The sequence below is a fragment of the Mchenga conophoros genome, linkage group LG18 (assembly GCF_057382185.1).
Source record: "Mchenga conophoros isolate Kocher_MC1m ecotype Shallow Benthic linkage group LG18, M_conophoros_male_GT1.1, whole genome shotgun sequence".
In the NCBI taxonomy this organism is placed as follows: domain Eukaryota; kingdom Metazoa; phylum Chordata; class Actinopteri; order Cichliformes; family Cichlidae; genus Mchenga; species Mchenga conophoros.
In genome coordinates, this window is record NC_140543.1 from 24,665,533 (window position 1) to 24,724,482 (window position 58,950).

Sequence of the window (58,950 nt, forward strand, 5' to 3'; positions counted from 1 at the left end):
ATGTAAACAGAATTGGTCCTAGCACTGAACCCTGTGAAACTCCATAATTAACCTCAGTGTGTGAAGAGGACTCTCCATTTACATGCACAAATTGGAGTCTATTAGATAGATATGATACAAACCACTGCAGCACAGTACCTGTAATACCTACAGCATGTTCTAATTGCTTTAAAAGGATATTATGGTCAACAGTATCGAACGCAGCACTAAGGTCTAGCAGGACAAGCACAGAGATGAGTCCACTGTCAGAGGCCATAAGAAGATCATTTGTAACCGTCACTAAAGCTGTTTCTGTGCTGTGATGAGCTCTGAAACCTGACTGAAACTCTTCAAATAAACCATTCCTCTGCAGATGATCTGTTAGCTGTTTGACAACTACTCTTTCAAGGATTTTGATATGAAAGGAAGGTTGGAGATTGGCCTATAATTAGCTAAGACTGCTGGGTCTAGAGATGCTTTTTGAGTAAAGATTTAACTACAGCCAGCTTGAAGGCCTGTGGTACATAGCCGATCATTAGAGATAGGTTGATCATATTTAAGATCGAAGAATTAATTAATGGCAGAACTTCTTTGAGCAGTTTTGTAGGAATGGGGTCTAAAAGATTATAAGATTAAAAGATTAATATTACATCTGTGGGATGATTATTGGTAATTTTTTCTCTAATGATAAAAATTTTATTTGTGAAGAAGTTCATGAAGTCATTACTAGTTAACGTTAAAGGGATTGTTGGCTCAGTAGAGCTCTGACTTTTTGTCAGCCTGGCTACAGTGCTGAAGAGAAACCTGGGGTTGTTCTTATTTTCTTCAATCAGTGATGAATAGTAAGATGTTCTGGCTTTGTGGAGGGCTTTCTTATAAAGCAACAAACTATTTCTCCAGGCTAAATGATGATCCTCTAAATTTGTGACACGCCATTTCCTCTCCAGCTTACGAGTCATCTGCTTTAGGGTACGTGTTTGAGAATTATACCACGGATTCAGGTACTTCTGATTTGAGGCCTTAGTTTTCACTGGAGCTACAGTATCCAGAGTCGTACGTAGTGAGGAGGTAAAATTATTAACAAGATAATCGACCTCTGTTGGAGTAGCGTTCAGGTAGCTGCTCTGCTCTATGTTGGTACAGGGCATTGAAGATGATAACAGTGGGTGGATTATGTTCTTAAACTTAGTTACAGCGCTTTCAGAAAGACATCTACTTTGATAAAGTCTACTCTCCACTGCTGTGCAATCAATTATTGTAAATGTAAATGTTATCAGGAAATGATCAGACATGAGAGGGTTTTCAGGAAACACTGTTAAATGTTCAGTTTCTATGCCATATGTTAAAACAAGATCTAGAGTGTGATTAAAGTGGTGGGTGGGTTCTTTTACATTTTGAGAGAAGCCAATTGAGTCTAATAACAGATTAAATGCCATGTTGAGGCTGTCATTTTTAGCATCTACATGGATGTTAAAATCACCCACAATAATTATTTTATCTGAGCTCAGAACTAAATTAGATATAAAGTCTGAGAAATCAGACAGAAACTCTGTGTAAGGCCCAGGTGGACGATAGATGATAACAAGTAAGACTGGTTTCTGAGTTTTACTGCTGGGGTGGACGAGGCTAAGCATCAGGCTTTCAAATGAATTAAAAGTCTGTCTTGGTCTTTCATTAATTAATAGGCTGGTGTGAAAAATTGCTGCCACACCGCCCCCTTGGCCTGTGCTTCGAGATTTCTGGTAGTTAGAATGACTCGGGGGTGTTGATTCATTTAAACTAACATAATCATCCTGCTGCAACCAGGTTTCTGTAAGGCAGAGTAAATCAATTTGTTGATCAATTATTAAGTCATGTACTAACAGAGACTTGGAGGAGAGAGACCTAATATTTAATAATCCACATTTCACTGTTTTACTCTTTGGTTCAGATGTGGATACTGTATTGATCTTTCTTTGTGATTTTTTTTATGTTTAAGTTGTTTGTTGCTGGTTTTTAGTTTGTTTTTTGTCTGTTTGGGAGCTGACACAATCTCTATGGAGATGGGTTTTTGGGGGGGTAGCAGGAGGAGAGAAGCTGCAGAGAGGCGTGTAAGACTGCAATTCTGCTTCGTGGTCCCAACTCTGGATAGTCATATTTTGGGGGGTTTAATAAATTTGTCCATATTTCTAGAAATGAGAGCTGCTCCATCCAAAGTGGGATGGATGCCGTCTCTCCTAACAAGACCAGGTTTGCTCCAGAAGGTTTGCCAATTATCTATGAAGCCCACCTCGTTTCTGGGACACCACTCAGACAGCCAGCAATTTAAGGAGAACATGCGGCTAAACATGTCACTCCTGGTCTGATTGGGGAGGGGACCAGAGAAAACTACAGAGTCCGACATTGTTTTGGCAAAGTTACACACCGATTCAATATTGATTTTAGTGACCTCCGATTGGCGTAACCGGGTGTCATTACTGCCAACGTGAATTATGATTTTACTGAATTTACGTTTACCCTTAGCCAGCAGTTTTAAATTTCCTTCAATGTCGCCTGCTCTGGCCCCTGGAAGACAATTGACTATGGTTGCCGGTGTCTCTAGCTTCACATGTCTGAGAACAGACACACCTCATAAAAATAGCTTTAGCACTGTCACAGGATATATTGCACAAACAGGAAACCTTATTCTTCCTCTCTGAAACTGTTTGAAGGTAGGATGCTCTTTACTGTGAGTTAACTTTAAATTAAGAATTCTCTTGTACAACTTGTAATTAAATGCCTCTGTAAAACCCTGTAATGCCAACTGTATCATATTTGACACAGGTTTTTGTTGGTGTTTGTTTGTTTGTTGTTGGGGGGGGGGGAGATCTCTACAGTGGTCTTATCTTTTCAAACCAGTCATTGCGGCAATTATTCAATAGTTCATGCTTTATAGGGAGAGGAAAATGTTTTACTCAGAAATGGCACCTTGTTGTATTTAGCGTGATATACTATATTGGTCCTGCTTAATGTTCAGCATTTTATTTCTGGACACTGACACAGTTTTTTTTTTTTTTTTTTTTACCTGTTTACAGAAACATATTCCAATTATAGTTATATAATGGACATGGACATAATGTATAGTGTCTTAGTTTTCATTTGAGGGCATCCACATTCAAATTAGATGAAGGGTTTAGGAGTCTCAGCTTCTAATTGTATGCCACCCTCTTTTTAAATGAAAAGTAATTGGACAATTGACTCAAATGCTATGTCGTGAGGAGACGTGTGCAATTCCTTTGTTATTGTCATTATCAGTTAAGTAGATAAAAGGCGTGGAGATGAGTTGAGGTGTGGTGCTTGTATTTGGAAGATTTTGCTGTGAACAGACAACATGCAGTGAAATGAGCTCTATATGCAGGTGAAACAAATCATCCTTAAGCTGTGAAAACAGATCGTAACCCAACTGTGCATGCATTTTAACTGTTGCAGACTAAACTTCAGACAGAAAGACCCACAAACAAATAGCAACTGAAAGCCGCTGTATAAAAGGCCTGGCAGAGCATTAAAAAGGAGGAAACCCAGCATCTGTGATGTCAACGAGTTCAAGAGTTAAAGAGTTCAGGCAAAGGGTTTTCAACCAAGTTACACTAAACGCCTTTCACGCGTTTAGTGTTTTAAAGCTAAACTGCAGGTGGCTTCACATGGTTACTAAAAATATGAGTCAGTGTCTTGTTTTCTTTCTGAATAGTTGCCTGCATGTCTGTATCAGACATGCACCATTTGGATTAAAGTATCACTTCCTTTTTTTTTTTTTTAACTCAAGGGTTTTCAGTCCCATTACACAAGTCTATAAGAGCAAGCATTGTTTTCTTGTGGCTTTAGAGGTACAGTGAACTCACTGTCATATTCAAGAAAGTAGTTTGAGGTGATTTGAGTTTTGCAACTTGGTGCGTTATCCTGCTGGAGGTACACATCAGAAGATGGGCCCACTGTGCTTATAAAAGGATGGACATGATCATCAACACTGCTGTCCTCCACGTCGTTACACAACAAGCAGCCTGAACTGTCGATGTTGATGTTGTTTACACCACATTCGGAGCCTACCACCAGAATCTCTCAGCAGAAATCGAGACTCTGTTTCTTGTTCTTATCTGACACGAATGGTCTTCTGCTGTTGTTGCCTGTCTACTAGTGATGTGCGATACCACTGATTTCCTTTCCGATCCGATACCAAGTAATATTCAGGGTGGTATCGACGATACTGATCCGATACCGATACTTTGTACAAAACGGATTTTATTTATTGTATCTCAAATTATAGCGTCATAATGATTACAGGACATCAGAATACCTTCTTCTTATCACTTAATAATGCAGAGTTCATCATATAGAAATAAAAAAACCAAAGTTGTGTGCTATTTGAACACCTTGCCTGCCTGGAGGACTAAAGGACTCCGTGAGAGACTCTCACCCTAGCAGCACCTGTCCCTCTCCTCCTCTTCAGTTCGCCTCAACATACGCTCGTCATATTTTGTGATATGATTTACTCTGAGGTGTTTGACAAGGTTAGTGATGTTGCCACAACCATACATGCCAACCCTCCCGATTTTTCCGGGAGAATCCCACCTTTCTCCAGATTTTCCACCCGGACAACAAAGTTGAAAAACCATATCGCAGAATTCATAGCGCGGCCCAGCCAATTCCAGTTTCCAACAATGACGGCAGCGACTTAGTTTTAATATCACTCTTATTTCTCTTTCTGGGTCGCAAAAAAACTTTTAACATATTTTCAGGTGAGAATGTAGCTGTGTAAACTTCAAATATCTGAGCCGACCGACACATCGTCTTCAAACCCCCGCGGTCTTTCACCACTCGGGTTAAACATGATGTACAAGTCACTTTGATAACTTAAAAATGTTCTTGTTTGGCTTTTTCAGTGTTTTATTTGTTCGTGAGTAAATCGGTTTGGCTGAGATTAAAGTTATTAGATTAGATTAAATTAAATTAAACTTTATTATTCCCTCGGGAGGGTTCCTCCGGGGTTTTCACACAGCTGAATAAACGTCAAACAGAAAACTGATTAAACAGAAGAGTTTACGTCAGTGTCCGGTTATATTTTAGACAGCAAGGAGCAGACGGCAGAGTTTCACTCCACCGAGGGAGCTCGTGACGTACTACCCGGCTTTCTTTAGACCGCGAAGGCCGGTCCTCAGGTGGAAGCAGCCTCTGAATTTGGACACCCCCGCTGTTTCCGGGCCGGCCAATAATAACGGTGACATTTAACGTATTTTATCCGATAAATAAACCCTGTAAAATATATTTATCCGCCCAAACAGCCCTTTTGAATGTCTCCCTAATTCTGAGGTCTCAAGGTTGGCAAGTATGGCCACAACACCTCACTTTTTTTACCACATTTATTGCAAACCATGGCTCAGCTGTTTGTGGAGGTAAAATACATCCGCACAATTACGCTCAGCCATTGTTGTGAGTGCGCACGCCAAGGGGCTGCGAGACATTTATACAGCCGTATTTCGCACATGACTATGAAAGGCGGAAGAGGAAGTAGTTCCTTTGAATGTAGGCAATCCGAATGTTATAGTTTCTTTCCACTGTGTTCCTGTTAATGACAAACTACAAATTTACTCTAAATTACTAAAATATCGATATTTTAATGTGAGAATCGATTCTAGAACATAAATGATTGGTATCGGAGGAATCGATATTTCAGGATCGATCCGCACATCACTACTGTCTACTTCATGGTTCAAAGTGTTGTGCATTCAGATATGCTTTTCTGCAAACCTTGGTTGTAACAAGTGATCTGTGGCATCAACGATGCATTTTCATTCAGCACGGCCACTCACTGAACCATAGAGGTGTTAGTGTGGGAAACTCCCAGTACATCAGCAGTACCTGAAATATTCAGACCAACCCATCTGGCAGCAACAACCATGACACATTTCTTTCCCACTGATGCTCTGTTTCAACATTTAGGAACTTTTCTGTGAGAAGCCTACGTGCCATAATGCTCCAAGTTTCTGAACTGAAACAATGCCAAGCAAAACATGATCCGATCAGGTCCTTTGTCTTACAAGTACATCATGTTCAGTCCTTGCCACAACTTGCCCAATGTTGCCATTTCATATTTTTTCAAACTCCCTCACAGAAAAAGCTTAGCTGCATTTCTGCAGCTGCAGAGCAGGGGACCAGAAATATCACGTATGTGGTTGTGTACTCAGAAACGGGGTGGGGATAGGAGGATACCAGAGACAGAAAGTCTAGATTTCATATGTATGTAAGCATGTGTAAGTCCCATTACAGGATGTGAAAGTGGCCGTCTATCTGACAACTAGTTTTGTGAACGAAGCTGCTAGAGAACAAAACAGGGAGCCATGGGTTAATTTTGACTTCCAATACTAAATATTTTTAAATGGTTTTAAATGGTTTTCAAGTATACTTTGTCAAATTGTTTATGGTTCTTGTTATTTTGGCTTTATTACAGATATTAAATCATATTGAGATTATATGCTGTTACGGTGATCCTCTACAGCAGTTTTTCTGTTTCATTCTTCTTCCAGTTGGTGCCTCATCACTATGCAGCAAACTGCAGCATAGTGGTTTCTCCAAGGGTCTACTTTGTCCGAGTCACTTTATCACATGACAGATCAATCCCCTAATCACCTGAGCAATCTTGTGTATGCACAGTGCATACACGTGCCAACATTCTGAGTTCGAGCCCCCAGCTCTGGACGTCCATGCTGAGTAAATGCTATCTTAATGGTGTATATATGTACTTAAAAGTAAATGCTTGTTGCCTCAAAAAAATAAAGTTCAATGATTCAGTGATTTATTTTATAATTTTATCCCCTGGCTTCCAATTAAATACGACATTGATTTAAATATCCTGCTGCTTACCTATAAAATCATAAATAATATCGCACCTTGCTACCTTATTGATCTCCTTAGCGTGTATACTCCCAGTAGAACACTGAGATCGTCTGACAAATTGCTCTTGGTGCAACCTAGGTCACGGCTGAAAACCAGAGGTGACAGTGCCTTAGCTTCAGTCGCACCTAACCTCTGGAATAACCTCCTTCATACTATTCGCGCATCTGACTCGATCCAGACCCTCAAGTCTCGATTGAAAACCCACCTTTTTAGCTTAGTCTTCCCGGCCTCCTAGAGCATGCCTTTTAAGTGTACTTTCTCGCCCTCCCCTTTTCTTCTCTTTTGTTTAGATTGTTTTATGGATTTTATCTTTAAATCTTACTTGCTCATCTACGTTCTTGTATGCTTGGTTAATCATTGCCTCCCACCTGCTAGCTTATCTGCTTTTGTACTTTGCTACTGTTTTACTGGCTACCTCTGGTTTTAAATGTGCTATACAAATAAAGTTGTATTGTATTGTATTGTATTATAAGCTTATTGGTGTGACCCTCTACAATAATTCCAGTTTCACATGTACGCCTTGGGAACATTAATTGCCATAGTCTGAATTAGACTTCTTTCTACCATAGCATTTCAGTCATGTTAAAGTCTGGACCAATGACTTTCAATAATATATGAATGATACATATAATATATAATATGTTTTTACAGTCATTGGTCTGGACTTTTGACTGGGCCATTGTAACATGTTGATTCTTCTCCTTTTCAGCCATTCTGTTCTAGATTCGCTGCTGTGCTTGGGATCATTGACCTGTTGACCCAGTTTGGGTCTTTAGCTGTCGGACAGTTGGCCTCACAAAAGAATATAACATAACAATATAACAATATAAGATACTCAGGTCCAGTGGCTGCAAAAAAGGGCATCCCCTTTACCCCAATCACCCCTTTTCTTTTAGCCAAATGAGGCGTTATGCGCATTATGGAGAAATATCTGCAGTTTGGTCTCATCTATCCAGATGACATCCAGAAGTCTTGTAGTTTGCTCTGATGTAAATTTTCAAAGTTAAGCCATGCTGCCAGGTTCTTTTTAGAGAGAAGAGACTTTCTCTTGGTAATCCTTCTAAGCAACCTGTACTTGTTCTGTCTTTCTCTTAATGTACTGTCATGAGCTCTAACATTTAACATGCTAACCGAGGCCTGTAGAGACTGGGATGTAGCTCTTGGGTTTTTGGCAATTTGTCTGAATATTGCACGATCTAACCTTGGAGCTGATGTCCTTTCTCATTATCAAGACACACCTGAATGCTCCAGGCCAGCAAACTAAAAAAAAACCTTTGCTTTTCACACTTGCTGTTGATTAATAAATCAAGTGTATTTTGATCAGCAGCACTTTGGCTTTATTTTTGTTAAGTAAATGATAAAATTGAATATTATATGCACTGTAGATCATCTCAGGTTGTAGTTATTTCATTTTAATTCCTGTTAAGGACAAGATTTATTTTATGTCCTCAAATATAAAACCTTAAAATAACTCACAGTTACTGTGTTATGGCTTCTTGTTCATGAAATCCTGCTGTTTATAAATGTACAAAGGATCCAAATTCCATGAAATATCTGTCACAACAGGATCTTATTTAAACAAGCTTGTGCGATGTTTGTTAACATCTAGTACGAAGGTCGCACCAAATATCTCCCTCTGCTTTTATCAGTTCCTGCTTCATCCAGTCCCCAAACATTATTATACTGTATTGTATGAAATAATGAATTCCAACCTTGTAATTAATTAACAGCTGTGTACAGAGCCCAGCCACAATGTACAGCCAGTATTTTATTGGATTTCTAGAGTCTTATTTTCCCCATTATTTCTGTTACTGATTAACTACTGTTTACGGTGACCTAAAAAGGAAGTCTCCAAATCAATATGGTCCTTTTTTTTTTTTGGAAACCTCCGTGATTCATCTGTTCTTAGTTCTTAGTTCTTGTCTAGTTTTAATACTCTGGCTAAAGGACTTGACGGCAGCAGCTGAAAAGGTGATGTTTCTTTCTACCTTTAATGTAAGTTTATAAAACTCAGATGCATTAATCAGATTTTTTCCCCCCTATATGTTACACAACTTTAAAAAGCCAAGAACAGTTCTGTAAGTGATACATTAATAATCTATTCATTCGCAAAATTATGTCCTCCATCGGGATATTGTTTCTGTATTTGTGTATGTCGCCATAACAATTCCTTTTTATTATGCCAAATTGACCCCATACACATAAACATGCGCTTCAGACTTTTACAGTGTTCTTACAATTGTTTTAAACTTCGGTGAGAGATAAAACTATTTATAAGCACTCTGAGATCTAGGTTATACTCTAATCCGGTTGTTCAGTGATGACGCTACGAATCCTACTTCCGGGCCTAAAGTAGTCTGCGTTTAATATGGCTTTTGTGTTGTTAACATGTTTAATGTTATGTATTTTCTTCTATTTGATCTCAAAAAGCTCCTAAAACAGTCAGTGATCACTGTTGACCTCCCTCGGCTTTTATTACCGCTAATCATTTATTTAAGCTCAGTTTTTAAAACCTTAGGATGTAACTACAGCCCAGCCCATGCAGCAGTATGAATGACTAACCTCGTATTGTGGATGGATTATCTCAGTTATTCTCCTGGCTGAAGTTTGGTCCTTTTACAGCATCCTGCCATGCGATTACATTTGTTCCTGACCACCGAGAACACTCACGTTAACTTTTATCGAGTGGAAAAAAAGTTAGCTTGTTTATATTATGCTAACATAGCTGTGTCGCTAGCGGTCACGTAGCAACAACAACAACAACAATCTTTATTTATAGAGCACATTTAAAAGCCTTGGGCATACCAAAGTGCTTTACATAAAACAATAAAAGGTTCAAACATTGATAACGGATAAAAAAATAAATAAATAACGAGTTATGTTCATAGATAAAAGCTACCAATAAGAATGACTACAGCACATGGGTAATAGCAAGATAAAAGCTGTACCACCATAATAAAAGACACCAATAGAAAGATAGGAGGGAATTAATACAAGAGGTCAATAGGTCACAGCAACCAAACAAACAAACAAACAAACAAACAAACCAGCAATTAAAAGGTGGAGAAGGCAAGTTTAAAAAGATATGTTTTAAGCTGTGATTTAAAAGAATGAATAGAATCAGATGCCCGGATGCCAATCGGGAGATTGTTCCACAGCACAGGTGCAACAAGAGCAAACGATCGATCACCTCTAGTCTTAAGTCGAGATCTGGGCTGAGCCAGCAGTAACTGTGACGATGACCTTAAAGCCCTAGCAGGAGCATAAGGGTTTAAAAGGTCCTTAAGGTAGCTGGGTGCAGTGTTGTTAGTAATTTTAAAAGTAAACAACAAAATTTTAAATTGAATACGATATTTGACAGGCAACCAGTGCAGATCGGCAAGGACAGGAGTAATGTGGGCAAACTTGCTGGTTTTGGTTAGAATGCGAGCTGCAGCATTCTGAACTGTCTGTAATCTCTGTAAAAGGGAAGAGTGGAGACCACAATAAAGTGAATTACAATAGTCTAGCCTCGACGTTACAAAGGCGTGGATGAGCTTTTCGAGATCTTTATGCGGGATATAGCGCCTAGCCTTAGAGATAAGACGAAGCTGGTAAAAACTAGATCTGACAACAGCAGACACTTGTTTGTCAAGTGAAAAGGAGCTGTCAAATAAGACACCCAGATTCCTGACAGTATCAGAGAGAGAACAACTAAGAAAACCAAAGGCATCCCGGAGTTTGGCACGAAGGGCATTACTACCAAAAATCATAATCTCGGTTTTCTTCTCATTAAGGATAAGAGAATTCGACAACAACCACTTCTTGGCCTCAGACATGCATTCTCGGAGGCTATTCAGAGACAGAGCAAGATCGTCGTTTAGCTCAAAATAGAGCTGGATATCATCTGCATAATAGTGATAAGCAATATGGTATTTCTCAAAGATGGCACTTAAAGGAAGCAAGTATAATGAGAAAAGGGTAGGGCCCAGCACAGATCCCTGGGGGACACCACAGCAAACAGGTACAGCCGAGGAAGAGGATGTAGCCAGATGTACCGTAGAGAGCCGATTGGAGAGATAGGATTTAAACCAATCCAGGGCAGCGCCCTTGATGCCTACAGTGTGCTCAAGTCTCGCTAATAAGATATTATGGTCAACCATGTCAAATGCCGATGATAGATCCAAAAGCACTAAGACTGAGGGGCGTCCATTGTCAGCCATTAGTAGGAGATCATTGAAAACACGAAGCAATGCTGATTCTGTGCTGTGATGTTGTTTGAAGGCCGATTGAAATTTATCATTTATATTATTCTCATCAAGGTAGGTCTGCAGTTGGAGCAGAACCACCTTCTCAAGTATTTTAGCCAGAAAGGGAAGCTTAGAAATTGGCCTAAAATTGGCAAAATCACTAAGCTCAAGGTTCCTTTTTTTTAGAACAGGTTGGATTATGGCATGCTTGAGAGCTGAAGGTACATAGCCAGAAAGCAAGGAGAAGTTCAATATGGACAATAAACAAGGTCCAATTACACTGAAACAATCCTTAACAATACGGGATGGGAGAGCATCATGTACACAGTTAGTATTGTTCAGTTTATCAATTAGACGCTTCAGAGTGGAGAGAGAAACGGGTTCAAATTGATAAAAAGTGGCCGAACAATCAGGAGTAGACATACAATCAGTCACCAGAGGAAGAGTAGATCTAAGGGATAAAACTTTATCTAAAAAATAGTTTGAGAATTTTCCACAAAGACCCGGGGAAGACAGCAGTGGCATAGAGGGACGGGGGTTCACCACAGAGTTAAAATTTTTAAATAGAATTCGTGGATTATCACCATTAGTGGTAATAATTTTAGAGAGAAAAGCCGCTTTAGCCGTTCTGGCAGCAGTTTGGAACTTCGAGCGGCTAATACGTAAAATATCATAAGAAGACTGAAGTCTATCACTCCTCCACTTCCTCTCATCACGCCGACATATACGTCGTAGGGCACGAACAGAATCATTTAACCAGCATTGTGAGTAAGTTCTAGGGCGTTTCATCTTGATGGGTGCAACAATGTTAAGAATCGAGGAACAGGTGGTAAAAAGAGTATTAGTAGAGTTCTCAAGTGTGTGTGGGGAAGAACAATCCAGCATACTAAATGGGGAGTTAACAAAAGACGTAGTAAAGTTGACCACAGTATTGGCATTAATAGTGCGCGTAGGATAAAGAGGAGAGTTTAGGTATTGTCCAGTATCACCCAGGTCTACATCGAAGATGACCGGGGAATGATCAGAGAGACCAGTATTCCTGATTTCCTTAATGCAAATGTCCACATTGAATGAAAAAACCAAATCAAGGGTGTGGCCTTGAACATGGGTAGGCTCATTCACCCACTGAATAAGATTAAAAGAATCAGTCAGCACAAGAAAGTCTTTAGCCAATTGGTCATTCATACAGCAGACATGAATGTTAAAATCTCCAGAAACAATAACAGAATCATATTTAAAAAGAACGGATCCCAAAAAATCAGCAAATTCAGAGATAAACATCTTATGATATTTAGGCGGACGATAGACCACGACACACAAAGTGGTCCGAGAGCCCGTCAGTTCCAATAGCTGAACTTCAAAACTGGAATAGGTTGGAGAGGATAGCAGCCGTGCATCATGTTTATTATTGAAAACCGAGGCTAAGCCACCACCTCTACCAGTTAGCCTAGGTGAGCTAAAGAAGGCACAGTCAGGAGGTAGAAGCTCAGAGAAGGGGATGAACTCACCCGGAGAAGTCCAGGTCTCCGTTAGAAATAGGACATCCAGTCCCGAGGTGCGAAAAAAGTCATTTAGGAGGAAGGCCTTATTTGAAAGAGACCTGACATTAAATAAGGCCATCCGAATCCGGGGGGCCAGGACCTTTGTAGTAGCCCGTCGCAAGGAGCAAAGGTTGTTATGTTGAACACCGCGGCCAGGCGGTGTTATCCAAAATCGGGCAGAGTGGTAAGCCACTGGGCGAGCAGGGTAGGTTTGAAGGCCGACGGAGCAAATCCAACGGTGGGTTAGCAATCTAGCCGCAGAGTGGCTGCTGAGATAGTGGAAGAAACAGGATAGCTCACGGCTTGTAGAAGGGAAGTCCATAGCCATGGCTCTGATATAAGCCTTAACGCGGACACGGACGCCGCTCCTCCTACCCCGTTTCCTGAAGCGTTTCCTACGGAGCATGGGAAGAGGAGGATAGGTCACATAGGTAGGGGAGACAGGCATCAGGGGGATAGCGGCACCGGCGGTCCCAAGGCAGTCAGGTCGTTGAGAACAGGAAAACCGAAGATTCAGGAGCGTGTCTCTGTCATAAGTTATTAGTGTACAATCACCTAGAGAACATAAAACCAAAGATAAAACAACGAGAAGTACAACGCCAAGGCGAAGACGTGGTCGGAGACGGTCAGCCATGCACACCGGCGCCATCTTGCTTCCACGTAAGGACATCATTATATACCAGCTAGCCCAACTTCAGTAACCCTACAAACGTCACTGCTGTTTAGTTTTCTGTCTTCATTTATGCTGGAAGTGATAACAGAGCTGTACGTTTTAATTTGTTTCCAAAACCCCGCAGTCAGGACATGCTATATTGTATTTAGATAGAAGCTAGCGAGCTAACTCCCTGCTGACTTCTAACTCCGTTAAATGTCATAAATTCCGTTTTCATGGATGCCTGGATGTTAAACTCAATTGTTACACCTGGTAGAGCAGAACGCTGATCATTTTATTAAAGATGAAAGACTTTAGACAGTTTTTCAACTCTCAGTAATGCCATAGTGATCGTTTGATATATGGACCTGCAGCGGAGTTTAGGTCCAGACACGGCTAGTGACGTCAGACTGAACAATCGGATAGGGATGTTTCCAAATTGATTTGAACTGTGACAGGAGCCAAAAGTTAAACATATTACACCAAACACTGAATTAATCACAGTGTAATATGAATTTTAACGTCTGAATAATTAATTTCCAGAATCAATTCTGTAGACATGATCTTTTTTTTGTTGTAATGGTCCATCAGAACCCATACCCACAGAATTTTGTTCCTCTCTTGAAAATTTGAGGTTTGAATATGAATATCTCAAAAACCTAAAAGAAAACTTTTCTCAGTCAGTTGCATCTTGAGACACAAGAATCGTGTTCTGTTCAGGCTACTGACATTTCTGCTTTAGTGTTTCAGCATGAAATTTGGATGAAAATAGTATTTGCTTCAATTTTTGTGACAAAGACTTTCATGTTTCAAATAGTTCTACATTCTTTATTATGTATTATTATGAAATTGTGTGTGATTTTTTTTCCCATAGTTTATCTAGCCAATACTCAGTCCTTTGTTGATATATTTGTCCACATCCAAATTAATAATTAATTAATTAATTAATTTAGATTAATTACAGATCCTTGTTCATTTTGATGGTGACAAAGGCCAGTACAAATTCCAGGTTGTTATTTTTAATAGTTTGGTCTTAAGTGAGCAGAACCAGTGAAACTATTTCTGTCACCATAAAGATGCTTAACCACATCTTAAGTGCAAGTTCAACAGTACATGTCATTTTTTCAAAATGATAAAGAAATGCTGCTGGAACTGTTGATGTTGATGTTGTTAGTAAATGTAAGATATCTGTCAGCAAATCAGCAAATAAATGCAGAACTGTTTGCTAGAGTAAAAGCCACACACACCACTAAGGAAGTGGTCTGATGATTCACATGGCAGAACACTGGAGTATTAATTTTGCCCACCGTTCACTTTGGCTGTAGTCGTGTATTATTTTAACTCAGATTTGCGATGAGGACAGACATAGAAAGGATGTTAATAATCCTGTTCCACAATTAATTCATTCAAATTGATACTTTTTGACATATCTAAAACAAAAAATACTTCTGTTAATATCACTGCATTTGCATAGTACATTTGGTCATGTGCATACCTGACAATTAAGGCAAAAAAGAAGAGAGAGAGAGAGAGATTACGTTGTGGATACCGACTGTTCGAGGTTGCAACAGGAGCACGTGTCATTAGGTTTGTAAACTGCAGTGAGTCACATTTACTTGTAAACTTTGCAACATAATTTTAACCTGAATGACATCACTTCTAACCCGTATGACTGGATGGCCAAGGCATACTTGCAGATCAGCCCAGTTTTAGGAAGATATCAAGGAAAATTCCCTTTAGTTCCATCTACTTCCTCAATTGTCTATCTAATTTAGGTTTGCAGGAGTACTGGAGCCTCATCCAGCTGTCATAGGGCAAAAGGTGGGGTACACCCTGGCCAGGTTGCTGCTGTCATTTAGTTGTGAGATTGTGAAACCTGAATAAATTATTCTGGATGAGTTGAAGCCTTCTGCTGCTAGACTATATGGCTGCATCTTTTGGGGAATACACAATCAGAGCTGAGCAAGAAACATGCCAAAGTAACTGAGAAAAACTGTAATACAAGCCGATTTAAGGTACTATGTTGTAAAAAAAATAATAACTTCATTGTTAGAAGAATAAAATAAAAGCTCATTGGTTAGGCAAAAGTGTGAGCTTATGCACGACAGAAACCGTCTGCACTGTGGAGAGAAAACTTAAATATCTGTAACCGGATGGTATCACTGCTAATAGAAAGCAATTAAGAAGCAGGGAGTAGGATAGCATTTTCACCAGCACGTGTATTTCTGTTAACATGACCAAATAGTCAGTCAAGGCTATACTGCTCTGGTTTGTTCTTGTTTGCAAGTCTGAAAATAATTCATCAGAGCAGTGGAGTGTATCAGTAGAAGGAGGGAAACCACAGCTGTAAAAGTGCTAAGCCACAACCCCCAAATGATCAAATTAATTTCCACGTGCTTTCATCTCAGGGACTGAACTTGGGATAGACAGAACAGAATTGTATAGGAGAAATGGTACATTTTCCCTTCAGTAAGCCAGACGAATAAATAATGGTGCACTACACAGATGTGGTTAGAGATCAGAAAAATTCTTGATTCTTCCTTCTTGCAAGACCATAGCAATGAATGACTCCTGTGCCAACTCATAAGGGAATCCCACACCAGCTCTTGAAAGGGCTTGTGATTCTCAATAGGGTAAGTGTGTGCGTGCGTGAGTTTGCTCGTGTTTTTTTCTCCTGGCTCCTGCTAATCTCCTGACCCCAGATGGAGAACAGTGGGTGAGCAGATTCTATTTCCTGCTTGATTCAATATTAATAGATCGGTGTGCTACTCTGCCACACTCTTTGCTGGGCAAAAAACGGAAGACTGCTGCCTCCTGCCTTGGCTCTCAGCCCAACAACTGGTTATGTAGGAAATGAGACCATGTGAATGTCGTGTCATAAATAAGAAACAAGAAGCACAAGGAAAACTGAATAAAGTGAGTAACCTGAGCAGGTGAGAAGGACAGGACTATGGATTTACTGCAACATAATGTGCTGTAAGCAGCTATGTGATGGGGTAAAAGTCTAGCTGGGATTGAAAGCATACAGCATACAAAGTCTACAGGGGCCATGCTGATGCAGAGGATGATACGGGTCTATGTCCAGGAATCAACACAATTTGCAAATAGTTTGTTGTGTTCACTTGAATTTAATCCAAAATCGACATATCAACTGTTGGAACTGAGAAATTTTATTTACTTATTTATATGCTAAGTATACAGTACTGTGGAAAAGTCTTGAGCAATTTATCTTTTCTTTACATTTAGCTAGGAAACAGGTGCATATTATTACCTCCTCTTTACGAATACTGAAGTGATGAATGTAATATGTGTAGTTTTAAAAGGAAGTATTTCCTATTTTTGTCTGTGAAGGTTCTCAGTCATCCAGGTCATCGTAGTCAAAGGAGCTTGCAAAGAAAAGCGTCTGGACTTCTTTAAGTTGCTTGAAGACATTTCACCTCTCATCCGAGAAGCTTCTTCAGTTCTAAGGTCAAATGGTGGAGAGTCCCAGATATAAACCTAGTGGGAGAATATCCCCTCACAGAGGGACAAAAGGACCCCTGAACGCCCACTCACATCCTGGGCCATCTGACCTCAGGAATTCGCGTGATAAGGTGGGGCCAGGTTTCACAATGAGCTCACCCGAAACCCTGGCTGATTGGGACCCACACCCATTTTCATACCTTGGCTCATGTGATTAGAGGATCATCAGGGGGTCCTTTTGTCCCTCTGTGGGGGGATATTCTCCCACTAGGTTTAAATCTGGGACTCCCCACCATTTGACCTTAGAACTGAAGAAGCTTCTCGGAAGAGAGGTGAAACGTCTTCAAGCAACTTAAAGAAGTCCAGACGCTTTTCTTTGCAAGCTCCTTTGACTTGTTCTTATACATGTTATACATTTATTACCAACCTGAGAGTTTATCCGCTGGTGATTCGACATGACGAATGACTTCTGAAGTCTTAATTCAGCTCAAGATGCTGTAGATTCCAGTCAGTAACACTTTCGGTCCGCTAGTAAAACGTAGTTCTATTAATCTGCGCTCGATTACTCTTGAACTGGACGTAAGTCCCCAAAAACTGAATTTTGGAACTGAAATTGAATGGTGAGAAGTGAATCTGAAATTATTCGAGAGCTAAACTTTTAAAGGATAAAATACGGTTTCAAAGAAAATTAATTCATTTTCAAAATATAAAATTCAATTTCTATTTAGTGATGATCATTTTCAAACCAATAAATTGAATTTCAAATTAGGATAATTCATATTCAGTTTTTAAAAGCATTTATTTAAGTTACAATTCAGATTCGAATTTAACTTATTCAAATTCAGTTTCTGATGGCACAGATTTCTGCCCATACAACTGATCGTCTCATTATCTGTGTCTAATCGAGTAAGACAGGATTGACTGAAGGAGAATGTTCTCCTCAAAGGCTTCCTACAAAATCCTCCTAAAGGGAAAACAAAAATGGCTTCAAGTCAACTAATACTAATCCTCCCAACTGTGGGATCAAAACATACTCCCCAATTAAAGCTGTGCTGGCCAAGCACATAGCATTACACTAACAGGACAGGCAGGACAACATGCTCTGTACGTTACAGGATCTCTATTATTGCTGCAGAACAAGGACGGTTCGTGTATATGTGAGCTATTGATGGAAACCCAGCTACAACAGTACTACAACAGCAGAAAAGCAAAGAGAAGCACCACGTGAAGATCCACATGAAAAGGTGCATTCATCCTGGCCCTACTAAAACAGGAAGCGGGGGCATCGTAATTCACTGAAAGCCTCATGTGACCGTTGCAGGCAAACTGTGTTGCTGTGGACAAGCAAGCCGCTGTTGATCATCATCATGTTGATGGAGGGAGTGCGTTTTTCTTTAGTCACTCTTGATGCACACTAGAGCCCGGGGAGGCAGGGAGCTCTCCTGTCTCAGCAGCCACACACACACACACACACACAGACTCGAGCCGTTCGTCTTCTGCTTACTGATCCACTGACTTTCGCAGATTTTATCAAGATGGCTTGGAGAGGAGGGAGAACACTGTCATTTTATCGGCCAAACCTCTGTTTATTCTAAGAGAGGTACTGTTTCTCACGGGGGGACTCGGAAGGAAACAGAAAAGGTAAAGACTAAATTTATAACAGTCCGCTGGGAATGGCAATGAGACGTGGCTAAACCGTGTTTTCTTTATTCGGCTGTGATCGCGGTGGGTAATTCAGCCAAACTGGTAGTCTCTCATTCTACCACCAACAGCTGTATTATCGCAGTATTGTACTGCGGGCTCTGGCATACTCGCTGTTGTTATGAGCCTTTTTATCCGTACTGCCTCCGTGGACCGTTTCACCAAGCTCGCTGTTGTACCTCAAAAATGTCTGGAGCAGCGCCGCGCTAAACTGTAGGCCTGCCGACAGGATGAAGGCAAAACTCCCCCTGTGCCAACGCAGCGTTGTTAGCATAACGAGTGGCTAGCCGAGGCTACAATAGCTAGCCGTTCATGTCATCTGTCGTCTTTTCCACAGCTCTCTCTCACTCTCTCTCAGTAAATATCTGGGTAATCATTTGCTACGACGACGTCAGGGTAAGCGGACTTGACTAAGGCAAACCCTTGTTAAAACGGCCGTTTTATGAAAGACTGGGACACAACTTTTGACCACTCAAAGTTCCGTTATGTTTGTTCTTGCTAGCCAAGGACCTCCCTGCGGTCTCAGCTGAAGGTAGGCGAATAACGTGACTTACACCTGAATATAGAGACCTGACCTTAAATGTGGCCTCTGATACAACACTTTAGGAACCGTGTGTATGAAATGAGCAGTGGGGTGAGGTGAGGTGAGGTGAGCGACTGTTGCTTCTAGACTTGTACCCTGTGATACCTTCCAACCGCCTCGGGTTCGTTTCTGCTGCAGCGGTTACCCTTTTCGGCCTACCTACCTACTCTTTATTTTTATTATGTTTAAATCTTTTTTTCTTTTAAAATTAGGTGTCTGCGTTTTGTTTGCGAGTCTGTAGTCAAAGGCACCGACCGAGGAGTGTGTCTGCCTAACTGTCTATTGGGCAAACTTTTCACAGATTGCAGGCAACAACAAAACTGGATGAATAAGTTCATTTTTACGCGAGATGGTCAGCGCAGTGTCAACAACTGCGCAGGTTGGTGCTTGCGTTTTAAATATAGAGGACAACATCTGTTGGCTCATGCATATTATTAACTTTTTTTTTTGTTAAAGTGTCAGGCAGAGGCATTACTCTTTTCTGTGCTCAGCTGTGCTTCGCCACCTCCCTGTGCTAAAGCTGCTGAGTCCTTCTCGGCAGTTTGCCTTCAATTTCCAGGATCAGAGACAGTCCACTTGATATTTGATATCAATATTTTGAAGCATGTCAGATCTGAGAATTTCTGCAGCATGCTTTTTCAGCAGGGTCTCCTCATATTTTTATTTTTTTTATTTATATATATTTTAAATAATGGATTGCATTTATATAGCGCTTTTCTAGGCACCCAAAGACCGAACTAAAATCTCCAATGGTGTCAGGGGTTGAAAGAATCTGTAGACAACAGACCTGTATTTAGCAGTTTGTTCCAATCAGGGACAAGGTCACACAGATCACTGACTGGGTTGTTTTGTCTTCTGCCAGGTAACCTCTAGACTGCATAATTCACTGCATTATGGCATGTTGATTCACGTTTGTTTGCCTGAGGCAAGTAGATCGAGGTTAACTGAGCTATAACGGTGACTAAATACAGCAGTAACTTAGTTTTTGTTCGTTTTAAACAGGGAGCCCAGATTATGAGCGCTCTGCAGGTGTCAAACCATGAACACAGGGCGTGGGGTTTCCTGTTAAACTATAGAAAAAGTTTGCTTGAGTGAGGCCTTTAGCAGCACATGCTGATACATTTCAGTATTGCTGTACTCATGTCTTAAAGACGTGCTAAAAAACAAAATGACTTCTTCTGCCTCTCAGTTATTGTAACTTCTTGCATTTGGAATTCTTGTCAAGGTTCCCTGCATGAATCAAATCAATGTGTTTTTCTTCTTATTATTTTTAGTGACTTTTATTTTCCTGTTGTAACCAACAGAAGAGATCAACAATCACAACTCAGTAGAGTTAAATGAGAAATCTAAGATCTGTCTTGATAAAACTACCTTTCATCCCACACATTTGACCTAAAAAAACATTTTTACCCTCTTTTTTTTTTTTTCTTCTTCTTATCTTTCTTGCCAGCCGATCTTTTGCTATGCCTCATTTTCCCCCTCCTCTAATCACTGTGTTTTGTTTGTATCAGTTTTTTTTTTTTCTTGTGCTGCTGACAGATTTCTTTAGTCTTTACAGATGTGTAAATAAAATATCCCACTCTCCTCCTGTGATTCCAGGTGATGACCTGAATAGTGCCATGTGAATGACTGAAGACAATGAAGCCTGCACACAAGCTGCTGTTCATCCTGTGCCCCATGCTGGTCCTGGGCTTTATTTACTACTCCTCCGGGAAGCTGCATCTACCCATGTGGGGACAGAAGTCTCGTAAGTGACATCTCCAGTATGACTAACATTTATTCCATCACCTCATCGTCCATCTGTCGTAGCTGTTCGAAACATTGCATGTTTTATCTGTTTTTAGAGAGAGCAAGTCTTTTTTATTTTTTATTTTTTTTAAATCTGTTTTTCTGTCTGCTTCTCTGCGCTCACTGTCAGCTAGTTGCACGCTCATTTTTTTGTTTTTCTTATTTATTTGATAGGCCAGAAGGCCAAGCTTTGTGTTTATGTCTCAAAACTTGTGTGTTTGTGATGTGAAAGTTAGTTTTTCATTTACTTCAGAGGAGCACTGAATGTGGAGGGGACATTTTAATTGGATCTGCTTGTACATCAAGTATAAAAGCAGTGGACACACCCATGTGGATTGTCTCAGAAATGGATATTTAACTGCCTCCACCTAGACTACAGTTTAAAAAACAAAACAAACTTTGTGTACAACTGATCAAGTGACCTCACCCCTTTTCCTTTATGCTTTTGACATGAGGTTGGCAGTTAGTTTCACAGTACGACTGCACAGCACCGGCCACTGAAACTGAAAATTAGTTAGTTAAAATTAGCACATAATAATGTAGACAGAGAGCACACCTGCTGGGTGTTGGTCATGAGTAGGCATTTGTAAATTGAATTGTATTTATTTAGAGAAGTAATGATGAAAACCAATTTCTGTTTGGCTAAGTGCTTAACAACCAACTTGTTAAAGCCCCTGGCCTCTCCAAAACACAGCTGTTTGTGTCCAGCAGAGGGGGCTAGAAGATTTCTGGTAGAAAGTTGGAAGTTTTCTGAAGAAGGGTTTCTCAGGGAGCAGTGTTTTGACACAGAAACCACAAGTGTAAGTTTTTTCCAGTTAGTTTGCAGCTCTTTATCATTACAAGCTATTAACTGATGCACTCTGCTTTTATTCCCATCAAGATAAAACTGTTTACCTCAATAATTGATCCCATTAACTAACTACAGTGCAGCAAACTGCTTAAAAACCCTGTAGCAGAAGTGAGAGAATAATCTTTTTATTTCCTTCGTCTTTTTTTTTATTTTTTTTTATTTTTTTTTATTTTTTTTAAACTTATCACCATTCCCCAGAATTGCCCTCCTAAAGAAATGGTGAGTAACAAAAAGGGCATCAGCTTTTCCCCTGACATTTGTGCCATGTTTTTAGCCATGCAGCTAAATTTGTTTTTGTACTGATTCCAAAAGGAAAGTGTTTCAGTAGGAAGCCACGCATAGATTCTGTTCACATTTTTCATACATTATGACCTAATTTCTTGCCTTGCCCTCATTGTTTTAACTTGGCCTTGTTTGTTCTTGGATCACTCAGCACTCTCACTATCAATGTCTTGTCCGTGAATCATTGATGATACAACCTTTTTTTGTTTTGTTTTTTTAATGGTCTGAACCTTGTTTGGTACCTCTGCTTTTCTTTTTTTAAGTTGGTCTAGTTGCCATGTGACGGTGGCTAACTCCCTGAGTCCAAATATGACTTAAAAGTAATAACTTTAAATAAAAGTAAAAAACTCATCTCTCTTATGTTGCATTACTGACAGATCACGTGATCAGTCAATGGTCCTGGTTGTCACAGTGCTTTTTGCTCCCTCTTTTTTAACCAGGCTCTTGTGTTCTGTTGCAACATCTCACATTTTCTTGAAATTCAACATTCATCATCTTAAAGTGTGAAATACAAAGGCGTTCAGCTTTGTACAGTTACCTTTGTAGGTTTGAAATTGTACAGCAGCAGTGTCCTCTAATAGGTTACATATAAGGGTGCATGATGTGAAGAGAGTGAACACACTTCAGCAGCACACCAAAAGAAGATTGCAGGGGGAAATATTGGCTTTCCGTAGTGCTGTGATACCAGATGTTTGGCTTAAAGAAGGTCAAAGGGGAAAGAAGAACATGTGGCTTGTCCCTCCCGCCCTCTGGCCTGGTCAGCTAAGCTGTGCTGTCGCAAGAGTGATCTCTCTCTTCACCATTATTGTCTTACAGTGCAGGGCTTAGTGCTCCAGGGGCAAGTGTTATATGTAGACTTGATTATAAACATCATTAATACCATCATTTATTTTGTTTGTTTATTGTACAGTGTCATGCATTCACTGATTTGTGGCATTGCTGTGCACTCTTTTTGGGATTTCAGCTGGGAAATACTGGGAAATTTTTATTGGTTACATTTGTTTACATTTATTAAGAATCGGTTCTTTTACCAGTTTGCCTCTGCTGTTTTGACCGTGGGAATTTGAAATCAAAGTGAAGGCTGGTTTTGAACATGGGTGTGTGATCATTGTATTCAATTTCTTTTTATGTCAGCTCATGTGCTTCTATTGTGAGATGGTTTCTAGTCGGTATTTTAACACGCTTCTTCAGCTGAGGTGGAGCCTGTACTGGTAATTGAGGTTCATAAAGCAGGGAAAGATTTTCCTTGTCTGGTTTCACTTATCCAAGCATGCACGATCCCTAAGTGGTCACATAATGGTGTATTTAACTTAGTAAGTCAGCACAGAGCTGTTCTACCTAGTTATGCATGCAAAAATATAAAAAAAGGCTCTGTTTTGTAGCATATAGGCAACCACAAGCAGAAGGGTGGATTGGCAAAGAGAGCAGCATATTTGACAAACCAGGACACAAATACAATCTGAGAAATATTAGAAATGTTATTCGTATATTAGAAGAATACAGAAGCATTAAAGGCTTAATAAGCATATTAAAAAGGACTGTATGAATATATGTTGTGTGCTTTGTGTGATCAGTAAGACTGGAAAAGCGCTGAGGTCTATCTGAAACCAGGAAGGAAATGAAAAGGTTTTCTGTTAAGACTGTCAGTGTCACAGCCCTAATGGCAAGAGATAGTGAGGTCTAACTGCTATTTATACCCATGTGTTCTGTTACATAATAATTTGCAAGCATTTTAGCTGTATTTCTTTCAGTTCCAATTCCAGACAAGGTAAAGAACTTAAAAAAAAAACCCATATCAAACAGCAGGCCTATTTCTAAACTCTTTGTTTTGCATATGTCAGAGAAGCACAAGGCTTGCGTGTTCTATCTTGGGAATTTGTATTAAAGGTTATAAAACAGTAAAATGGCATTTGATAGCACATCTAGCGATTACAAAGTAAAATAATAAAGCTGCTCCCATAAATTTGTAATACTCAATAACTGCACAAAGGTTAATGATGGCTTGCAAGTAATACTTATGTTCACAAAATAGTTCATTAGGTGGTAGTTTTGTACACGTGGATCTGTTTACTTGAGCGTCACCTTCATCAGAGCAGGTTAGGTCTGCAGCAGAGCCAGTAACCATAGCTTTATCACCTTGTTATGCTTGTAATTGTGGCGCTCTGTGGAAATCCAAAAGTTTGTGTCCTCTGTTTGAATTCTTGTATCTGTTCTTGCAGCAGTGGGGTTGATTTAGTCTCTTAGAGGAGGTACATTGCTGCCTGTCCAGAAAATGGCACAGAGGGTACCCAGATTATCCCTGATGGATAACGGGTTATTCAAATACCCCTTCTTCACCACAGCCTCCAAAGTGTCCAGTTTGCAGCCAATCACAGAGCCAGCTGTGCTAATCACTTTGTGTAGTCTGCTTAAGCCATCAGCTCTGATGCCGCTCCCCTTACAGACTACCGCAAAGTACACTGCACTCACCACAGCTGAGTGCTAGAAAATGTTCATTTGCTCAGGTATTTTTTTTTACCCATCCTGTCCCGGGATAGACACAGGTCTGTAGACTTCAGAAGGAAGAGCACGGCTATCACTAACACATCCAAGTTCCAACCACTCCACAGTGCATTTCTGTGGATACCATCGGCAGGCATTGTACTGACCGTCTGAACAGAGACATCAGTCCCCTGTGGAAATCCTATACTGCACACCACCAAACCAGTCTCGCACATCGCCACCTGTCATGTAGTCTGTAATGAATGAGATGGTGGACACGTTCACTGACATTTCCTAACATTTATTTCTCAATAGCAGTGGCTGAGTAGTCTTAAATGCACTTGAGAAAACAAAGAAGCTGTTACTATATAGATGGGAGTAAGCGCCCATCCATTCCCCAACGTAGTCAGTATGCAGACTGCAGAGGGTCAGCATGACATTTTACACTCAGTTGTCCACCTGTTTTCTAACAGGAATTCAAAAGAGACTGTCCCTCTAAGAGTGTTCATGCTAAACTTATCTCAATTTTATGGATAATCTACTTACAGCCAACTTTGTTTTCAAGCTTACCAACAGCAGGGTCACTTATTATTGGGTTCCTTGCTAGTAACAAAAACACTACTTTAGGGTGCTAAATCACACTTGAAATTAACGTCTGTAGGGTGAGAAAAGAATGTGTACAGCACCAACTGAGCTGCTAACAGTTTCTCTGTAATTGCGGTAGCCAACATGCCACAGTTTTTAATCCAGATTACTTAAAGCCTAAACTCCATTAGATGAATTGAAAATGTTGTCTTGAATTTAACCCTGTTTGTCCGAGGCATTCATAAGAATTTCTTTAAACTTTGCTCACAAATCTGTAAACCCATGCACTCACCTGTTCAATATAAAATTAATCACTACACATGTAGTAGATGTGGTCAAGAAGAATTCAAACTGAGCATCAGAATGGAGAAGAGAGGTGAACGTGGCAGTTCAGATGGCAAAAGGCAGTCCAGTATATTTATTTTAAAATGGGATTCTCTCTGTCACTCTCAGTGCTTCATTAACATTGAGCTCAACAGCAGCTCAAAGAGCATGCTCTAAATATCCCCAGCTTGATTTTCAGCCTCAGAGATCAACTTCTCTTGTCTCAGCGCTATAGTGATACACCTATACAGTTTCAGCCGGAACAGAGCCTGAAATTCACTAATTGGCGAGTCTGAACAGTCGTGAAAGGCAGCAGCTCGGTTTTGCATACAGCCTGTTTCGTAAAAGAAAACATTTCTGCGCAGCAGTTTACTTCTGTTTGGTTGAAAACCTTGTTAAAGGTCCTCAGACTTTATCTGATCTGCCAAACAGATTGAAATCACTTTTCTGTAAGAGGAAGAAATGTGAAAGTATATTAAAGTCAAAGTGATCTTCACTGCAGGCTTATCAATATTGCAAGCCCCGTCTTTAAAGTAAACTTCCTTAAAACCTATTTATATTCTTATCTATATTCCGTGTAAGCCACTACTGAAGGACCGGGTTATATTTCCGTTTCCTTTCATTTCTGTCGCTGCCTCTTGTTTGTGCGCATCTGTTCTTGTTTGTGGCCACTGTTGTGTTTTCTGCTGAAGTAAAAGCATTTATTAATATATATTTAGGACCTTGTATATTGGTTGTTTGGTTAATAGTTGCCTTCACAGCTTTATCCTCATGATCTTATTTCAGTTTAACCCCTTTTGTTTACAGACAAAGATGCAGAAGAGCCGACTCTAGCCCAGACTAGAGCCCACAGTAGAGCCCAGACTAAAGGTGCTGAAGTGAAAAGAATTACAGGTAGAGGCACTGGGACTCTGCCCACATATACTGGGTTACAGTTATGAAGCATTTTTTTTCTATTTCTCTTTTTTTTTGTTCTTAATGGTTGAGTTGTTGAGGGGGTTTAAATATAAATATCTGCTAACTTCACATCGCTTTCCATAACCCTTTTTTATGTCTCAAAACGGTTTTAAACCGTTTGTGCTTATTCATTCATCATACTCTCAATGTTCCAGTGTCCAAACGGTCATATAACCACAATGGAGTCTTGCTTTTAATTTTCTACTTCACTGGGCTTTCTGTCTTTTGAATAAAGATTGGAATTCACAGTCATAATTCAGCCCACTGGGATTAAAGCCACTAACCCCTCCTCTTTCTTACTCCGTAACTTCTGACAATTCTACTTGGCTTTATTTTCAAGTCCAATGCTGCCATGACAGAATGACTTCAAAAGGTGCTAACTGACCCTTTTCTGTTTCAGAGTTGGAAATGGACAACAACGTGGGACAAATAGTAGGCTCAGGTACAGCTGCAGCCCCCCCAGCCCAAACTTTTACCCATCATTGTTGTCCCAGACACCATTCTAAAGAAAACCCTGGGAACCAACAGCCCTGTTAGGTTGGGAAACACGTGGCATTTTCAAAGAAGTCAGAGAGCTTTGTTTGCTTTTTCCAGTCTGATCTATTCCTGACAAAAAAAGTACTTTGATTTTAGAAGTATCTTTGCTAAATTGATGAAACACTCATAACAACTGCAGGGGAAATGAACATGTGCTCAGCCATCATTCTCTTATGAAGGACAATACAACACTGCCCTCTGTTGTCTCAGTTTGGTAACAAACAGCAGTGAAACGGTCTGCATGAATTTTGGTGGTGTAAAGGAATTTTGGTGTAAAGGGTTAGAAGACGTAAGATTTACTTACTGCAGGTTAAGATAAACCACTAAGTTGCTTTGACTCTGCCCTCTGGCTGCTATTCTACAGATGTGTCACCCATCTTGGCTGCTAAGGCTAAGTTCCCTTCCTCCTGGGCAGTGCTTGGATCCTTCCCTTTCAAACTGTCAGACATTCCCATTACCCTTTTTCTTTATCTTTATTTTCTTTTATTCTCCAGCTTCTCTTTGACAAGATCCACAACTGCAGGTGTAATGCTGCACTATTCCTAATTTCCTCCATGCTAATGTAGTTAGATTTTTATTTATTTATGTTTTTGGCCAGAAATGATCATAGCAAGTATTTTGCAGACCCAATCAGCTTTATTGCAAAGAGTCGGCCTGCAATGGAAACAAAGCTCCCATTTCACCTTAAATATGTTCCTCCTGGTTTTCTGTGCTCTCTCTCTCTTTTCTACCTCAACGCTTCACTAGGCACCTACTGGCTGTCCCTTTGGTTGTCCATAGGTGATCTCTGACTTGTTTTTCTAACTTTTATTTTAAACTCAACAGATTGTTTTGGCTGGCTTCTCCCTAACCTTGCTTGTTTGTCACAAGTCCTTGATCCTAATGCTTATGTTTACATCTGCCATATTGTTTCCCCCGTGAAAGCCACACAGGTTGTTTACAACTACAGCTGCTGAGCTGTTAGTTGAATAGCTGGATGACTGCATTAAGATGCCATACCTTTGTTGTTGTTCTGTTTTTTTTTTTTTTCTTTTCTTAAATCAAAGTGGTTTGTGGGCTCTTGTGGTGATGGATAATTTCCATTTCTTTTTCCATCTCTGTCCCCAGTGTATGATAAGCAGGGCTTTCTGCTACAGCTGGACACAAAATTGTGAGTACATCTCTTTCTAGTAAACACTTATGTCATCTATTATAACACATTTAGCTATTCTCCATCATCGTTTGCCACATTACACATGATGGATTCCCAAAACCGAATTCCCTTTTAGACTTTGACTCCATTAATTCAGCCGTGTTTTACATCTGTTATCACAGAATACTGCAGTCAGGCTTGATCAATGGGAAAACACGAAACATGAAAATGTAAACGTTTGGCTAATTAATCTAGCCTTATTTCTTTCCCCCTCCCCCCTCCTCTTTTTAAATAAACACACAGTGTAGGAAACACAGATGGTGACACGAGCACAGATACGATAGGTGGTCTGAGTAATAACTTTTGAAACAAGTGTGACTTGAGATGTAGGTCAGTTAGTGTTTTGTGTTTAGACTGGCTGTGGTTTGTCAGAGTAAGAACATGTTACAATAGATCATTATGCAGCTGTCATTGTGTCACTGTGTTTGTTGATGTGTGTATAATTCCCTGAATTGGTTTGACACATTGGCTCTAAACCACCATGGCAAGGTCCTTTTCTCTGGCCCTATGTTACCGCACAGGAATGAATGAGATGCTGCCATCACAGTCCACATCCACTGCAACCATAATGTCAGCACATGCTTTAAAGTGGAATTCACACGGGATCACTTCATGTAATGCAGCCGCTTTCTTTATTTTATTGCAATTCATCTTGTAGCTCAGAATTAGTTTTGTGACTCGGGTCATATCTTAATGCGGGGTAGGCAAACTGATGGAAATACCCCAGAGATTTTAATTCCACTCTACTGCAAGTGATTGAAGAGGATTGAAATAAAGTCTGTTAGCATAGATGAGCTTCAGATTATGTGCAAGAAGGCCCCAGTCAAACAGTTTCTCCAGCCAACTTTGATTTTTGGACCTCACATAGTGCAAAGACACGGGCCCCCCTCTCTTTTCCCGTTGTTTATTTGAAGTAGAATCATGGCATACATCACATTATTAATGATCCTGGTAGTAATCGGGAGGTTCAAGCTTTACCACTGCCAGCATGATTATTTAAACAAGGCTTCTCTGCTTCGTCTTGCCACACACACAGGTGATATGCTGACTTGATGCCGAGTTCCCAGCTAATTCCACAGCCCCATCTCTCCTGCAGATTGTTTGTCAAACAAAGTTTTTGAAGCTTTGAATTTGTCATTTTAATTGGCAATCAGTTATCACGATGTGTCTAATTAAGCTCTCGCTTTCTTCTTTTTAATGTACAGATCGCAGGAGTTAGAATACAAGTATGGCAACCTCAGCGAAGGAGTGTGCAAGCCAGGATATGCAGCAGCTAAGATGGCCACCATCTATCCTAAGTGAGACATTTCTTTTGGACTTTTTTTTTGCATGTGAAGAACTAACTTTTAATGCAAAATCAAGATCTTTACGCATAGATAATGTTAACTGGATGTCAGCAAGAGAAAAGCTTTTACTCAAGCATGCAAACTTGCATGATGTCACTCCTCAAACCAACTAGGCCTTAAGGGTTTTGAGTCAGTAACAGAGAAGCCCCTACATTCCTATCCAGTCTCCCCCAGTTTCAATCATGTTTCTATCATCTTCTCCCCACCACAAAACCTCAACTGTGTCCTTGTGATCCCCCATTACACAAAAGAACTTTTGTCGCCTGAGTAGAAGGTCTCACATCACTTCCCTATCGTGTTAAAGAGCCTTAGAGGCGTTCTGCGAACGCCACCAACCAGCTTCCTGCCTTGACTCATCAAGGGGTCTCTAATACCCAGCCTACACAGTCTATACAATCCCCAACAGTCCTCCTGATGTCATTGGTTCTTTTGATTTTTCACTGTCTCCACTTTGTCGTCCGTTTCAGCTCAGTCTATTGGACATTGTCCTTTTAGCGTTCTTGCGCAAGGGTAGTTTTCATGTTGCTAAATAATAGGCTGTGACACTAAAGTAACTACTTGACCTAGCTATTGGGCAAAGGAATATATTGAACCTCCTTTATGTATCGCCTGAAGCACCAAGTTTTAAATTTTAAATTAAAAGTAATAGTATTTAATTGAGTCTATTAAAGGTATATGACCTACAGTGGCTCCAAATGCTCTAAATAACACTATCAGCTGCCCTGTGGACTATAAAGTGCAACTTTTTTTTAAAAAATAAGATGGACAAAGCACTTTGTGCCACTGCCCTCTACCTATATGAGAGGCTATGATTTAGCAATGTCCTCCCTGGTAATGACTTCCTCTCATCAGCCGCACGTGTCGGATCAAAGTTCTGTTCAACACAGAAAACCCCTGGGAGCCCACTGATTACTACCACCTTCAACCCAGTCTCTCACAGGTCAATAAGCACAATTAATGCTGCACTTAGTATACGTTTGTCTGTATGCTCATTTGTATAAATAAGTGTAAGTGTACAGCCAAATGTACACAGTTGTGCTGTGTGTGTGTTTAGTCGTGATTTGTCTCCTGTGTGGAAGGGAAGTCGGCTGTTTAACATCTTATCTGTTAGCGTTCTTTATTTCTGCCTGCTTTGTACATTTACCATTAAAATATTCTCGTTAACAGTTTGTGTGAATTGGTGTGGACGACAGTTCGACAGTTAAAGAAAACCTACTTAACCTCTAGCAGTGAGGTCCTATGGCTCTCCATCTAATCATCATCTGCTTCCTCCATGTTTGTCTTCTTCTGAAGCTCCTTGCCCTGCAATCTCCAATTTATTTTACGCCCCTCCCCTCACCCTCTCCTTTCCCCCAAAACTGTTTGTATTAGAGCCCTAAATCAAGTGTTGGCAGTGAACTCGAAGTGGCACGGTTATGAAAATATTGCCTGTGAGAGATGGACCCAGCAAAGGAAATGAGCACAATGCATCCCTGCCTGTTGGCTGTTTTTGGGAGCCCTCACTACTTATTTAACAACAAGCAGCCCCCTGTCTCTCTGCTTGGTCAGGATGTCAGTGACTGACTGTTGGTCAGGGCTCACTGACTTGTAATGGTCCCGTGTTATTTATAGCCCCATGTGGCCTCAGAAGGCCCAGGTTTAATGAATCTCCATTTGTTTTGCCTGGACACAAGTCTCTGAGTGTGCATGCCCCTGTCAGGCGAGGTGAGTCAAGGTGGAGAGAGAGCCATACATAACTACCTCTAGTCGCTCGCTGGAGAATAATGAGGATTTCAAAGAATGATTACCGTGCTTGGAAGAGGCTGAAGCTTAACCGGAAGGTCTCCCAATAATGTCAGCCATGTTTGGTCATTGTGTCTCACATATTTCTTGTCAACCAGTGGCAGTGTTATGTTATGGGAACAAGTATTCAAGGGTCCTGCTGAGAAACAGAGGTGTAATCGAGCTTGTGAGTCTTTTCGTGCTTCCATAGTTTGAATGCTGTTTGTCGGCTGCAGGAGGAATAATTTACAGCTCTGTGTGTTTATTGGACAGGTGCATCAGCAAAATGCAACACTTATATTGCTGGTGGTCTAGTTCTAGGGAAGGGGTGCAATAAGCACTCTGTAATGTAATCTCTGTATTTCTTTAGAAATTAACTAAAGATGTACACCAGTTTGATAAATCTCCTTAACTTTGTCTTTTCTGTAGGGGTGTCACGATGCTTTTAAGTTAGACACAAAATGTTAGGCAGCTTGTTAAAGAACAGCACATCCATAGAGCTCCATCCATGTAAACATCAGAGGAGAAACGACACGAACGGCTCCTTGCTCCTTTTTCCCTCTTGCCTCGCATCCCTCGAGCTTGACAGCGGGTTATAAAAACACACATCCATCCCGAAGCTACACTTGCAGAAGTGGCTCATAACCCAGCGCTAGGGTCACAGGCGTTACTAAGAGGAAATGACTCCTTTTTGATATCGGAGCTGCAGTTAATCAAAGAGAGACACACACGCACACTTCTATAGCCACACAGGATAAGGAAGAGGCGATGGCGGAAGTAGCGGGTCGTGGGCCATTAAAAACATTGGCCACTGGGGTGTTTTTGACTATCAGGCCTAATTTGTTTTCTAATGGGACTGACATTTTGTTCTAGCCATTTCAACTGTGTATTCTGTCGTGGGTAAAAAACTTTTTTATCAACCCCTGAAGTTTTATCGTGTCTCTTCATTGAGAACAACATCCTCCACTCTAATTCAGTCTTGCTTCAGATCGTTAGAGGAAAAAAACATTGTGACATGAGTGTTGTTTCAGACAACCTCATGTGTCAGATGTGATTTAGGCCCTGGAGGAGAGGTTATGTTGACGGGTTATGCACTGCAACCTCTTAATTTCTATCACCTGCTTAGATTTGAGCTGTTGTGCTAAGGTGTGTGGAGGCTTTGCTCATTTTAGGAAGCTTTTGCAGGGTGTGGGGATGCTAGGTTTGATGATGATGGGACATAAAAATTCAGTTATCACCTCCTTGGTAACATAAACTTTATTATCCCAAGTGTAGTGAGGATTACGAGAACCTGCCGGGATAGATTCAGCACACAATAAGTAATTGTTGAAAGTTTGTAACAGGAGCTGTTATACTAAGAATACTGGATATTACAGCATTGGTGTTTTTATCTTCTGTATCTCGGCTAATGAGAACCATCTCCACTTTTGTTTCATCTCTCTTACAGGTTTACGAAATTGGCGCCAATGTTTCTTGATCGAAACTTCAAACGGCTATCAAAAGTCAACAACTACTTACCTCCATTCGGCTTTAAAACGCAAGGTAAAGCCATTCATCACAGTTCACCCTCCACTAGTTTGTATGTTTATTGTGGATTATAGTAATTATATGTTCTGGGGTTTTAGAAGGAGTTGCCCATAAAAACAGAAAGAAGCTTCGAGATCCCGACTTTTTTTTTTTTTTTTGTGGTTCATGCTTCTCTCATGTTTTCCCTGATGCATGTCAGTCCTTCATTAGACCATTGTCTTCTAAATATCTTCATTTCTAGCTCTACAAGTTTTGGTGTAATTTTCTATTTCTTTGTTTTTTGTGTGTGTGTGTGTGTGTGTGGGGGGGGCAAAGCCACACAGGACAGCTATTTTCACATGTTTCCCCCCCCCCCCCCCCCTCTTTAAATTAGACACCAAGCTTAAGCCATAAAGATTGGTGGAGTGCTCATTTAAAGTAAGACTGAGCATGTGTTCGTTTGCCACTGTTACGTTTAGAGGTTGTGTGGGAGATTGATGCCTGATGTAGTGCAGTTTTGTGCCTGTAGTGCCTGGTATCTCAGATATGAGCCAACAAGCTTTGCGTGTTTTCAGTATTAATCAACATCATATTCTAGCTTGCCAATATTTTATTTTGTTCAGTAGAAGCAATGGCATTCTTTATTTATCGGGGTTTTATCACTTGGCTCCTCATACTGTTTGTACTTGGCTACAGTCAGTACATACCAACCAACAATTTCAAAATGTCTCCTAAGAAGTTATTTTAACAGTTCAGACTGAATTTCCACTTGGTTTGTTTTGTATGAGTTGTTGAGAAAATCTGAGATCTAAGAAAAATAAGGCTCATTATTTCCTCTGTGACTTAAAGAATTTCTTTTTGCCATTTGTTGCAAAGTTTGTATTTTGGACATAATATATATATAATATGGAAATAATGTATTTTTCCTTTGCATGTTTGTTTGTTGCATATTATTTTTGAAAAATGGATAATTATTAATAATTATAGTCTCCAAATAATAATGCAAGCACAGAGTGTTTACAAATTCCCAAAAGGGTTGCAGAAGTTCATTTACAATAGACACAAGAAACTGACAGAAATTATTTGGGGCTCCCAGGTCATGCTTTTAGCTCTGATGCTAATTGGTCTCATATCAACCTTTGTTTAGTTAAAGCTAATCTCCAACAACAGTCTTCTTTCTCTTGAAGGTGAAAAAATATGTAACTGGTCACTTTAATCACTTTGAGTGATTAAAGTCTTTTTGGAAGCAAGTCTTCTAACTTGCAGATGTAGATGGACAGTTAATTTGAGACCAAGCCCCTATAAATAGACTGGCACGTATAAAGTGCTTTTCTATTCGAAGCACTCGAAAGTCTTTTACTACAAGCCTCTTTCACCCAATCACAGGCAGTTTTTTTTTTTTCTATGCCGACCTGTCTCTCTGATGGATGCATCAGGACAACTTTAACATAATGCCCAAGGATACTTTGACATGCAGACTGGAGTGAAGGAAACCAACAACCTTCCGACTGACAGATGGCCAACTCTACCTTCTGAGCCATTGCCGGAGGTGGAGAGTGTGTCAAAACTGCACTCACCAAGCTGTAGTTATGGAATTGCCAATCAAATCCAAAATTTGACTCTACCTACATGGGTTCTCTCCCAGCACTCTAGCTAACAGTCCACAGACTTGGTTATTTACCTGGTGATTCTAAATTGTCTGTAGGTGTAAATGTGACTGAATGGTTGCTATCCCTAGGTTTTTGCCCTGAAATGGACTGGCAACCTGTCCAGGATGTACCCCACTTTTTGCCCCCTGACAGCTGGGAAAGTCTAGTACCTATACCCTGAAATTAAAGAATACTTGCTTTACTGCCTTCACAGCCAGCGAAGCACAACATGGTAATACTGGTAATGCTCTCACGGTATAACATTCATAAGTATAGGATAGATTTTTTTAATTAATTAACTTTTTTTCTCAGGCAGTCAGTCCAACCTCCGCAGACTTCTGTGTTTGTCGTAACCTTTCAAGTGATTTACATTTATTTGCTGGATGAACTCTATCTTGGGACCGGAAAATTTGATGTCTTCTAACACTCCAACGTTAGCATGTCCACACACAGTGTTTGCACTTGTTAACTGACCTTAACACACTCCAGCACTTCAGATATCGAACAAGTACACAGTACCATGGGAACCTAAGAGATAACATTAATCTGTCTTCACTGGCATGCTCTGTCACATTTTCCAATACTTACAAGCAGAAGGTAAAGGGAATGTTACCTTTGTGCTCTGGCAAGTTCTCCACCGTCAATTAAACGTGTACTCATGTACACACACAGCCACGGCTATCAATAGAGCGCTCCCTGTGTGAGTGTTACACCTGGTTTCTGTTTTCTCCACGGACTGTGATGGCAGTGGGGTTTCCCTTTTAGTGGTATTCATGTGGAGAGATGATACGTGTGGATCTTGAATAGAACTCCACAAAGGATTCCAAATTGAGACCACGGAGTAGCGCTGGTGGGTGGGAGTTTTATTTTTACTTTTTATTCTGCCAAGAAGTATCTTTGGGACACATCAGCTATAGCCTGAAGAAGGAAAAGTAAACGTTAAGCTGCCCTGATTTGGTTTCCGGGGGGAATAAAGCTACGCTGCCAGTGATTGCTCAAAATTCAGGATTAATTTAAATTTTAAATGAAAATCTTTTTAAATATCTTATTCCTGCAGTCTAAAGTGGACTTCTTTTTAAACTGTTAACAGACTGGAGGAATTTTGTGGTGTGAGGGTGTTGAACCATAAGTTTATAAATTCTTTGCAGTGCTATTTTTGGAGAACCTGTTGGGAGGAAAGGATGTGATTTGTTGTTAGTTGCTTCTGTACGTATCCATGCTTGTTTCCAGCTGTTATATTTAGTTTGGGGCATTAACTTTTTTTTTTTGTGTATGTGTGTAGGGATGAACTTTTTGATCAGAGAAGCTAATCTATCTTTGCAAATACTGATCCAGGGTTAGAAAGCTACAGCAGACTATTTAAAAACTGTGTCCTCATCAGGCAGCTCCACAGTTTTACAAGTAAAGGAGTGATGTCCCTGCACTATTGATGCTGTTTTCATTCTCAGCATGTCCACCAAATGAAATCACACCGACCGTTATGCAACTTTACACTTAGTTAGGAGGAAGCACAATTAAGGCAGCCAGACTGTGAGCTGCTGCCAAAGACTTGAACACATCTCACATTTGCAGTCATTAGCAGTTTTTTTTCCTTCTTTTTTTTCACAGTTGTTAACTAATTTATCAAGGATAGTGATACTTTATCTTTGTACTGCAGATAAATTTTTGGCCTTTTTGTTTTTTGCAATCATCTTTCTTTCATCACAGGATTTGTTGTAGTGTTTAGTCTCCACTCTTTCCAGCAAAGTGTCTGTGTTTATGTGTTATGTGATGCTTCTGCTATTCGCCGGTGTTGCCAGTAAAGATTTTTAACATTTCAAGAGTTCCACATTGGACTAATGTCTGCACTTGCAGCAATTTGTCTTTTGGCACTACCACAAGACATGCTTTGCTGAAAGGGTTTACCGCAGGTACTTAGAGCAATTAGCTTCCATGTTGTCCTCTGAAAGAGCACACTACCCATTGTGATTTTTCACTTTTCACCCGCTCGGATCCAGGTGTGGTCCTCGGCCTTGTGTTTATGCTGCTCAGGGTGATACTTGACGCCAGACATTGACACCACATCCAAACAATAAGCTGTGGCTCTGCTCGCCTCTCTTCACTAGGTTAATCATTAGGATTGTTAGACAGGGTGGATGGACTATAATATGTCTTACAACCTGGTTTGAGGCCCCAGTCTAAACGCTCAGTCTGCAAAAAGAGGCCAAGAGAAACAACAAGAGTGAGAGTAAAGGCAGACTGTGTGCTGCATTATGAATATAATAAATGAAATAGAATGCTATAAAATAATGCCAGACTTTTTGTGTGTCTTTTAAAAAAAATTTAAACGATGAAGATGCAAATTGAGGATTTTATTTATTTATTTATTTATTTTAAATCACAGCTGTTAAATCCACGTAGTTACAAATTCCTGCAAATGTAAGATGGAACAAAAATAGGTGCAACTCTAATGGAATCTGCACATTTGGGATGTTGAAGAAGATGAGTTATAAATATAAGAGGTCTAAAAATGGTTAGGAGGAAGAAATGCATGCAAGATCTAATGCTGGAGCTATGACTCCAGCACAATAGTCCGTAGAACATGGCAGGAATGCACGCTATGGCTAAACATCGCCGTTTCTCAACCTGTGATCAGAGGGGTGCTAGCCATGCAAGGAGACGAGTACAACACCGGCCACTTAACCAGGAGAATGTGATTGTTTGAAAACAGCATTCCACTCTGAGTGCTTTTATGGCAGAGTTTTTACATACACACGCATACCATCCTTAACTCCGTATGGGTGTTTCTCTCAGATTCACTCCTCTCCAGAATACAACAGCTTCCCCTCCTGTAATCCCCATCACCACTATTCCTGAGGTTCACTGGTCACTCCTTATCTATGAGTGAATAAACGGAGGGTGGTGTTCTCTCTTCCTGTTTGAAGACCACCTAGATTGTTATATCTCGGGTGGTATGTTGAAATCTTTGGCAGTCTGTTTGGCCTTTAAAAGTGTGATTTCCCCCAGTTTGAGCTTTTCAAATATGTCATTTTCATTATTTGAGAACATCAACTCGTCTTTGGAGCTAAAGGGACGTTCTGAGCGCTTAAAGTGACTGACTCTGATGACAGAGCTCCATTTCTAGTGCCAGATTAGTAGATGGAGTATTTTAATGTTTGATACTTGGAGCATCATTCACTGCCGAGGTAAAAATTCTAAGCTTGGCAATGAATTTCACCCACATTTTGCATTTAATGTACTTGTGGATGAATTTTTAATGGGGATTTATTGTAGTATGGAGGTTCTGTCCTGTCTTTAAAATCCTGTTTTGTTTTCTTCTTTCTCTGCAGAGAGAATAATAGACAGCATTTTGACTATAACAAAAAATTACGGGCTGGGAGAGGAGCTTGACAGGTACCTGCACCCTACTCGTCAGCGTCAACATGAAGTCTCTTTTTGCTTCCTTGTTTCTTCTTAATATGACTAATGTCTGGCTGTCCTGCCTTCCAGTCTCAGCTGTAAACGATGCATCGTCGTGGGTAATGGTGGGATCTTATCCAACAAGTCTCTGGGGTCCCGAATAGACGAATACGATGTGGTGGTCAGGTAAGATACCAAAATAAAAGGGATTCTGTATAACAGCAGTGTTCTGTATAAGTTAAATAGTGTGAAGTTTTTTTTGGGGGGGGGGGCTTGGACAGCTTGAATTTTTAGTTGAGGGGAAGAAAATGTCTTCTGCATCATCAACACGTGACCAAATAGGAATGCATGGTTGCTTCAGTGAGCTGGGAATCGGTATTGTGGAATATCGAGAAGTCTCTGCTCTGTTTTTTGTTATTTGGGGGGGACTCAGTAACATACTTTGTTATGACCTTTTGTTATGCATACTTTATACACTGCCTCCACCTGACATCAGAGCTCACTGCAGGCAGACGGGTATTCCCTGGAGTGGAGCGGACTGTGAACTCTCATCAGCCCACAGGCGAGCACAGCAGCCCACTATTCAACTAAACGAGCTAAAGATGAAAACGGGAAACTCCAAAATAAAACTGGATGTACTGTTACCTTTAGTGACTGTGTCTGAGAGCTCACTTAACATTCCACTCGTTTCCAGAATGACTGTGGCTTACCCAGATGTTGTCAGATGTTAGCTCTTGTGATGAGGTTGCAAGCTGGGTTTTCCTCTGGCCAGTCTTTATGCATAGACCCAGCTTATGCTTCAGCTGAACCTTCATGTGGAGGTTTTGCTTTGTCTTTCTGTTTGCAGACGTGCTGTTTTATCTAAATATCGAAAATAATAATCCTGTGCTTTTCACTATGCTTTTCTTAAATTCCTGATTCCACCCTTTGTTGTCTTTCTTGCGTTGACAGGTTGAATGAAGCTCTAGTAAAAGGTTATGGAAAAGATGTAGGAACCAAAACCACCATAAGGATTACATATCCAGAGGGTGCGATCCAGAACCCAGAAAACTACGAACAAGACTCACTTTTTGTTCTATCTGCTTTCAAACCACTTGATTTCAAGTGGCTCAGACAAATGGTCTACAAGGAGAAAATGGTAAGGACATATTTGAAGGGGGGTGGGTTGTTTTGTTTTTTGGTGGTTTTTTTTGTTTGTTTGTTTTTGTTTTTTCTTCCAATGAATGAAGGTTGAAATCTTGAACTTACAAACACAAAACCTGGAAGATATTTGAACTACTTGAGTATTAAAATATAAATGGATCCAAAATGCAAGCAGTTTTCATAGAACAAGATTCCTGTTTATGCTTGCATTCACTTACATTCAAATTTTTATTTGTCACGTACACAGTCATACACAGTACGATATGTAGTGAAATGCTTGGACAACTGCTCGTGACGTAAAGAAAACAAAAAAGGAAAAGGCTATGAATAAGATAGGAAATAAATATGAAAAATTAAAAAGGGTAAATTTAACTAGGAAGGAATAAAATATAAATTAAGGTTAAAAATGAAATAACTGTACAACACAAATTAGAATGAAGGGTAAATTTAACTGGGAAAGAATAAGATAAAATATATAAATTAAAGTTGAAAATAAAATAACTGTACAACCAAATACACAATATAGAACTATATAAGAATGTATGAACTTACATTCCTCACTCTGTATTTGTTGGTTTGATCAGCACTCAGCTGAATTATTGCGCAACAATTTTGTCCTCCTTTGAACATCTATATCAGAGCAGTATAATCTATAATCACATCCTCCTGATTACCTTCTGTGGAAATCTAAACCACTTTGTAAAAGAATAAATAAGAATACACAGAACTATGCCATATACTAAATTAATATTGGGAATGTTTTAGATGAATGATATATTCTTCATTGTCGGTTAATACTTGTACAGCTGCTGTTATTGTGTATATATTTATTTAGATTTAGATTTCTTCATACATTCTTATATAGTTCTATATTGTGTATTGTGTATTTTGTTGTACAGTTATTTTATTTTCAACTTTAATTTATATATTTTATCTTATTCTTCCCAGTTAAATTTACCCTTCATTCTAATTTGTGTTGTACAGTTATTTCATTTTTAACCTTAATTTATATTTTATTCCTTCCTAGTTAAATTTACCCTTTTTAATTTTTCATATTTATTTCCTGTCTTATTCATAGCCTTTTCCTTTTTTGTTTTCTTTAGGTCACGAGCAGTTGTCCAAGCATTTCACTACATATCGTACTGTGTATGACTGTGTACGTGACAAATAAAATTTGAATTTGATTTAAATGCTTAATGTGGAAAGGACATTCAAGGAAAAATGACCTTATTTTTTCCCTTTGCTTTGCCATGTAACAAGCCTATCACATGTCCCATGGAATATTAGTATTGGCACAGTTAATTGACAGGTTATGAGTTGCCCTATTAATCTCACAGGGTCAGACTGAATGGCCCAATTGTGTCTACGTTATCTATGAAAGTATTACCGAACATGGCAGTCTTTTAATACCTCCTCTTCTCGTTTTGTCCTTTTGTTAGAAAAAAGCTCTCTTGGCACTTTCATTCTGTTCTTGTTGAGCAGTCTATAATATATCTTTGACTGGGATTATTTTGAATCCACTTAGCTTAAGGTCAAAGGGCCTGCCTCAAAGTATTTAAGGGAACATACTAGAGCCTCCCTTTCTTTTCCTTTTTTTTTTTCCCCTTCCCCCCCCCCCCCCCCCCTTTTTTTTTTTTTTTTTTTTTTTTTTTTTTAAGTTGTAGCATGTTTTATATCTTTATGGATTTACATTATTGCTGAGTGCTTCTATAAAGCTCAACATATGCAGTGTTAAGCAAAACCAGTCCTCCCTCCTTCTGTGAGTGGAGGTCACAAATTCACCCATAAAGGGCAATAACTTGACTTGATTTTAAATTTGGACGATTTCCCCTTTAAGGCCATTCTGTGCACCGTTGCATCACTTCGAGCACTCTTCCTAGGTTTGAATCGCTCCCTGGCCACTTGCATGCACACTGAAATTTCAGTTGTCAAAACAGCAACACTTCCACTTGGAATTTCCAAAGTGGTGCTTATACACCACTTTGAAAATAGTCATTAGTTATTATTAATCCATGGCTTTCTTCCACAGTGTGCCTTTTATCGTGTCTCCCTGCCTGGTCTCACTTTGGGGGTTCTATTCTCTTTTATTGTAGTGTCTTTACCTTACAATACAAAGCGTCTTGAGGCAACTGTTGTTGAGATTTTGGCGCTGAATAAGTAAAATTTAAATGGATTTGTGAGAAAGGACAGACATACAGAGGTGTGAGTGGTTAGCATGCTTCTGGTCACACTACTGACCTTTGGGTTTGGACTCTGTGTGCTTTCTCTAAACTACAGTTTGGTGTTCAGGTCGTAGCTTTAGTGTCTGGCTCCAGTGATCATCCTCGACATGAAAGCTGCATCAGTTTGACACAGAAGTTGATGTTTGTCTGTGGTGAAATCTAAAAAGAGCACATGCAGGTGGTCATATTTGGATTTCCAGTGAGCAATCAAACTGTGAACACAGGAAGTGGTGCAAAGGTGCACACAGAGGTCTCCTGCGTGGGGAGGAGTGTTGAATTTAAAGCAGATGTTTGTTTGTGTGGGTTTTGGTTTTTTGTTGTTGTTGTTAATGTTGGTGTTGTAAAACTCACATTTGTAATTTTATTAAAAATCAGAGTAGGGAGTGTATTTTTAAGCAGGCAGAATAATCATTTATTTTTGTTGTTTTGTTTTGTTTTGGAAAAAAAGTCTCATCAGAAAACACAGGATTTGGGAAACCTGCTTTATTTTCTGACACAGCCGAGTGAATTTCAGAGACCGTATCCCAGCTGGAATTTTTACAAGGCGGCTTTTGTCAAAATAGAAAGTCACAAGTGGAAAAAAACAGAATAAGGGTGGGTGGGTGGGAATGGACAATACAGTTAGGGTATGGCATAACAAACTGAAACAAAGTAGTAGTGTGAATTTTGGTTAAAGGACAAAAGAAAATGGATAGGTGGAAAGGATAATGTCAAATGGAGTAAAGGGTTAACAGCTGAGGAAAGAGTGAGTAGTGGAAGTTGACGGTAAAATAAAATAAAACTGCTTTCTTCAGCCTTTGATAGTGCCCAGATTTTTGTGGCGTGTCAGATGGAGAGGACAGTGAAAATGGCTGCCTGGATAATTGATCTGGCCCCCGGCGTCTGACTCAGTCCTCTTTGATCTGCTGAGGAAGGAGGAATGCAACTCATGCGTTAATTATCAGGAAACAGAAATATCATCAGTGTCTTCTGTTTTGAGGCTCGATGACAGCATGGCAGAATAAAACTGACACATGTGCAGACACCCATGTTTGACCTCCAGAAAACAGGAACATAATGGGACACGCTATTTATATGGCAGGAAATCGAATGCAATTCATCTGTACTGCTATTCTAAACAGTTTGCTCCATTTTTATTTTGGCAGCTTGTGCCCTTGAAACTCTTTCAGTGTAAAAGTAATCCATTAATGGATATCAGTGTAGTGAGGTGGTTTATAGAATTACAATCCAAAAAAAAAGCCCCTCTAACTGTTCAGGCTTGTTGCTAAGAGTCTACAGTCCTAGAATAGCAGAGTCGGTCGGTTGTGCAATCTGTCGGTTTAAACTGCTTTGGTCCAGATGTTAAATGGGCTGCCTTCCTCATTAGTGCTGACCGTTGCTCCCCGGTAAAGTCTCAGTGGTGGTAGGTGGTGTTATGACTGTAAGCCGATGTGTTTAGGGAATGCTTTAATTTGACACTAGTTTCGAAAGTTGTGTATAATAAGTAGCACGTCACGTTGGTTTAAATGATAAATGAACTGTCTGCAGCGAGCTTTTATGTGCTTATTTAAAAATGCATCACACAGGCATTTAATTTGTTTGCTCACATTAAACTATTTGGTAAGAAGATGCAGCATATACCTTTAGTGAAGCATGAAGCTGCTTGTGTTACTAGGAGAGCAATATCTGTTTGCTGTTGGATTTTTCTGCCTTGGCAGCAACATGAAAGAAACCCGTCAAAAGACTGATATCCTGTCTTCATTGTATCTCATTCACTAGCAGCAGGAAAAATGCAGAGTAAACACCAAGATGTTTTTATCTGCACGTTTGATTTCACCTCCCGTGATCTCAGGAAAAACGTTCCTAAAAAAAATAATTGTAATAATGAATTTTTTTAAATATATGCGTGCTCATTATTTTAAAACTATTTTCCTTTACTTCTTACCACACAAACAGGTATTTAATGGAATAAAACAATCATACATTTGGTAAAGAACTATTTGCAGGAAATCCTCATCATGTAGCAGCAAGCCCCCCCCCCCCCCCCCCCGCACCCCTTTACTCGATCCATTTTGTTCGTGCTAGAGGGTAACATAATGTAACTCTGGACAGTTGTCCTTCGGGAGCTGGAAGGGATGAAAAACCTTTTTTACTTGCCTTCTGTGGTTATGAAAGCAAGTGTAATTTTTTTTTTTTCCCTGAAAGGTTAGTGGGTGGTACACACTTGCGCAGTTCCGAATGACTCAGCTAGCCGGTGGTAAATGTGCCGGACTATCCTTCATTTATTGCAGATTTTCATGAGCCTAGAGTGCAGTCTTGGAAAGCTGGCCAGAATACAAATTAGCAAGACAGTTTCCCAATCTGTTATTTAGAGTTTCGGACACTTCCACAAACACGCAGACTCACGCAAAGAAATCCAGTCGTGATCACATCTAATCCTTCTTCCTAATTGTGCCTGTCCTTTTTAATACATACACAGTCCCAAAGCATCACAAAGCTTCCAATTTCCCTTATCCCTCATTGTCTACCTGATTACAAGCTAACTTTCTCACTCTGCCTTAAAATTGGACCCCACAACGGCAACAGGCTGGTTGATTGCCACATTACATGCTGTTTACACATGTGCTCAAACGCGATTTCCACGATTGCTGATATAGTTTTTTTTTCTCTCCTGGGTCTAATTTGCAAATTTTTTTTTTCTCCTTCATGCACAGTGTGCACTCACAGTTCATGCACACACAGCCTGCATGTGTTTGTATATGTGGGGATATTTTTAAACAGATCCAGTGAAAGATATACAGCCGGTGGTAAACACGGGGTTTGAAGGTGGAGTGTCGGTGTTCTATCTCTCCTGTTTGTTTACAGGAGCTTTCGCTGCTGGCTGCAGGGCAGAGAGATAAATGATGGATGCAGACAATTTGTCGAAGAAAGTACTTCTCCTTTAATAGAAATGCCGCCAGGGGTTCTTATTCCAAAGTAACAAAATACTATAGTGTAGCCAATATTTCTGTCTTTTGGTAATGCCAAAAAAATCGAGTGTAGCTAAAATATCGAGTCTCTAGAATGGCAAGGGTCTCCACATTATTGAGAAATTTAAATGTAAATTCCCGATGGCTGGAATACTGGTGTGAGCCAGTGAGCTGTGTCACCCCGTGTGGTGCCCAGATTTTTGGGTTTACATACTTGTCATTTTATCCCAAAAAAGTTTATTGCAACCCTTTCACTGTGGATGAACTGCAGGAAGGTATATGGCTCTTCTTTTAAGCCCAAACATCTGTGGAGAATCCCCCAGTTGCATGCATACATGCATTCATAAACATTTACATACTTGTAAACATGGATTCTGAACGTGAACCAAGTGACTAACGTGGTGTCCGGATGTCACTGATTGCCACGAGTGTTGTGTTTCAGAAGTGCTTCACCTACATAGCCTGCTGTGATTTACACTGGGACCTGTACACTGGGTTCCTTTGGTGCTGTGTTCCAATAGAGTGGATGTTGATTAATGATGTATTTATGAGAGTTTAAGGCGACCTATTAATTGTCAAAAGGTCACCAAAAGAACCAATGTTTGTGTTGTGTTTTTGTTTAGTTTTTTATTCATTTGTTTTTGTTTTTTTTTATATATATAATGAGATACAAGCAGATCCTTGTGACACTGCTTGTGATCTTTCAACACGTCACCTGTTATTTCCCAGAGACTTTGCTGCACCTGCTGGTTTTAAAGGTTGTAGTGTTGTGAAGCGGTGAAGCATTGGCACGATTTTCATCTTTGCAATCGTGGAAGTTTGAAGATTTGTGCTTCCCATACCGAATAACCTCAGAGAGACCAGGAATCGATCAATCACTGTGACCTCAATAGGAGGAGAGGTTGTGGTATGTGTCAAGAAAACAAAAAACACAAATCGGGGACCGCTTCAGATTCCCTCCTAAAAACAAAGAGGGGGAATATTATAAGTGGAGCTTTAGTAACTGTAATCCCCTGCTGCGCACCTCCAAGTTTTACTGCTACCTCCCTCCATTCAGACATTCTTGCACAAATGGCTCCTCTTCAGAGGAGCACTTAAGTGGTAAGACACTACCACTTGTAAACTCAGAGACCTGACATGTACACAGTGCTAATGACCTCCAGGCAGCTGTAATTGTGATTGTTCGCAGTTTGGGGCTGCCGTTTCGTTTTCAAAATTGCTTTAAGTCGGCCCTCCGGAAATTCGGTCCACCTCGTCTGAGCCGTGCAGCTCCACGGCACAAACATCAAACGCAACCACATTCTCGCTCGGTAAGTTTACAGGATTGAAAAACTCCAAAAAGTGTTACGGTTGTCAATCAGGGAAGTAAGGCCATTCGTTGCTATTGAAGCAATACTCTGAGATCAATCTGAAGAGTAGTCACATGTAAGCTAAAACTGAAAACCGCTTCTGGTGACGAGATTGTTTGGTTTCACTGCTTGTGGCAGATGGTTTACGCTGAAGGCATTTAAAGCCACTTGTAGTAATCCTGCAAATGTGAAACCTTTTTCCCTTTATCCCCCATATTTCATTGTTGTTCCGTGTGTCTGCACTTTTTGCTCGGACCCCCAGAAGCTATAGACTGAGCTGGCTGTTTCACTTAACACAGCGGACCACTTTAGTTTTAAGGTGAGTTCAGTTTTGGTTTGGGCTGGAAACCACAATGAAACCAAAGCACGCTAAAAACTCTCAATGCAAGGCTCTAAACCAAAGCTGTTGCTTATTTGAGCCTTTTTATGCAAGGACACAGGATACATACCATTATGTTTATGGACAGTCTAATTTAGGTATCTCACCAGCACATGATCTTAGTTACCTTTTTCGAGATTTTTAGCTCTGTTGTTAACGACCTTTTTCCTTGTACCATTCCTTTTTGCTTCACTTTTTCCATTTGTTTGATCCTTTCCATCTTTAGGCTTACAGTAGGACTTCTCCTCATCCTGTGGCACGCTTTAATCCTCTGATTCAAGATCCCTTTTTTTTTTTTTTTTCTTCTTTAATGGTTTATGTTATTGTGATTTTTTTTCCAGCAGCTTTGAAATCACAAAACAAATACACTTAGCCTTTGTAAGGCTTCAGCTCAAGCTGACAAGTTACCTGTACTCTGCCATCTACTTTAATCGTACATGCTTTTGTTTGTGGTTTCCGAGGAATCAATAATAGTCCTTTTCTAATCTCAACAGCCTTACTGCTCTGTTGGTACATCCTCTTCATCCTCAGCACAGAAAAATCAGTATTGCACAGATATTATCGCAACATCACTGCATTGATATAGTGCTGGGGATTGTCTCACACAGTGCATACATTTAGAACTGCATTTCCAGCTCTCTGCACTGTGTGGTAAACAATGTTTATAATTAGCTCTCAAGAAATGCCATGAATGTTGGCTGTAGTGGACAAATGTGTGTAATTCAGAGTTTGAGGTTAAGCCAGCCCGAGCTGTATGCTGTGCTTTGATGTAGCTGTATAAGCAAGTATAAGCTTGCTGTTCCTGTTATTTGGAGAATTGTTGAATCTGTGAACTCATCATTTCTGCTCATCTGCGCTCAGTTCAGGCTCGTTATGCTTTGAGATCCACCTTCTGACAAGACGGCAAGGAGTTGTATCATCTTTTCCTCAACACGGTTGACTGGCACTAAGCTGATTTTTAAGTTTTTGTAACTAAGTAATGTTGACCCCCTCTAGGATCTATCTCCTTGCATTGCAAATAATTAACTCACCCAGTTCAGGTTTGTTTTAACAGGTGCTTTATTGGAGCGCACTGCCTTGTGCACACACTTAAATCTAATAATCTAAACCAATTTAACCATAAAGCTGTCACAGGAGAACGGAAACAGTCATTTCCTCTTTGAACACAGCTCAGTGACAGCCCAGCCAGCCAATGCAGTACACGTGTGTTCACCTTTGAGCATGTGTGCGTCCGTCATTAGCAAGTGGTGTGAAAGACTCTTTCCGTAGCTTCCTATCGTGTCTAGGGCAAAGTTACAGCGCTTTGTTTTGAGAAACAAATGCGTGCTCACACAGAGGTTAGCAGTTAGTCCACAGTGGGAGCCACATCCTGTTCCCTTAAGGCTATTTGTAGGAGCTTTAAGTACAGATTGTACGCTACTCATCGCTGGAAGTGCAGCCTTTTCAGTGCTGCTTTAAAGCAGTTTCTTTTACTCTTTATTTACTGGATACCTATCTTATGTCATTTTGATGTTCATTGTTCTTTGCTGTGTGTTTAACCTTCAATGACACATCCAAAACAGGGCTTATTGTTTGAAAGTGAAGTTCTTTCTCATTCTGCTCAGCGGTTTGTCGTCCTTCTCGCATATGTTTCATTTGTAATGTATCAAATGTTTCCAGTGGGTGGCAGGTGTTTACTGCACGCTAGCTAGTTAAGCACCAAGATTATTTTGCTACAAAGCCATATTAATGTAGTACATGCAGGATGTGGTTTGGTAAACTGTATATAATGTTCAAGCCCTAAATGTGCCTCTGTAGAAGCGCAAGTTGGCCATAAAAATAGATCAGTTTTCCACTTCCCCTTAATTCACCTTAAATTATCTCTCAGGTACAAGGAAGTCTGTGGAATTAATAATTTTCTTTTGGTATTTTAACATTTATTTCCTGCTCCTGTGATGTGTTCCTGAGCCTGTGCGTTGACTCTGTACACAACTGTCTGGTTTTAATGCAGTGCAGCCCGAGGCTGAACATCACAGCCATTCATGACTTGTTTTCAGTCTTGTTCTTGTGCACAGGAATGCCACTGAATTCTCTGAATATTTTTTATGATCACTAAAACATTTGTAGTTTTATGTTTTGTTTTGTTGTTGTTGTTTTTTTCTAAACCATTTGCTCACCAAGTTTTCACAGCATTTTGAAATCCACCATATCTTTCCTTCTCAAAGTTTGGGATCAAGTAAATCATTGCTGTCTGTTTTTTGTTTACATGTTACAAAGTGTTACAGCGTTTTGGAAAACAGGGTTGTGAGCAGCTTCCCACATTCCTGAACTCATAAACATACCCACCGTTCCCATCCTTCCTAACAATCCCAAATCCTTACATACTAATTGCTCATACATTTCTCAAAACCACCTGTACTTGTCTGATCTTCAAAGAGATCCCCACCCTGTGACATTTGTGTGTATGTGCATGTCAGGTCATTGCTGTGTGTGTGTGTGTGTGTGTGTGTGTGTGTGTGTGCGTTGTGTCATTAGCTGCTCTCCTTCCTAGAATAAAGAAAAAAATGCATCACTCTTTATTCAGCATACACAGACCTGCACACATCCAAACAGCTCGGCTAAATAGATTTCTGGCAAACACAAGCTGTGTTGACAGGAGAGATGAGCTGCTGTTCCTGTCGCGGCTTGCCGAGGGCACAGAGCTGGGCCTGCGTTCAAAAAGAGCCGCCACTGTTGAACCCACAAAGCCATCAGACTTGTTGCTACTGCCTCTGCCAACACACAAACACACACACATTGCTGTATCAAAGGCACCCAGGCGAGTGTTTGACTGTTTGAACAGGTGATTCACATTGGCTTCATGGATCTGAGGAGACAAGTCAATCACACACTGTTAATTTGTTACTTGTTAATTTAGTGTAACATTTGAATTGAATGCAGTAAAGGAAGCTAGGACTCAGGATTCACTTGCATTATGTATAAACTTCTCCAAGGGGGAGCTTTTTGTCTGTCTCAGTTTATTAATATCAGTCGGCTGTTCTGGAAGGACCAAGTTGGGCAAGTGCCTTTCATTAGAGTTGCATAATTTTATTCAGGTGGTGTTACTAGCATGTCTGACGGGTTGTGCTTGCGACTGATGAAGATTGCCTTGTGTAAAAAGACCCGAGGTCTCTCGGAACACCCTCGGGTCAAGGTGTGATTTTCTTTCTAATGCAATATTTACCCAGAGATGTTGAGTATGGATAGGTTCCCAGCAGGGTGTCTGACTTCAGACAAAAGTGGGTCTACAAAAGATTTTTTGTCAAAATCAATTATTTCACTAATATTGATATTTCCAGAAGCCTGAGAAAATTGTAGGAAACAAAGTCTCCGCACGGTAATGGAGCAGTTTTGCTCCAGAGTCGGTGCATATTAACACGGCAGCACTATTATCAGCACCTATAATCATTCTCCGTATTTGGTGTTCACTTAGATTATGAAGTATTCTTTCTCAGAAGGAAAATGGCACTAAAGCCTTAAAGGTTCAACTGTGTGTCGCACTATTGTCTTATCTAAATCTTCTAAAACTTTGATGAGGACTTTAGTGCAGCCTCTCGTTACCACTCTAGGGCAACTGCATCTCTCACAAACTGCTAGACTTTCCTTCTGATGGGTCAAAATTGCTGGTGTCCTGCAAACAGCAACCCCCAACCTCCCCTTCATTCATTAAAGGTCCAGAAGTAATTTCCCCAATCAGTGGTAGACGGAGCCTGGCTTCTGGTTTGCTTCTTTGTTTAAGGAGGATAATCTTTTGTTGATGTTTGGTTGGTAAATTTTAGTTGCCTATCACCAATGCCATCAATTGAAACCTTTAGTTGTTGTTTTTTGTTTTTTCCCATTTGTGCCTCTGTGACATGTCTCTAATCTGACAGTGTAAAATAAATTCTTTACCATACACAAACTGACCTTTTTCTGCTGTCCTCCATCTTTTTACTTTTCAGAGGGGCACAGATGGCTTTTGGAAGTCTGTGGCTCAGTCTGTGCCTCGGGAGCCGACAGAGATGAGAATCCTCAACCCCTACTTCATCCAGGAGGCTGCCTTCCAGTTCATTGGCCTGCCATTCAACAATGGCCTAATGGGCAAAGGAGTAAGTAACAGTGGAACTTTACCTTTGTTTTAAACCTTCACTGTAGGTATGTTGTAACTGCACACCCTTCTTAAAAAAAAAAAAAAAAAACCTGCACTGTGTCCAGTGGTGTAACCTGATGTGCACCCCCCTTGAAATGTAACTGTGCAGTCCAGACAAGGATAAATGCTGGCAACGGCGTCGGCCAGTTACGTAGGCTACATCAGATATCGACTTTGTATGCATAGATGAGACGTTCATCTGTTTTTGTAAGAGAATGAGAGCTCGATATCCAGAAAGAATGGGGAGGGGATTGGACTGTGTTTCCAAATGAAATGCAGAATAATTACAGTCCCACTCGTCTGCGCCCTGCTTACACAAGAGTCTTTTTCCTTTTTCTTTTTTAAGTAACTAATTGAAGAAAATATACACATGTTATATAATCTGCTGATTCTGGAGCCATTTAGGGGCTTATTTTGCTGTAAGTTATGAGCAGAGTTCATTCTTGGAACAGGAGCTGCGATTAGGGAGCCACGGATCTAAAGCGTTCCGATCTTTCACTGCATTTTACTTCGGTACATTAAAAACTAGTGAATACTCGCTGTAACCGGGCGCCAGGGTGGATCCCTCTGCCGTGTCATCCCTTTAACCAGAGAATATTTTGTTTAAGAAGTAAAGTGATGAAATTTAAATTGGTGGCTATCAAATCGATTGCAGAGCAGAAAAATTACAAACTAAACATCAGACTGTTTGAAATTAAATACTGGTGTGCAAGTGTATATAGTGTGTGTGTGTGTGTGTGTATGTGTCTGTGTACACTTGGCAAGTAAAGGGGGGATAGGGGGAATTGGAGGGGACATGAGGAGTGTATCACCCTAACACCACCCTCTGGGGGCCACCAAGAACACCCCTGCATGAACTCAGCTCTGCAACATGTGTTGAACATGTGGGCATCACATTATATATGTGTGTGTTTGTGCGTAAGAGAGCGAGTGCATGATGATCTGTGTGCACGTTTGTGTTTGTGTCTGGGTGTTTGCAGGGCTGTCTGGCTGCAGAGTTGTATGATTTGGCACATTCTTTCCCTAGAAACACTTTACCGTTTCTCCTCTGACCATCACAGTATATGTTTATGTACATGGAAATTAATGAGGAGGACTATTTGTTATACTGGTGTTTATGTTGAGTGTGTGTGGCTGCATGTGTGTAAAATAATCTCTTATTAGAACATGCAGTGGGGGGTTGGCCAGCTGCTGGTTCAGCTCCACCTACCCTGAGGGCTGCAAATCAGGGTAATGATTTAAATAGGGCCTCCCTCCCTCTGCTTTCTTCTGCACCCTGCATTCCCCCCCCCCCCCCCCCCCCCCCCCCACACACACACACACACACACACACACACCCTCTGTTGTTCTGCAACATCCTCACACACAATCAAACACACAGAGGCCCTTTTACCTACCCCCCCAAATCCCAGATCTCTGGCACCCCAGGGCGGTTAGGAAGCACAGCTTCAACCCTGTAGCTCAGCGTGTCGTAGCAGGGGTTTACAGGCATCACATCTCAAAGGTAATAGTTAATCACCAAGTGTTCAGAGTCAGTTAGCAGCAGTGAAGTAGAACAAAGACAGAAGTACCGAAGACGGAGGGAGGGAAGCAGATACGAGAGTGGTAGAATACATCTGTGTCAGATGCAATGAGAAAATTATAATAATAATAGGGTAGATTTTCTTTTGTCATACCTGTTTTTCATTTTGTGTGTGTGTGTGTGTGTGTGTGTGTGTGTGTGTGTGTGTTGCCCACACCTGTGTTTCTGCCACAGAACATTCCAACTTTGGGGACTGTTGCTATAACAATGGCACTGCACAACTGCGACGAGGTGGCGGTGGCTGGTTTTGGTTACGACATGAACAAGCCCTACGCACCTCTGCACTACTACGAGTCTGTCAAGATGTCCGCCATTAAAGAGGTGAGCGTTCGCACATCAGCACTTATTTCACTACAGGGTAATCCAGCATTGGAGGCACTCTTTAAGATTTCTTTAAATGAAATGCGGAACGACGTGGGCTCATTCCTAATGAGAACAATATATTCTAGCTGCTCCTTACCCTTTGGCCACAGTAGAATAACCAAAGTAACAACTGTAGACTTTGATTAGGAGGGACCACCACTCCTGTGAAGGAGTGCGAGGGGGACGTGAACTGGCCTACAGCCAAAATACATTCACTACAAAGCAGTCACTGTTTGGACTTATGGTAATATTAGTCCAAGAATTCTTTTGGGGTTCAACTTCTCCCATTTTTTTTCTTCTTTAAAGCCAAAATTATAACCGTTATGAGCTTATGGGAAGAAAAAATGCTTGGAGGTGCTCCGGAGTGCTAAACAGCTCTTTGCAGTTAGCTAATGGTTGTTCTACAAATATTTAAGATTACAAGGGACTGTTAAAGCTGCAGAGGTGTCAGGAACATTTTGTCTGATAACTGCGCCATCAGCTCAAAGTCTCTGGATGTTTTGTGAAAGGATTAACTTTCCAAAAAATATCCCTTCACTGATCCAATATCTTCTATAGTTAAGATGTGTAAATGCCATAGTATGCAATACACAGTATTTCAATACTTTTTAAACCATTCAGTGACCCCTCGTGCCCTTCAGATGGATGTAGACTACGCCCATCAGAATCAGGAAATGCTACATTGTAAGATGAAAGCAATCACTAAACAGCTTGTTGTGGAGTGATGCTTCAAAGAGGAAAAGCATGCCAACCACATGGCCACAAGAGAGTAACGGCCACCTCGATACTGAGGTTTAAGAGCTCAGGCAATTCTCTTAATTTGTCACCTGTCTGTAACTTTACGTCCCATTTGACTTGGAAAATTAAGTCAGAGCTGCTTTCATGAAAGATTAAGAGCACAGATTAGTGGAAACCAGAGAAAATGTCTGGGGGGGAAAAAAGGGAAACAAACCCGTACGTATATTAAACCATAAACAAAATGAAAGATTGGTGAAACTTCCTGATAAATTAAAACATAAATTCATGAAAGATGAAAAATGAAAATCGTCGAACTAAATTTTTAGATTGAAGTGGGAACGGTCTTTCATCAGTCACTTAAACGATCGTTTTCTAAACGTCCTCATGACGGAGCTCTCTCTGCTCCATCACGTCTGGATCTCTGTGTTTACACTGAAACCGAGCTGAATCAGAGATGTCACCCCTGCGCTGACATGTGTAAACCATGAGCTCAGTATGATGATAACCTTTGTCTAAACTCCCAGTAAACCTTTGGCATTTATTGTCATCATCTTCATCAGCATTGTCATCATCAGCCATACATGGCTAATTAATGTTAATGTTTTTAGCCTTTCATTTTTTTTATCTCTGTTGTTTGGAAAGCTTAACCAGCGCCTGAGGTTTTGATTTTTCTGGAACTTTAGAACTTAGGCCTGTTCTTTAACTGTCTGGGTGGAGGATTAAAATCCACAATACATGTCTATCTATGCATCCTCATTTTTGTCATCTCAAAGCTGTGCTTGGAAATGATCTAATTTAAACTGATCGGATCAATAGTTGATGAAATGACTGTGAAAACCCACAGAGAATGATGACCTGAGGCTGTGGAGCCATTGGCATCTTTCTGCTCATCTTCCAGTTTTGATTTTATGGTCGCAACTTTAACATTTTTGTCATGTGGAGTTTCACTAAAGAAAGAAGTCGAAGAGGAATAAAGTCTTACAGTTATTATTTGGAAGTTACCCAAAGACATGATTGCAACCAATGCATATGTTGCCCTGTCTGTCCCGTGTCATGTGTGCAAAGTGGATACGGACAGACTTTTAGTGAAGCTGGGAAGGCATTGGGGTTTTTTTCTACCCTGCTCCTCCTCGTCTTTTAGCTGCTTCCTATAGGGGTCACCACAGCGGATCGTCATTAAAGCTAATGAAACACCATAAAACCAGCCAGAGTGGAAGCTAAAAGCAAATAGAGCAAACTGTCTCGAGTGCTTACATGCTGGATTCCATATTAGATGACGACCCCACAAGGTGCACTTTTCAGTTTCGCTACCTCTGAGTAGTTTACATGAAAAACGCCAACTTGTGTGCAAATATTCACAAATTACTGGCAACCAAATCTGCTAGCGACCAAAGCAGCTGGAAGGAGCTTTTCATGGTGGACCTTTTTAATGATAGCGATTGCACGTAACCTTAAGTAAATATTTGCCAACTGGTCGCGGAATACACGCTTTTCTCTCCCAACCAGTGGTTGCCAGCAGGTTGTTATTGTTGTTATTGTATTTTAAATGTCATTGTAATTTTGCTGTTGACTTCTGCGAAAACTGCAGGTTATTGTTCTTTCAGGCTGTGGCGTTTCCCATCATTTAAATTGTAGGAGGCTTGACCCAGACAGACACACAGCCAGACCTTATAAGAGAGTCTTGAAGCTCTCCACTTTTTTTCATTCTCTCATAGGTCTCTTCCTCCACCCTGTGCCTCCTTTCTCTATATATTCCTTCTCCTTTTATCCCTAACTATCCCACTGGACTGAATTCTTATAGCACAGCAGGACAGAAGACTGACCACCATGGCTTAACACATGCTCCATTGTTGTACACTTGAACACCCACATGTATAGACACTGGGGATATAGTAACCCTAAACTTAACATACAGTTTTGTCTGGCACTGTTGGAAAATGTGCTGTTTAATATGCCTCCTCCCACCACTTATCCTCGTGTTTCATCTGTGATGTTGTATCTTTCTGAACATGTCCTTTCCTTTGATTATCCTGCAGTCATGGACACACAACATATCCAAGGAAAAGGAGTTCCTTCGTAAGCTGGTGAAGGCAAACGTCATCAAAGATCTGACCAATGGTATCTAAGTTTACACCCGCCCACAGTCTCCCTCCGCCATTCCCAAAAGACTACTAGCAGGAAGCTGGGAAATGGATTGACTTTTTGAAGAAGGAAAAAAAAAACCCTCGAGTCCGGGTGGCCTGCACACTGCCGGGGTTTTTATATCAAAGGATATTTAAAAAAGAATAAAATACAGGAGGGATTCTGTGGAGAGACGCGCACACACGTGCCTTCTGAACCAAAGACTCTTGCTGATTGAAGCGGGGGGAAACGAGCATGGGGGGAGCACTGGATCTGCATAGTTTTGCGTCTTATCAAAAGACATTCGCAGGAACGCTCCGCCGGCCCCACACTGCAGTGTTTACCACTTCAAAGCCCCGAGTATTACATGAATGAACAGTAAGAGCAGAGGTGACACTTTATGACCCACAGAAGTCAGAGTTTAGCTTGATGTTCCGGTCAGTCTGGTGAAGAGACAGAAGACAAAGGGATGGAGAAGGACTATTAGAATGTGTGGGGATGGTTGAATATTAGCAGTGCCAAATGTACCTCGTAGAGAGAAGAGGCCACCCCCCTCTCCTTCTGCTGCCTGAATGTATTCTTGTTCCTCATTGTAAATATCAAAAATAATTTTTACTGTGCTTTTTAAAGCGCTGCAGCAGCTGCCCTGATCCTCGTCTGTTACTACTTCATTCATTCATTTTTTTCCCCCCATTCTGTCCTGACTTAAAAACTAACACGTGCTCCACCAGATGATCCCTGACACCCCCCACCTGTCACAAAGACTGGTGTTGCTTTGACACACTAATATAAGCTTGCGGCTCCTCATGCTGTTTGCATCAGGTAAGAAGCCACCAAAAAGCTAAATATTAATGAAGACTGAAGCTCTTTGAGGTATTTAAAATTGAAGTTTATGTGAGGTATTTCAAAACTCTACATCTTCTTTTTTTCAATAAAGATGCTATCTTTTGTAGTTTTTAAAGTTGACCACCTGTAAGAGAGAAAGTAAGACACTGCAGTCTCCTCTTACTTAATCCTATCTTTGTTCATGAGACATAAAGTGATCCAGGGTGTTTTATGGCATCCCTTTTCCATTCTCCTGTTGCTGCAGAGGTTTTGTTCTTCACTAAATGGTGAACTCTTAGATTGTGGAATATATATTATTGTTTTTTGTTTATTTATTTTGTTCCAAAGTCCCAGTGTTTTGGTCACAGGCAGGCCTGCTTTCTGTTCTAAACAAAAGTTTGCATTTGTGCTTTAAACTTCAGCACCATGTGCTTCCCCAGAGACTGCAGCATCATCTAGGCTTGTGGCAGAAGTAACCGTGCGACTGAATCTGCTTTAAACTGGATGGGTGTTAAATGTCTGCACCTCTTCATTTTCTTTGTTTTATGCAGCGTTTGTTAACACAACACATGTGACCTTCTGTGACAGCGGGCGTTAAGAAAGAAAGGAAAAAAAAAAGTTCCACAGGTGATAAATGCCACCTTCAGTTTGAAATTAATGTGCTGCTGAGGCCTTTGCACTTCTCACATGGAGATCCTGTTGCAGGCTTCTCTGTATTTTAACATTGAACATATTCGTGATCTCTCTCACACACACACACACGCGCGCAATCTCCTTCAAACAGTGAGGGAGAGCGAGAAGATGCATATGTTCATCATATTATATGAATGCGATAATCAGCTTTATATAGTGATGGTGCATTTTAAAAACTGCTTTACCAAAGCAGGGTTTATTTTACTTTTTTTGTGAATAGGGTTTTCTCCAGTTTTCTGTCTTTTTAACTCTTCTATTGGAAGTGTAGATTGTATACACATACACACACGCGCGTGATGCATTGCTATTTTTGTTTCCTTCATGCTCATTAGTTTCCACACGCTGCCAGGGTCGTGCATCGTCACGCCATGCACAGTTCCTTTCGGAATGGTTCTCCTGGGTTTGAAAATGGATACTTTTTTCTTTTTTGGAAAACTGGGCCCCGTTTGGGCCTTTGTCTGAGAGCAAAAGGTACAGGGAACATCTGAGCATTGCACTATCATGAGGCACTGTCAGTGCCTTACACCTCATCACCTGGAAGCTGTAGCGAGGAGTGTGACTGCTGTGAAAGAGAACAAAGGCAGCTGATTCCGGTATGTAGGCGCAGCTCCAGCTCCGGGTCAGGACAGGTCTCATTCCTGGGGTTTGGGACCGGTCCACTTCATGTATGTACTGTATGTACATTGTATACAATCCAAGGTCAAGTTGAAGCCCTATACTGTTTTGTTTTGTGTTTTAGGGGGAAATGATGTATATATTGTACTTTAATAAACAAGATGGCTACTTACATTAAATCATTTGAAAACTATGATTTAAAAAAAAAAAATCAAATATTTGCTGTTTGAACCCTAAAACACAGAAAACTACTAGTATAGTCTTCAAAGCTACCAGTCTAAGCAGATCCTTAATTGGAAAGGAGCCCATTTCTGTCTTACTTTTTAGGTTTTTAATTTTAATTTTTAAACGAATGCTGGATAAGTTCACATGTGTTACGTCCAAATTGCCTTTTTTCTTTTCTTCTAATCTGTTCAAAATAAAGCAGAATGTATTTGCTTTTGTTGTTCGTGGTATTTATAAATCTTTAATTTTGAAGCATTAACAGGAGGTCAAAGTGATTGAACGTGTTAATTCTTTTTTTTACACACACGTGCACACACACACACACACATACAGTTACAAAAGGCTTTCTGTTACCTAATAAAAAGGTTTGTAATGGAACTTTGTGCGTGTGGTCTTTTCATTTTATTGTAAATGACCTTATTGGAGACATGCATGAGTGTCCAAACTGATTGTTTGTGCAGGAAATTAATTTGATGTGGTTGGTCCACCTTCTGCTTTTAATCTAGCTTTTATCACAAAGTGCCAGCTCTGGGCTCAAATATGTCTGCGGCGTGGCCCTCGGTGTCTTAGTCTGGCATGCTGATAGTGGAGCAGTCCTCATGAAATGTGCAGCAGGTTGGAACACAGTCTGCCTCCTCCCGTTTCAGGGGATACAGAGTGCAGGAAACCCAGTGGAGATGAAGGAGGGATGGGATGGAGCAGTGCGGAGAAGGGGATTTCCTCCGCTGATCTGTGCTCTGTATCTCCAACCTGCAGAGCCCGGGGAAATCATTTTTCAATCCTCCAGCGACCAGGCTTCCTCTCTAATTCACTCCTTTTTCTCTTGTGTGTTTATCTCGCTCCCTCTGTTACTCGTTTCCCATGTTGTGCTCTGCTGCACTGTTCACTTCTCCCTCTTCACCTGCTCGTTGCGAACAGGGATCAAGTTTCACTGGAAGTCACGAGGGACTCATTTGAGACACACAATGAATACACGGTACTATTCAGCTGCCGCACACAAACTTTCACTTCCCTACAAACGTGATCATAAACCACAGCTGTGAGGTGAAGGAAGACAAGACGCCGAGGGCCCTTAAAGCGCCTCCACAGCGTCCCATCCCATCCTGCTGTTAATGGGGTGCCAGAAACTTGCCCCCCCCCTTACACACACACACACACACACAAGTCACGTCTCACTGGTCACCGCAACCGCAGAACTCGAGCTACCCTGACTCGACAAATTTCCAGACGTCCACAAGGGTGGGGTCGAGTGCTCTCTCCCTCCCTGCAGCAAGGGGAATATTTGCCACCTGGGATCTCCCCGAGGCAGCTGGCCGGCCCGGCTGGCTGGAGGCGGCTGCTTTCGCTGGTCCGGTAGACAGGGTATGAGCAGGCCTGCACCTCTTCAGCCGACGGACTTTTTATTCTGAGCGACAGGTTCCCCCTGGCCCCACCTCCTCTCTGAAGGCTTGGAACAGAGAGGCCACGACCTCTGAGCCTGAAATTCAAACTCCTCGTAAAAAGAAAGTTGGAGAGGGTGAAAACACCCATTCAGACACCCGTTTCTCTCTTCCCCTGCTCTGTTTAGCTAATGCCGGGTCAGCTGAGATGAACATTCCCACACAGTGTCGTTTACCTTTGTCTGTGGATCGGACACACCTACAGGGCCTGTCATGCTCCTGTAATGCAGATGGATGTGTCTTCCTTTCCCGTCGGCATCTGAACTTGTCCTCTGCTGTGGCTCATTCTAGATCAGCTGAAAGTTGATACGTATTGGATTATGGATGGAAAGATGTATATGTATATATTTTAATGGATATTTTATTCTCAGAGGAAAATAAATATATATTATTAGTAGTATTTCCTGGCCCGATTCTTGATTATCCAAAGCAATAAACAAAACCTTGTGTG

General features: G+C 40.6%; 1 protein-coding gene across 10 annotated transcripts; it reads left to right on the forward strand.

Moving 5' to 3' along the window:
• The first annotated feature begins 8,766 nt into the window (after positions 1–8,766).
• st3gal3b (ST3 beta-galactoside alpha-2,3-sialyltransferase 3b) lies at positions 8,767–57,273 on the forward strand. 10 transcript variants are annotated; one of them, XM_085253400.1, is made up of 14 exons: positions 18,489–18,866; positions 18,973–19,002; positions 20,653–20,800; positions 26,171–26,257; positions 26,721–26,762; positions 27,965–28,007; positions 29,255–29,347; positions 32,604–32,698; positions 37,641–37,704; positions 37,801–37,896; positions 38,662–38,848; positions 49,711–49,857; positions 51,655–51,801; positions 54,618–57,273. In XM_085253400.1, the coding sequence occupies exons 3-14, from the start codon at positions 20,692–20,694 to the stop codon at positions 54,705–54,707; spliced, it is 1,200 nt and encodes a 399-aa protein (XP_085109526.1). In that variant the 5' UTR covers positions 18,489–18,866; positions 18,973–19,002; positions 20,653–20,691; the 3' UTR covers positions 54,708–57,273. The 10 variants fall into 10 exon arrangements, with proteins under 10 accessions (XP_085109527.1, XP_085109529.1, XP_085109531.1 ...); XM_085253401.1 differs by lacking the exons at positions 18,489–18,866; positions 18,973–19,002 and adding an exon at positions 8,767–8,856; XM_085253403.1 differs by lacking the exons at positions 18,489–18,866; positions 18,973–19,002 and adding an exon at positions 8,845–8,880.
• The last annotated feature ends 1,677 nt before the right edge of the window (positions 57,274–58,950 follow it).

Excerpts from the sequence above, each read along its gene's own strand:
- st3gal3b (XM_085253401.1), top strand. The coding sequence starts at position 20,692 with ATGAAGCCTGCACACAAGCTGCTGTTCATCCTGTGCCCCATGCTGGTC. Across the intron at positions 37,897-38,661 it reads GAATACGATGTGGTGGTCAG|GTTGAATGAAGCTCTAGTAA; the intron begins GTAAGATACCAA and ends TTGCGTTGACAG. Across the intron at positions 51,802-54,617 it reads AGATGTCCGCCATTAAAGAG|TCATGGACACACAACATATC; the intron begins GTGAGCGTTCGC and ends ATTATCCTGCAG.